The following is a 72089-nucleotide window of genomic DNA, read 5'->3' on the forward strand; positions in this document are numbered from 1 at the left end:
CAAACGGTGTCTCTTTCAGAGGGTTGGTCAGAGGTAGCTCGGACTTGGAGGAAATAATTTTCAACATATGAAATGGACCCTAACAAAGTATTATCCCTATCAATCATGGTGTGCCGAGTAATCAAAGAGGGATATTTATACACAAATACGCCTTGATATTCACAATATGAACTTCGAAGTAGTATGAATCTCCTTATAAACTGCAGTGAAGGCTGTTTTAGTCCAATCACTTTTAAAGCTGATGTCGCGGATACCCTTGTTCTCTTATTCTGTTCCAAACACTTAAAACCAGATGGGAAAAGTCATGCCCTTAAGAAGTCAGATTCATCATTAAAAATAAAGTATTTTTCAAGGTGTTTGGGAAATGGGTTACTTTCTCTTTTTCCCCCTTTTCCTAGACGTGGAAATACATTGTTTTGCCCTCAGTGGTAGAGAAATACAGCATTGAGAAATATGAGATGAACCCACTTTAACAGGTTTTAGAACCGTAGTACTGAGCTATTATTTTTAAACGTTTCTTTTTCCAAGACTCAGTTCTTAACAGCTGATCACTCTCATTAGGAAGTGCTTACACTCACAGGCCCTAAATTGTCATTTGGTACCAAATATTCCATTTGGTAATCAATACCCTCTCTTGCTCCTCCACCTAAGCCTCACAGCCTTATTCTCTGTCAGCATCTATCACGTCTCTTTCTTTCATCCTTTTCATTTTTAATCCTTCCTTTTGAGCCAACTTGTCTGCCTTTTATATCCATATTTACGTCTTCCTTCTCTTTCTCATTCAACCTTTTCTAGACCTTTAGATTATGAACACTGACATTTGTGACTCAATTTTTTTTTTTGCCATGGTGGCCTCCCATTAATAAAATTTCCCTTTTTCACAAGATTGCCCTGAGAAAGCATAATTTTAACCATCCGTTGGCCACTATGGCCTAAACAGAGATTCACTTCATTTGATTCTTCATGCACTAAATCGTATGTGTTCAAGAATATAAGATTTACTACTCCTCTTCTTATTTAGTATTTGTGTGTGTGTGAATCTCCTTTATTATACCTTTCTACTGCAATGTGGCAACTTCAGCTTTCTGTGGTCTAGTCTAAACTGTACATGGGACAGTGATAATGACCTTCTGACCCTACCGTTCTTCCTGGCTATGGATAGAATTGATAGCACTTTTTCAATTTCTCCCTTGTCTTTGCTTGAACATACTGGAATTACAACCTCTGACAAAGGTAACATCCCTTTTGTAGTGGAAACAAAAGGAGTGTGTAATGAATTGGTTAAGATTACATTGCATGTTTAGATGATGAAATCCAACTGCAGCTCAATTCCTTTATTCCCCCTAGCTGGGCCTGGTCTTTCAATAAGACATTATTGACTGGCATCTTCCTCGGAACAGGTGCTTTGGAATATAGTCTTGCTGCTTTGAGTTCTTTAAACTGAAAAACAACTATAGTGTAGGTCAAGGGAATCAGTTATGAGACAATAATGCTCAGTCTCTTAGGATGAGAACTGTGGATGATCCATATCCAGGTGGAACCAAAAAATTAAAGGATCCTTGCATTTATATGATGTGCTGACCCTTTTCAAATGAGCTTTAGTTACTGAGATGGCAGGATGTGAATTACAGTTTTATATGTCATTTCTCTGCAAATTTCTAGGACTGAAAAGACCAAGGAAAGAAAAAGAAGACAAATTTTTATATTCATTACTATAGATTTCGCTGCAGTGACATTATAAAATGAATTTTTAATCTTTCTGAATATGGAATCAGTTAATGCCACGATTGTAGGGTATTGACAAACTCCATATTTTTATCACAGGACATCGTTTTGTTGGTCTGAATAGCAAATTATTGGCCGCTTTCTACCTTTCCTCTTATTTCCCTTGTACTTTTGCCTTTACTTTAAAAAAATCACTTAGAATTTTTGCTTAGTATAATAGCAATATTGGCTGCGGAAAATATTTAAAATGTGTGTTTTCAAAGAATTATCAGATCGTTTATTCATCTTCCAGAGAAAAATAATTCTATTCATCTCAATTATTTTTGCCAAGGACTGTAACACTAATTTTACTCTTTCTAAAAATTAAAATAGCAAACAGTTTATATAAGGTGTTGATAATTACCTATATTATTGTACTGCTGTGACAGATGTTGGCAAAAAAGCCTAAAATGCCTACAGCTGTGCACTCCATGACATCTAGTTTATACTCAGACAGAAGGCTAACAGATGTTCTGAACTGTCACTTTGCCTAAATGTTTTTTAAAGTCTAAGGACCTGCTTTATAATTCACCAGGGTCTGGTTTGGTTTCACAGAGGTCCTCAGAATCCCCATCTGTGACAATTAATGTTAAAGACATTGATAAATCAACCCTTGTGTTTTCCTTCTTCTTTAACAAACAGGCATCAGTTTATGTATGGATTGTGGATTGTAAAAGCTGTTTTTATATACCTCCTAGTTGTGAAATTCTTCCCTTAAACACAGATAGAATTGGGCTGCCAGAATTCACGAAGATTTGTTTTGAGCATATGGAAAGCGTGTTTGTTTTGCGTATATGGAAAAAGCGTGCAAATATCATCCGTTCTTTTCTTTTTGCTAAATTTTATGCACCTTGGAAGTAAATGTTACCAATTTCCAATGACAGTTCTATTTTTCTAGTGCATAAAAAAGGGTTCTTTTTATTTTAGTTATGTTTATTTGCCATTTTAATAACTCTGCTCATAACAATAACTATTAATTGTGTAGCCTATCAGAATGATGGAAGAACAAAATAAATGGCATTCACACAGCATATAGCACATCTTCTCCTACTTGACACCCTAATACTTCCTCCTCCCAAACATACCTTCAGACCCTTCATACAGAATTACTGCCCCATGCAAAGGCCATCAATGCCTTATTTGCTATTGCTCTTAATTTTAACAAGCTGGATTCCTGTAGTACACTTGCTTAATAGTTTAAACATTCTGTTAACAATCGGGTGTTTGGCCTATCCTGTTTCTCCTCCTTCTGTATAGAAATATAACTCCAAATAGTACATCTTTCTGGGTTTGTTTCTAAATTAGTCCCCACACTTAATTATGAGGATGAGAGGGATGCCTTATTCCTCTTTGTTATAGGCTAAGCTCTCAGTAATCCCAAACAAAAGAGCCAGTTCTGGAAGATATAGGATTTGCTAGCAGGATTATGGTCTCATAGATAATGATGTGCAGTCAGCAGAAGCGAAGCTTTATTTTAATTCAAATAAGCTAGTAAACAAACCACTGACAAGTCGGCTGGTGAGAGTAACTGGCTGCTGTTGCCACATTGGCAGCTAAATTACAGAAAATCTATTATACCCTGTTCACCATATGTTTAATTTAATACAAGATACAAATTAAACTATCCACAGTGCCTATTAAAATAACAATACTTTTTTTATATTTGAATGTCTTAAAAATAATTTCCACTGACCCTTTAAAGGATGGTTTTGATATAGGTGATTATCTGGAGGGGAAAGGTAGTTAATAGAAGGCAAAAAAAAAATTTAATTGCCTTTCTGAGAAAATAAAAATATAAATGTTCACTGGTTTACAGTTGTTAATAAGGTTAATTAGCAGTCATGTGTTCTGTTATTACTGTATTTCCCTCCCACCCTTTTGGTTGCTGAAGCTGAGGTTTTAAGAGTGATACTTAGTTTGACCTACATGAGTCTGTCCTCATGAAATCATTACCCTGGTCAAGCCGCCTATGGATAGCCTTAAACCTGAAGCCGGTTGAGGCACACATTCAGAAAGTTGAGTTTACACTTTAGTTCCAACTTTGGTATGACAGAGGAAAAAGGCATAGACTCTTATAATCCCTGCCTCAAGCCAATCTCTTCATAGCCAAAAGATCCTAAAGAAGGCCAGAACCGAGAGGCTGCCATCCAGAGAAAGGAAAGAAGAAAAGGACAAGACCACACACTGTTCACAACCAATTTCCTCCTCTACCCACAACAGTCAGTAACCAATGATGCTTACTTGAGTCCGTTTGGACTCAGTCCACCAGATTCTAAAGACCAGTCTGGGTTTTAGAATTACAGATGTGAAACCCAGATCTGTTTCCCAGCTGCGTAACCATAGATACTTAACCCAGCTGGATCTCCCCTTACTCTGTTCAAGAAAAGGTGCTTAATAGTTCCAATTTTATAGGATCATTATGAGAGTTAGATAAGAGAACATATCTGATAAATAATAGATGCTCACTAAAGGGTAGTTCCTTTCCTCTTTTTACCCTGAAGCGAATAGAATGTTGTTCTTTCTCCAAGGGCGAAGGGAGAATGACAGGATAAGGGACTGGAAGGGGAGGTATAAATAGAAACTCTGCCTAAAATCATTTTCCTGGGATCATTAACTCCCTTCCACAGTCAAACCCCTAAATGGCATACTCCTTGTCTCCCAAAATTCATCACAATGTTTACTCTAAGAACGTATCAGTAAGCCACCGAGACTCATTGCTTATCCTTGGGCCTCTGAAATAGAGAAAGAAAAATCACCACACTTTGGGATACCTTCTCAGACTTGTATGTACATGCAGCTTTTGCACTGGGTCTGCAAGTGTGTTCATGGCACTGCCCTACGTGAATTTTGGTTCAAATATAAGCCTATCAAATCCAACTGTGTACTGGTAGTAGTTACAGTATTGTATACGGTGTACATTTGGAAAATATCCCCAGGTTAGGTTATTCTTGAAGTCCAGCAGAAGTTAATGATATTTTATCCAAAACGCAAGTTAATTTATCTTCGAATGATGCAAGAAGCAGTTTCAGGAGTATGCTACTGGTAAAGATATGCCAGAGAAACCCAAGACAAATATCCCATGGTCCCACTACCCTGTTATTCAGAGGTTGAGCGCCCAGAGACATTTCCACTTATTGAACTTCTGAATTATTGGTAAAGTAAGAAATCAGAAAAAAGCACCACATAAATGTATGGCGTATTTAACATTTTAAAATGAATACTGTCAACACATACACACAAGACATGTGACTGCGTGTATACCTTAATTTTATATATAACAAGAAAATATATTTTTATTTTTTAAGTTGATTTATTGATGTGTTTTAGTAATCTCTACACCCAACGTGGGGCTCGAACCCACCACCCGGAGATCAAGAGTCGCTCACTCTTCTGATTGAGTCAAGCACCCCTATAACAAGAAAATGTAAAACAGGCTATTGAGGAATGAACCCTATAGGCCTTGCTTCTAACTCCAACTTTCCTCTTAGTTATAAAAGCACACCTTTCTCTAGTCCCCGGTGTCTGTCTTCGCCTAGAACAGGGACTGAGGGATCCCGAAAGAGTTCAGAAGTTTTCCCACCGGTAGGAAGGAAGGTCCTGCTCAGTATTTGGCCACTGGGGAGGCCTGTGCTCCCACCTTCGCCACCTGGACTTTGCAAGTCGGGCTGGCCAGCCTGGGGGCTGCCTGCCTCTGAGAGGGGCGCGTGGGCACCGCGTGGCTGGCGTGAGCTCCGTTGCCGACATTCCGTCCCTGAAGCTCCGGAGTGACCTCGTCCAGGCCTCGGGGAGAGTGCGCCCTTCCCACCACTCCCAGGACTCTCCGGAGTTCGCGTGTCTACACGAGGCCCACTAGAAGACAAACCGAGCTGGCCACGCTGTGCGCTCGCGCGGAGGAGCGAGCGGTTGCCAACTTCACGTGGCCATTTGAGCCTAAAGTCAGGGAGGGGCTCGCCCTCCCACCCGCCGGCCCGCGCCTCGGAGCAGCCCAGAGGCCCGGCAGGCCCGTGGGGAAGGGCGGCCTGGAAAGCCTGGGCCTGCAGGCGGCCCCGGGGCGGGGGTGGGGGGGGGCCTGGCTTCGACTCGCCCCGCCGGCACCGCCTGTGCCTCGGCGGAAGGGCCTGCAGCCGGGGCGGGGCCGCGCTGGGCGCCGCAAGCCCGGCGGGCCCGTGACCGATCCGCGCCGAGACGCGCGGCGGAGAGCGCGGGAAACGCGGCGGCGCGCGAGGGCCGGCGGGCCGGTGGGGGCGCAGCGCCTCCCGGACTCGCGGGAACGCACGACCGCCCGCCGGCCGAGCCTCCGCTTACCGTCGCGGGCGAACTAGGTCAAGGCTGACCCCTCCCGCGGGGCCCAAGAGACCGAGAAGGACCGCCGAGTCTGCGAAGGCTCGTTCGTGCCTCCTCGGCCCCGGTTGGCCCTCGGTTTTCCCTGACCGCGGAAAGGACGGACGGGGGAGCGCAGAAAGCCGAGGCTCCGACCGGAAGCTTCTTCCGGAGACTCTCAGGGCCTGCAGGCTTGCGTGCGTGCGCGCGCGCGCTCCCGGCTCGGCTCCGGGACTCTGCAGAGCTCGCGTGGGAGCCGGGCGGCACCGGCGTCCGCCGGGCAGCGCTGCCCGGTCATTTTGCAGCGTGCAGCAAGTGGCAGCGGGGGCCAATAATGCAGTCGAGGAGGGCGAGTTGAGGGCAGCAACACGTTCACAGTCGCAGGGTATATTTGCCAGCGCTCGCAGCTACCCGCCCCCGCCGATGCGGGAGCAGCCGTCCCCTCCCACAGGGCGCGGCTGCTCCTACGCGGCCCCGCGGGCCGGCGCGCGGGAGAACCTGCTGGTAGGCGCCCCGCGGCCCCGAGAGGCGGCGCGGGGGAGGCCGCGACCGCAGAGCCCGAGCCAGGCCGGGGGCCGGGGCCCGAGCTGTCGGCGTGCGACTGCCTCCCACGTGCCGAGGGCAGAGCGGCCGGCTAGTGGATGACTGATTGCGTGGGGAGAGCGAGGCTGTAGCTTGCACAGTAGCTGGTGGCCAAAGCGTGACACTGTGCCATCTCTGTGGAAGTCGTGGTGTGTATGGCCATTGGGTGACTGGAACATCCAGACCCTGATCGTGCGTACGGTGTTTCCTCACAAGCAGCACTCGCCAACTTCAGACCAGGTCCCGGGTGCCCCTCTGGCTAATCCTCTCTGCCATTAGCCCGCCTAAATCCTCCTTTTATGCCTTCCACCTTTGCTTTCCGTTTCTCCTTTCCTTCGGTCCTTCCCTCCTCCCGCCCTCCCCCCCCCCTTCCGTCTTCCCCGAATGCTGAATGCCACTCACCCACCGACATCCCAGGCCAGGAGTCGGGCATAAACCCCACATCTCCCCCCAGGACAGCCTGCGCTTGTAGAATTGGAGAGCTCTGCTTTGGCCCCAAAGCACGTCTCAATAATAGTGAAGGTTGCAACTGAGAGCCACCTATAAACGCCCATAACTCGGTTCACACGGACTCCCCAACCTCGTCAGAAAGCCATTTTCCACAGCTTAGGAACGTTTTGGTGGTTTGTGTTTGCTCGAAGCAAAGGAGCTGGCCAGTCAGCTTGGTTTCTGGGTACAGAAAGGTTATTTTCTTTTAAAAGCAGTTTTCCGGTCGCAGAAAACTGGTTCTCCATTCCCTCACCTACCAAGGCAGTTTGTCACTTTGGCCTTTCACCTTAACACATTCCACCTTTTATTGTTTGTTTGTTTTAAGTTCAAGGCTGAAGTCTTCCCCCATGTCAGATAGAATGTCATTGCATTACAGCATTTGAGACAACTTTTGGGGACTTGTCCACAAAACTAGCTCCCTGATCCTTCACAAGAGAACGAGGCCAACTGAGAGATTTTAAACTTCCTTATGGATGGGATTGAATAGATTTTATTGATCAAATGTGTGAGGTTTACGACTTTCAGACCTTAGGAAGCTGTCTGAAGCCTTCCTATCTTACAGATTTAGATCCAGCCCCAAATCCCTCCCTCAGTGGAGAGAGGACATTCAGGTTCTTCTTTCAGTTCATTGTAAAAAGAAAAATAGCTTTTTATGAGGTTGGGGCACCTCTTACAAGTTTTGATATTTAGATAAAATATGACAAGGGAAGAAGGAAGAGATCATTCTGTTATTTCAGTGGATTACTTTTTAGTGTAAAGTTATGAACATTGGATTAAACATTTTACATTTGCCCTCTCCCCACTCCTCCTTTAGTTGGGACAAATGTTTCCACTATTGACTTTCAATTTTGCATAATGCTCCCTACCTTTCCTAAGATGCCAGAAGTCACAGGTACACACTCCTTACTTAGCCTGTTCTATTGAAGGTAGCTCTTGATTGACACGCTGCATGTCCCCTCCCCAATGCACTGACACTTAACAAATACACTTTTCTTGATCTAGATAGTGCTGGGGTGTGCAGAACTCTTTTGGTATTGCCCTGACTTTCAGTCTTTTCAAGCTGCTATTTAGGTGTTCACCCTGAGGCATAAAATGAATGATTGAAAACAAGCAGGTGAACATTTGTTCAATTTTCTGCTATTTTGTTTGCGTTTGTCAAGTTTCATAGGGGAGTCTGTAACAGGTGTCTAAGTAATAGACTCCAAGACATCTACTAAATCCCTTAGTAGGTGACTTCTAGACCAGTTCTAAGCCAATAACATTATTGTTTCCAAAAGGGAAGGTAGAAGCTAAGTTTGGTTTTGTCAAAGGATTCTTCTGAGTGTTTGTCTTTATTTTATTCATTTTATTTATTTATTTAATGTTATTTATTAGATGGTTTGTGGGAAGAAAAGGAGAACTAAATGGGGCAGGGGACAGAGATAGAGAATCCAGTGGCAATTTGTTTTCGTGACTAAAGCCATTTTCCCAGACTATTATCTTGCCACGGTGACGACACAGAAAGCACAAGTCATGGAAGTGGATTACTCTCACTCTGGACTATTGGAGGCCTGGAGAGCCCTGGCATGAATTCCTATAGGAAAGTAGACAAACCCAGCCATCTCCCCCTGCAGTGCCTCATTGCCTAAGGGTTCAAGGCTCTCTCAAAATTGCTACTGACCACAGCTAGGTCTAGGTGGCAGGGCTTCCCCACCCCGGGGGCGGGGGGGAAGCAGATGCTCTGTGTGGAACTGAGGAGGAAGCCCGGTAAGCCTGAGGGGATGGGATGCTATAAGAGGCAGGCTGTGGCCACCAGTCCCCTGGCAAGATAGCAATCAAGGAGTCAAAGCTAGCTAACAGTGAATGAAAGGGAGCCAAGAAAGGGACCCTTTGGGTGCTAGAGACTAGCCTTTCGCTCTTCCACTCCTCCCCCTGGGCTCCGATGCTAGGTTTCAGGGTTGGAGATCTAAGATGAGAAGACAAGCATGGTAAGAAAACATGCCTAGCCCCCGTCCAACACACAAGCTCCGGTGGACGCTTGCAGAGATCAGGAGAGATGCCTGGAGTCCTCGGTGATGTGTGTGTCTGACTCATGCAAGTTGTACACGGTCCACAGGGGAGTGGGGGGTGGGAGGAAAGCCTCGTTTTCTTCAGGCACTCTGTCTGGGGTTGTTGTGTCTCCTCTCCCTCAACCCTCCATTTCACCCCATCAGGACCAAACAGAATTGAAACTCCCATTGCCTTTGCCTGCACTCAGCCTAAAAACTCGGGACTTGATAAGGTTACTGCACCATTGATACAATTGCAGGGATTTTTTTAAGCCTCCTCAAAGAGACAGATGTTTAGGCTGATTAAAAACTGAGGAGGAAACCTGCAGCTGTACCAAGAAATAATCTATTGGACAAATATTTTAATAAAAAAATATGAAGAGATCAGCCCGACCTTGCAAGGTCTTCTGCTTTAAAAAAATCTTTATCAAACCCCTATTCTATGGCTTCAATAAACAGAACCCATTACCTCACGGCATCTTTTGTTGGCCCCATACAAGAGAGAACAAAATGGTTATTCAGGGGAACGCTTTCGATTTTTATTGTGGGTAGCCTGCACAAAGAGCCGTGTTATTGTATTTAAAAGAACCATCTGTAGCAGAAACAATGGCATCAAATTATCTTTGAATACCCACTGAAAAAACATAAAGCTTTTTTTTTTTATTCTTCTTCTGTACGGTGGGGGGATAGAGCAGTGTTAGGATAACTGACTTTTTTGTTGTTCTCTGGGTGCATTCTTCTCGCTCCCCCTCTCTCCCCCTCACCCTCTCTCTCTCTCTCCCTCTCTCCCTCTCCCTCTCTCTCTCTCTCTTTTAAAAAATCAGCCATTTGGGGTTTTAAGCCATAAACGATTTTTCTTGTTGCAGGGGACTGCAGTGGCAAAGCTATAGGCTAGGTCTTGGAGACTGGTGCAAGGCGAAGCGGGTGAAGGCAGGAGGCTGATGGAGAGACTGGGGGGAAGAAAAGCCGAAATGGATTCACGGTGCCTTGGATGGAGGACGAGAGGGGAATTGCAGGCTCCTTCAACTCGTTCTGTCCGGTGAGAAGTGATCAAGCTTGGGCTGACAAGAGGCTCAGGGAGCCCTCACGTTCTTTCGCTTTTTTACCTGCCAATCAAACTGCTACAAGACAACACCCTGATCTGGCATGGACATGTAAGTAGCTTGCAACCCAACTTTGACATTCACTGCTAGCTCACTCCTCTCCGCCCACCCCCCCAACTCACTTTCTTCCCCTCTCATTCTATTTTTTTTTATTGACCTTTAAGAGATCTGGAAATACACCCTGTGTAACAGTCATTTAACACAGGCAGATTTAAGTCTGAAAGCGTTAACTTTTGGAATGAAATGCTCATTGGGATTTCTTTAACAAATGCAGAGATGAAGACATTATTTTATTCTCTTCTGAACAGTTCTAGTGCTGAACATAATCAGTTGCCCGGCGAGGGTGTGTGTGTTTCTTTTTCCTTTGAAAATAAAGAAACCCGTGAGCCCCCAGAGAGAAATGCAGAAATGAAAAACTCAGGCTTCCATCTTAAAAATGTCAAATGCTAGCATCTCATCCCTCCCAAAAATAAATAAATAATAAATAAATAAATAACCTTCTCCAGACCAAGGTCACACAGAATGCAAAGAGTGATTTGAGCCCAAAGGTACATGTCATTAAGGGGTTGCTACTCTTTCATCTGGCGTCGTACTATTTTGGTGGTGGTTGGGGAGGGGGTGTGAAAAAAGAGAAGAAAGACGACACGGCGATACCTCATTCTTTATGAGAGATTGACATTGAGGGGGCTAGAGATACAAGACAACAGGAGAAGCAGGAAATATTACCTGAGGGGAGGAATCACAGAGCATGGCGGAGCTGGAAGCTAGGAGGGCTTCGGTGGGAAGTTGTGCGAGAGGTGACGGGGCTTGCTCTCCGGCGCCCTCTAATGGCAATCGGAACCAATGTTTTACTTTCCTAATTCAGTACTAGGAAAAGCAGCTGGGTTTTTGTTGTTGCTGTTGGTGGTTTTCCTCGCAGGCTTAGAAACTAGATACTATTAGTGGAGTGAATTGATTGTTTTCATCCCAGAAACTTATGTATATGCCTTAAAATTATCAACGTTTTCTCCCCAAACATCCCCTCCTCTCCCAAAATTTTGTTGGTCTAATAGAAGAGGAGAAGGTAATAGCAGATTGACTTCAAGGAGGGTGGCCCAAACCCAATTAGTAATTCGGAGAAAGGGATTCCTCTCCTACCTGAACAGCATTCTGACTCTTCTAATATGTTGGAGAAGTCTTGGGGGCTGAGGTAGGGAGGGATGATTTGGAAATTGCAGATTCTGACACAGGCTCATTAGAACACAATTTAAGGGGGCCTCTTAGGAACCCCTGTTATTGCTACATGTGGTGGTCAGGGGGCTTTCCTTCCCGCCTCCTTTTTCTTTTCTCTTTTTCTTCTTTCTTTCGTTCTTTTTTTTTTTTTAAATTTGGTAGATAAAGGTTAATCTTGGGCTGAATGATAGAGCTATGATTGACAAGAGAAAAGGTGTTGAGGGCAGGTCGCGCTGTCTTATTTACAGCCCACTGCTTGCTGTAGAGTCTTTGTTAGGACTGGAAAGCTAATTTAGTGCTGATCAAAAGCACCACAGAGTTAAAGGACTGGTAATGACTGCTAATTTCATTTCAGCCTCATGCATCCCCAACTGCTGTAATTAAAGACACGCTATTTAAATACAGGTGAAGGCTTTTTTTTTGTAAGTTAGGGTGGGGGTGGGTGGATTACAATATTATTTAGATTTCATCTTATACATGGGTGTTATGTAGTCCAACATCAGCTTTTTTTTTTTTTTTTAGAGCCCCTTCTTGTCATTTATACCTGGCTTTGCAGAATCGGCAGTGTGAAATATGTCAATCACACAAAAGGCCCTATTTAAAGAAAAAAAAAGCAGGATGCAGAACAGTAAATGTTTGGGGGGGGGGATTTAAATATTTGGGTCTCTTTTATTTTTCCCCTTCAAATTAATGGAAGGGCCTTCGAAATAGCTGAAGTATTTGAAACTTAGGGCAGGGTTAACAGGCCAAAGGGATCAGTGTCAGCTTTTTAAGTACTTCTGAAAAGATCATGTGAACAGATGGAAAAATATATTTTTAATTAAATAATTTCCCCCACACTGTAGCTGCAGTGTTGGCTCAGAAACCGTGTAATTCCTCAACCGATAGGAGTTTCTTTATAAGAACATCAAAGGATAAAAGCTCTACATTTTCGTAGTTGGTTAAAATTGATAACCCCCCCACACACACACACACACCCAAAAAAGAATTTAGCCTTTAATCTCTTTTTATCCACGAAGACTAAAGCTCTGTACTCGACCCCGCGAGCGGCTCTCGCCTTCCGGGGCTGGAACTCGGCTCAGATGTGAAGCGGCGCTGAGCCGCCGCGCAGGTTCGTGACCAGCGCCCCCTGTTGGACACAGTAGGAGATGCACAGCGCCAGTCCTGGAAATCGCCAGAACCTTGCTCTGGGGTTAGATAAAACTCTTTATTACCCTCCAAAAAGGAAATGGAGCGAGGAAACAAGTTTTTATATTCTTGAGAGAGAATATAATTTAATTCAATAAAAAATAAAGAGGAGTTAACACAATTTCAATCCAATCAAAAATGAAGACTAACCTATTCCTCTTCCTCACATTCCAGCCACCCCCTCTCCCCGTTTGGGTTTGGGACTCTTTTCAGATTCTGAGATAGTAAAACAGGTGGAGAAGCATGATGTAAAACAAAGAGAACTTTCTTCTGTGGGAGTGGAGAACCAAGCAAATTACTTCTCCCGTTCTGTACACATTTACAAAAATAAAACGTGAGAGGCTACTGCTTGCTGTTTTGACGTTGCCAGCAGCATCTTGAATGCCCTCCGAGGTCCTTCAAGAATTGTAACTGAGTCCCTGACTAAACGAAATAACTTGCTCGTTTTTATTTGTTTATTTCCAGAGTGTAATTAAGAGGCCAGTCTCTGCTTTGAATGTTTCCCATCCCCCAAACCAATCTTGATCAAACTTTTCCTTTCCGGGCTAGCGGTTAAATTCCAGATATTGTTTAAGAAACAGGTGCCTGACACCTTTCTTCTTTTATCTCAGCATCTCAGCCGTAGGATTTCAGGAAAGGTGTGCCAATGGTAAAGAGTATTTTCTTTTGAAATTCAGCATTTTCCTGGACCAGGAATCCAAATTATCCTAGGGCGAAGAGGGATATTTTACATTTCCAAAAGTACCTGTCTACATAAGAAAGAGCTTTGACTTTTTCTTTGGTGAGCAAGTAAGGGTAAAAGTACACTTCGAATTCTTTCAGAAAGATAAGCTATAAAAATGACATATCTTCTGAAAGTAAAATAATGGGAAAGTATGGGTTTGCTTAGGTGTTTGAAAAGGTCTTGAAAACAATTCGAGTGCTAAATGAACAAGTGATCCCAATAAGGCTTTATGATTTCAATCTTCAGGGATGTACTTAAAATTTTAACTTTTAGACGTCTAGGGCTTGCTTTTTAAAAATCTGCCTATTGGAGGAAACCAGATTAATTTTCATCACAGAATTACTTTTTAAAATATTTAATATTGTGGCCACGCAAGTTGTTTATGTTGACCTTAGGTTTATTCCTCTCACCTCCCCAAATCAGCGGATCCGAGATTGTGTTTTCAGGGGAATTGCTGTTCAGGGCGATGAGAGAGGCCTTCTCCATCTGATTCCAGAATCGAATCTGGGCTTGTGTTTCTCAGTAAATGACTTCGGATACAGTGGCAGGAAAAGAATCAAGGCTTTGATCAATTTTTATCTGGAATCCTATCGAAATAACGGGCAAGCGGGATTCCCTGCGACAGGCACTCCCGCCCTTTGCTTAACCAAAAAACAAAAACAAACAAACACAAAGTCCCCATTACAGAAATATTAGGCCGGGCCAGTTTTGGAACGAGCGCCAAGCTCGTCAAGTACCAAACGGTGTGTGACAGCCGCGGTCCAAGGCCGACAGTGGCGTGGGAAGGCCAAAGGCAGCTGAGTCTTGGAGGCGACCCGCGAAAGGGGATATATGCCTGCTGTTTGGGGAAGTGAGGCAGAATTTGCAAAACCAGAGGCCGGGAGATTTCGACCCGGTACCGCCCCCCCCCCCAACACACACACCGGGGGGTCCCAACCTGTGGGGAGAAGCCAGGGGGAAGAGCCACACTTGGCTGCAGGTGGGCAGTTGGGGGGGGTCCCAACTTCCCAGGGCCCAAGGTGAAAGCGCAACCCCCAGTTTAGGAGAGAGGACTAAATAAGTGGGTGGCCTAGGCCTGGGAAAGCCACCCAGCTTTCCCGGCGCAGTGTCATTTCTCTGGCTTCAGGCGGCCTCAGCCCTTGCCGGAATCCCACGCCCCACGGTGGCCAGCAGGAAGGCAGCCCTTCCATCTTTGGGGACTGGGGAGGGGGCAGGGAGTGACTGGCTCTTCAGAAGCAGGCAAAACCGCAACGGCTGGCAACGGGCTGCATTTCTCTGCAGCAGCAAAGCGCCTTTTAGGGGAGGAACGGGCATTTGGGGTCTCTTGTTCCAGCGGCCGGGCCTGAACCCGCGCCTCTTGGCTGAGCGCCCTGCTTTATAAGTAGTCAGTCTTGCCCGATTCTGGGGGCGATCCCGGAGAATGGGCCAGTTTTGCTTGAGCCCACTGACTCCGTGCCAAGTCCTCAGTCCTCTCTCCCCACCATACCTCAAACCGTTCTTGCTGAACCCAAGCCTCATTATGAAAGCCAGTGTATGCGGCTCGGAGTTTGGTAACTATTTGGGGGTGGGGCAGATGACTCATTAGTAAGACCAAGATTCAAGGATAAGCCTTCATTTATTAAGTTTGCTCTTTTACTTTGTTTTTAAACTTTGAAGAACCTTTAGTTCCCTTGGCCCAGCCGGGAGACGGACGAAGGCCCCAGGGAGAAAGCCCAGCGAGGCTTGAAGGAGCTGAGATATTGACAGATACTCATCTCTCTACCACTCAACTGGCAGATAAACGCTGCCAGACTGTGGATCCTAATCCAAGGCCCAGCTGCTACGTGGGTTGCTGAAGGGTGTTGAAACCACAAGTACAACTTGACACCACTGAGCCCACGGTGCTTGTCAATAATCTGTGAATTAGGTGCAGAGACTGTCACTGTAGATCATAACAGTTTCTAAAGGACTCATTACAGCCTATCATGTCAATGATCTTCAAATTAAGGAGGGGGCTGGGGCAGGAGAGAAGAGGAATGGGGAGAGCCTACAAAAAAGGGAAGAAGGTTGGGAGGGGAGATAAAAGTCAGAGCACCAGCTCCGAAGGAGGCTTTAAAGATTATCAGGCTAGCCATCTGAGAATTCCATTGGGATGGGTTTGGAAGCCCAAGTCCATCTGAGCCGGGCTGGAAAGGGGGCAATAGGCAGTGAGCAGAAGTGGGCCCCTGGGAAGGCAGACTTCTCAGGCATTTCTTTTGAGGCCAGAAGAGCTTTCCAGAGAGGGCTCCAGATGTCAGTGGGAGGCTTGAGCACACCAGGCTGCCCAGGATGGGTGTACACTTTGACTTAGAGCACTTTCCAGGGCTAGCCACCCCTGCAACTCAGAGAAAAAGTGGGGAGTCGTTTTGTTTAGGGCTGATGGTGACTGTAGGTGATTATTTTTTTTAATGATTTGCTTTCAGCTTCTTTTCATACGAAGAGGTGAAAGACTTTCTTCCTTTTCCTTTGATAGTATTCCTGTCCCTCATACACGTTAGATATATCTAATTTCTTTCCCCAACTTGCTTTTTGAGGTGCCAAACACCTCTGCCTTCTGACATACTTGAGTGTTGTCACTTTTTGAGTTTGTGTTATGTCTGGTTGTACTTCTACAAAGGGGGCTTGAAGGTAACACAGAAGCAGTGCACAGGATGAGATCTCTGGAAGAAAGAAGACAAATCCCATTTCAGGAGTTTGGAAGGAGCCAGACTAAGGGAGAGGCGTTCTCCCTTCTTGGTGGATTGCCGGTGCAGTGAGTGTGTAGCTTGGCATGCACTGTGGTTGTCATTCATGCACCATTTAATATGGTCCAGAGGAATCTTAAGGAAACTTTAGTTTGTTTTCCCCACAAAAGTTGTGGTCACAACTAAATGAAATTATCACAGTCAAAGAATTTAAAATGGTGACTGTCTTTTTCCTAAAATCAGGGTAACAATCCTAGTCAATGGAAAATTAGGATTCTAAGGAAACCCTGTTCCTTTGATATGATTAATTGTGCAAGATAGCATGGTCAGTCAGAGAGATATGTATTTAGACTCCCAAGCAATGACTTAGAGGAGTGAAAGGGCCATGGATTTGTTGGGCCACTTGCAGTTCCTGGTGATCTGTTTGCTTGGTTTTGTTTTTGTTTTTCATTCCTGTCTTCTGGTTTTTAAAATCAAAATCATAGTTTCATTTTTTTTGTCTGAATGTAACTGAAAAACACTGGTAGCAGTCTCTTTAAATTCTCAGTTTGTCTTTTTTTTTTTTTTAAGGGAATTTCTATTTAAAATAATTAGATCATTTAATGGGCACACTGCATTTTTCCCTGGACAACAGCTGCAGTGCAGAGACAGATCTTGTGTTAAAACTACTTGACAATTCAGAAATGGAAATGAAATCGTGAAACGGGAATCCTTTTTTCCAGAAAATATTTGAGCTGGGATGTATGTAGAAGGTACATATACATGAAGTACTCTAAGCAATATGATGACTATTATATACAGCTCTGAGGATGTACACAAGTGATTATATATTACTTCTGTTGCTATAATTTGAAGTAAGGGAGAAATATATTTGGTTTTCTTTATATCCCTGAATTCTTTTTAAAATGTATTTATTTCATCAGTGGGATTCAGATGAAAGAGAGTGAGTATAAAAAGGAGCTGGATTCAGAGCAGCTCTGCATTCCTTAGGTTTCAAGGGTCCTTACAGCTCTTGAGTGAAATTATTTGGTGAAATTGGGTCTGGACTGAAATAGCATTTGTTATCCCCTTGTTCATTTGTTATGTGTAATACCACTTCTGGAAATTAAAGGCAAGGTGCTGAAGGGACAGACAAGAAGAAAAAAATATAATTAAGCAACTTTAAATTGCCAATCTACCATGCATCCATATGCATACCTATGTCTTAGTAAATAAAAAAGGGATAGAGATATGTGCTTGCTCTTTGTATCATCTAGAAACATGTATTTATAGTTCCTGTCAATAATTTTTCATACTTCCAAAATCTGACAAGTTTGGCAATAGGAAGAAAATGGAGGAAATGCAGATGGAAGAGTTTCTCTCATTTGAAAATTGTTTATAAAAATTCCAGTATCCCCTCTAGGATCTCATGAGGAATGTTTCACGGTCTAAAGCAAGTGAAGTGTGATAACAGCGCAGTTCTATTCTAATTTTTTGCTCTTAGTTTCAATGTCCTAACTTTTTCTGACTTAGTTATTATTTTTGGAAAATACATGATGCTTTTGTAAAGAAAAGAAATTTTCTAATGCCTTTCTTTACCTTCATGATTGATCTGTGTTTGTTTCATATATCTTAAGAATCAAGTGTTGATCATTCTGGAAGTCTTGTGGCACACTCCAATTTGGAGTGACTGAAGGAAGATTTTTTGCAATTTGGGAGGAAGAAGGAAACATTTTTTAAATTGGCTTATACCAGTCTCCTGACTCCGTAATTCTCAGTTTTCTTGAGTTAAGGGATAAATATCAATAAAATCTCATCTTACCAGATCGCACCAGCATTGTCCTACATGTTGGAATTCTCCTGTATTTTTGGCTTTTAAAATCACAAACTTTTCTTCGGTTGCCGTACTTTTCTTTTTAGTTTATATGCCTCTTACCACACTACTGGTATGATCTCTTTCCCTGCAGTCTGGTCACTGCTATGGTCGCTTTCAGTGGGGAAGGCTGGAAGGTTAGGATCCAGAGGAAACATAACAAATAAGGGAGAAAAAAGCCCTTCATTTGGCCAAATCTGGCTTCTAATATATTTAACTACTTCCAGAATTAGAAAGCCTTTCTGTACATTTTCTTCTATTTTTCTCTCTTTTTTTCCTTACGTAATGAAATTAAAACTTTTGGAGCCCACAGTTGACATTTTTCAGAAAATTGAGTTATCAAGGCAGTAATTATTTCACGGGGAGATAAAACTCTCATAGCCCTAACTGTCAAATAGGGCCCTTTTCAGATTTTAATTACAAAATAAAATTAGTCTGCTCTTCCTCGGAATGGTTTGTGAGTGGTTAAACAGAGCTTCCCCCCAATACTGGTGGTCGTCAAACTCTGCTAATTAGCAATGCTGAGAAATTCCAGTTAACAAGGACATTCTCCAAGACTCTGCAGGTTCCCTGCCGTTTGCCTTCATTTCCATAAGAAGATTAAGAGAGGAGGGGAACACACTCAAATGCAGATGCAGAAAAGAAGCGTTTTTTAACAAGCATCATAATAGTAAGATGCTTGGCTAGTTCTCACCTAATTACTGCAAGTTAAACCTCTATTTGCCACTAAGAAGAAAAAATAAGTCTACAGTCCCCTATCTCCACAAAATTGTTAGTTGGCTTCAGATATAATACTTGAGGAGGGATGAGGGGGAGTTTACGAGAGAAATATCAGTGCAAAAGATAAAACTGAGCTACACTTAATCAGTTAAGGGTTTGGGGCTGGGGCCTATAGTAAAACAAAATTAAATCAGAATATCCTAGGAGTTATGCATTTTATTCTTAATTTCTAATCTCGCTCTAAAAGTAGACAGCTTTTTGCTGCCCATGAAAGGGAAATATTATACTTCCTTTAGATTAAGCGCTTTAAATCTTCATAAATTGTGCCAATGGCAACATTTTTAAATTCTTGAGGGATGAAGCACCCTCTTCCAAGTCTTATTTTGATACCCTAGTAGTCAATGGTGTATTGTTATTAGTACTGTAGCCATCTGTTATAAGCCTAAAACAGTGCTGTTTCTACCATCTATTGTGATTATTATAGTTATTATTATATTTAGGGGCCAGTGATGGTGCTGAATTGAAATAGAGTGGCCGGTGATCTGATTTTTTTTAATGCATATGTTCTAAAAAATCTAATGAGAAAATTGTTTCTGCTATCACCATCTTCTTTAATCTTATTTTCATAGCACATTATTATGCATAAATGCCAGCCACAGTTAGTTTATTGCCTTGATAAGTACAGCAGGCTTAATTAAAATAAAGCTGTAAATAAATGCAACCAATGATAACACAATTGTAATGTATTTCCATAGCTTATTTATATGATAAAAGCAATTAACAAAAGACCTAGCCAGCCCCTTTAACCTCTTAAATGCATTATTACAGAGTTCAGGCACAAACATATGCATCTGAGAATGTATAAAAGCTTTTATATATCATCCCAAGGAGATATTTGTGCCTCTTACTACTACCCCTTGAGAGAGAAGGAGATTAAAAACATTTACTTCTGTAACTGTCCATTATTAATATTCATTTTATACATATACACCACCATTATCCACACCAATCCCTTGTTTGTTTGTTTGTTTGTTTGTTTTTCTTTTCCTCCAAACTTAATTATCCATAAGCTTTTTTAAAGTTTTCAGAATAATGCTACTAAGCGCAGACCAATGCATACACAATCACAAAGTGAATGCTTGGTCTGACCTTCGTAGCATCTGGACAATCATAATTCATTCATATGTTGAATCTCATAATTTGTACCTATTTTTTCCCATGGTTTAACCTCCTACTTATCCGGAGGATGTATGTACATTTCTAAGTTAAGCAAATTAAATCTGATTCTTATGATTTGGTTCCATAGCTTATATGATATGTTAACTTTTCTTTTGTTTAGATTATGTGTAATTAGCGGATCTTCTTCCCTTTCCCCTCATTTTTTTTTCTTTAATTATTTCCAAACACCTTCTTTTAAAGGTAAAAGCAAAACTGTAGTCTTGGAAAAGCAAATTCACCAGTAGGGGGCGAACCAGCTACATCCCTGAAACCAGACTCACTGAAAAGCCTAGTGGCTGCGGTGTTGTCTTCTGAGCCTCTAACCTTTTCTCTTCCTAATCTCCATGTGCGTGTTTAGCTTAATATTACACCTCGAATACACAGAAGACATTACTTTGTTTTAAAGAGTGCCATATATTTATCCGTTTCGAGAAGGCCAGTCTCACCCTTCCTGGGTTCCCAAGAACTAAAACAAACCATAACTTAGGAGAAAAAGAAGAAACTGTTGGGGGAGGGGAGGTTGATTGGAAATAATGATTTATAAAGAAAAGTCTACAGGATTCTTTTTCTCAACTTTTCTGGCTTTCCAGTGAGCATGCCCATTTCGAGTTTGACACGGACAGAAAAGTCCCGGAGGGCAGGGATTGGAGAAATTGGAGTGGGGCTAGTGGATGGTTATGGGAAGAAGGTTAGTGAGGGACAAAACAATGCAAAGTTTTGTAAAGATAATAAATGGAACGTGGCCGACAGATACTATTCAGTACATTTTCTTAGGGTGAGTAAGGGTATATAGATCAGGGAAGGAGGGGGGCGGAGAGAGTGTTACAGAAGAAAGAAAATAAGTAACCCTCACGGTTTAAGCCCTTTATAAAAAAGAAATGGCATCAGGTTTTTTTTTTTTTACCCAACCCCCCCCCCCCCTTTGTAGTCAAGTGCATTTTAGCCACAAAGATCCCAACAAGAGAGTGGAAGGAAACTTAGACGGGGCTTTGTTTGACTCCGTGTAGCGACAACAAGAGAAACAAAACTACCTATTTGTAACGGACGTGCTGCCATTGCTCTCCGCATTGAGCGCCTACCTATTGAAATCTTTAAGTCGGGACAATGGGAGAGCGGCTAAAATTACCCTCTTGGGTCCTGGGCGGGCAGGATTCCTGAGCCCCCTACCCCCGCCTCCACGCAGCCTCCTCCAGCCCCGGCCGCGCCGGGGTCCCCCCTGTCCCCAGGCCTGGCGGCCTGCCTCCTGCCTGCACGGCCTGCACCTGTGCGCGGAGAGCACCACACCCGCCTCCCAGGCCCGGAGCCCCCTCCTGACGGCGGCCCAGACCCGGCGGCCCGGGCAGAGAGGCCACCACAGTATCAGTCACCAGGGGGAACGGCAAGGCTGGCGCTGCCCGGGGCCTGGGAACTCTGCGTGGGAGGGAGCGCGCGCGCGGGGCCCCAGGGCCGCCTCCGTACTCCGCCGAGGGACGCCCGGACGTTGACGCGACGCCGCTCCACAGTCTGCACTTCTGAAGGCCCCTCTGCTGCTCTCTCTCGTACCCCCAGCCTCCTTCCGAAACGCGCCCAATGGAATCCGACTGTAGGGGAGGCTCCAGAGGAGACTGGGGGGAGAGGACGAGAGTGGGGCATCCCCTTTGCATGGACTGCATGGGGAAAGGCGCTGGGCGATGAGGCTGGGGGTCAGGGGCCAAGCCTCAGTGTCCTGGCCGGAGTCGAGCTGGGCAGGGGAGAGCGCGCCGCCACCGCTTCACCAGGCCCGGCCTCCCCTCAAGTGCAGAGCCGGCCGCAGAGCCCTAAACAGGACTTGGGCTTAAAACAGAGCAACGTGCGCGGCAGCTAGGAGGCATTGGAGCACAGGCCTTCCCGCCTCCTAACTTCTGGCCGGGGCAGTGTGAGAACGGGGCGCACTAGTGCGGGCACCTGTGGAGGAAGAGGGGCGAGGGGAAGAGCGATGCTGGGCAGAAGCACCCGGGAGGCTGGAGCTGGGAGGCGGCGGGGGGGGGGGGTGAGGGGACGGGGGGGGGGAGCATGCGGAGGAGCCGGACAACAATGCCACACCAACTCCTGCGCCGCCTGTTTCCTGAAATACTAGTAGGACAGTCGCCCTGAGCCACCCCCTCGGCCCTGCCCCACCCCCACACCTCAGCGGCTCCTCGCACCCCTTCCTCACTGCAGCGGCCCGCAGCAAAAAGTAAATCAATATTAAGTTTGAAGAAGAAGAAGAAGAAGAAAAAAAAATCGTCGTCTTAGTGCTGTTTACCCACTTCCTTCGAAAAGGCGTGCGGTGTGACCTGTTGCTGCGAGAGGGGATACAAAGGTTTCTCAGTGGCTGGCAGGCTGGCTGTGGGAGCCGCCTCCCCCTCCCTCTTCCCCCTCCTCCCCCTGCCTCCCCCGCGCGGCCTGTGGCGCGGCAGGCCCCGCCCCCTTTCATGCAAAACCCGGCGGTGAGGCTGGGCTCGAGTGGAGGAGCCGCCGCGCGCTGATTGGTCGCTGGAAACCCATTTATTCCCTGACAGCCCCCGTCACATGGATGGTTGTCTATTAACTTGTTCAAAAAAGTATCAGGAGTTGTCAAGGCAGAGAAGAGAGTGTTTGCAAAAGGGGGAAAGTAGTTTGCTGCCTCTTTAAGACTAGGACTGAGAGAAAGAAGAGGAGAGAGAAAGAAAGGGAGAGAAGTTTGAGCCCCAGGCTTAAGCCTTTCCAAAAAATAATAATAACAATCATCGGCGGCGGCAAGATCGGCCAGAAGAGGAGGGAAGCGCTTTTTTTGATCCTGATTCCAGTTTGCTTCTCTCTCTCTCTTTTCTTCCCCCAAATTATTCTTCGCCTGATTTTTCTCGCGGAGCCCTGCGCTCCCGACGACCCCGCCCGCCTCCCCTCCTCCTCTCCCCCCCGCCCGCGGGCCCCCCAAAGTCCCGGCCGGGCCGAGGGTCGGCGGCCGCCGGCGGGCCGGGCCCGCGCACAGCGCCCGCATGTACAACATGATGGAGACGGAGCTGAAGCCGCCGGGCCCGCAGCAAACTTCGGGGGGCGGCGGCGGCGGCGGCGGCGGCGGCGGCAACTCCACCGCGGCTGCGGCGGGCGGCAACCAGAAGAACAGCCCGGACCGCGTCAAGCGGCCCATGAACGCCTTCATGGTGTGGTCCCGCGGGCAGCGGCGCAAGATGGCCCAGGAGAACCCCAAGATGCACAACTCGGAGATCAGCAAGCGCCTGGGCGCTGAGTGGAAACTTTTGTCGGAGACGGAGAAGCGGCCGTTCATCGACGAGGCCAAGCGGCTGCGAGCACTGCACATGAAGGAGCACCCGGATTATAAATACCGGCCCCGGCGGAAAACCAAGACGCTCATGAAGAAGGATAAGTACACACTGCCCGGAGGGCTGCTGGCTCCGGGCGGCAACAGCATGGCGAGCGGGGTCGGGGTGGGCGCCGGCCTGGGCGCGGGCGTGAACCAGCGCATGGACAGCTACGCGCACATGAACGGCTGGAGCAACGGCAGCTACAGCATGATGCAGGACCAGCTGGGCTACCCGCAGCACCCGGGCCTCAACGCGCACGGCGCGGCGCAGATGCAGCCCATGCACCGCTACGACGTGAGCGCCCTGCAGTACAACTCCATGACCAGCTCGCAGACCTACATGAACGGCTCGCCCACCTACAGCATGTCGTACTCGCAGCAGGGCACCCCTGGCATGGCGCTCGGCTCCATGGGCTCGGTGGTCAAGTCCGAGGCCAGTTCCAGCCCCCCCGTGGTTACCTCTTCCTCCCATTCCAGGGCGCCCTGCCAGGCCGGGGACCTCCGGGACATGATCAGCATGTACCTCCCCGGCGCCGAGGTGCCGGAGCCCGCCGCCCCCAGCAGACTTCACATGTCCCAGCACTACCAGAGCGGCCCGGTGCCCGGCACGGCCATTAACGGCACACTGCCCCTCTCGCACATGTGAGGGCCGGACGGTGAACTAGAGGGGGGGAGGAATTTTCAAAGAAGAACGAGGGGAAATGGGAGGAGAGTAAGAAACAGCATGGAGAAAAAAACCTGGTACGCTCAAAAAAAAAAAAAAAAATAGTCATCACCCGCAGCAAATGACAGCTGCAAAAGACAACACCAATCCCATCCACACTCACGCAAAAACCGCGATGCCGACGAGAAAACTTTTATGAGAGATCCTGGACTTCTTTTGGGGGGGACTATTTTTGTACAGAGGAAACCCAGGGGGGGTGGGGTGGGGAGGGCGAGGGAATGGACCTTGTATAGATCTGGAGGAAAGAAAACTACGCAAAACTTTTTAAAAGTTCTAGTGATACGGTAGGAGCTTTGCAGAAAGTTTGCAAAAGTCTTTACCAATAATATTTAGAGCTAGTCTCCAAGCGACGAAAAAAATGTTTTAATATTTGCAAGCAACTTTTGTACAGTATTTATCGAGGTAAACATGGCAATCAAAATGTCCATTGTTTATAAGCTGAGAATTTGCCAATATTTTTCGAGGAGAGGCTTCTTGCTGAATTTTGATTCTGCAGCTGAAATTTAGGACAGTTGCAAACGTGGAAAGAAGAAAATTATTCAGATTTGGACATTTTAATTGTTTAAAAATTGTACAAAAGGAAAAAATTAGAATAAGTACTGGCAAAACCATCTCCGTGGTCTTCTTTAAAGGGGCAAAAGTTTTAGATTGTACTAAATTTTTTTTAACTTACTGTTAAAGCAAAAATGGCCATACAGGTTGACATCGTTGGTAATTTATAATAGCTTTTGTTTCCCAACTTTCCATTTTGTTCAGATAAAAACAACAACAACAACATGAAATTACTGTGTTTGAAATATTTTCTTATGGTTTGTAATATTTCTGTAAATTTATTGTGATATTTTAAGGTTTTTCCCCCCCTTTATTTTCCGTAGTTGTATTTTAAAGATTCGGCTCTGTATTATTTGGATCAGTCTGCCGAGAATCCATGTATATATTTGAACTAATACCATCCTTATAACAGGTACATTTTCAACTTAAGTTTTTACTCCATTATGCACAGTTTGAGATAAATAAATTTTTGAAATATGGACACTGAAATTACGCTTGAGTCTTTCATTTATTTGGATAACACTGATTATACATAACTCCTCGGGGTATATACTGTGCTCAGCCAAGAAAGCAAAATACTTAAAACCTTGATATTCTAGTCCAGTAGCATGTGTAATGGTAACTGCAACAAGTAAATGTCTGAATGATTAACTGAATAAGTACTTTCAAAAAATTGAAATGCTTGTGTCATTTCTAAAATAGAAACTAGAGACCTATATTGTGAATCCACCCCCTCCTTTTCTAAGCAGCATGAACAAGCATGATGGGGACTTATACTTAAAACTGATTTATGCCACTTGTTGCCAGAAATAAGGAGTCAATTCTGAAATTTTTCATGTGGCTCAGCAGACGGGATAGTGAGCCAAATCAGAACCAGGTTGGCTGGTTTTGTTTTCGTTTTCTTCAGTGCACAATGGCCCTTTGGAAACCTGGTTATAGGGGGAAATGATGCTTCTTGTATCGGAATAATTGCAAACTAGACATGCAAAGTGCTCATCTGCTGGGTGGGTGTTTGGATTACTTCAGCCCTGCTATTGTTTGAGAGGAAAACAAGTGGTTTGCTTTCTTTGTTCCTTGACTTTATAAACTTTCTCCTCTACATTCTCCTGTTTAGGGAGAAGGAAAGCAAAGAGCATCTTACAAACCGCCCCCCCCCGACTTATCACGGCTATTTATTAACTATTATTATTATTATTATTTATTTTCTTTTTTCCTCTCTCTCCCTCCACGAATTCCATTTGTTAAATTGGCAGCGCGGGTCCAAGCCTGTAGTCCAAAATCGGATATCTCTGCAGCTGATAACAAGCAAATGAGAAGCCAGGCAACAGCCATATTAAAGAAGAAAACAGTCAACTCTGAGGTAGATATTTTACTTTGTCCGGGCTAATCACATTTGGAGATGATTATGCTTTTGATCTGTTAACCATGTTTTACTACAGTAGTAGAGAAGTAGGGGGAGGGGAAAGGGGTGGGGAAACAAGATTGGATTTGTTGTTTTCTTTTGCCCTAGGAAAGGTAAAGAAAGACTCTAGTTGTCCACAGTGGGAGCGGAAAAGTTGGGGGATCGCCACGGTCTTTGAATTAGCGATGTTTCTACATCACAACCGACCCGCGCTTTGGCGCAGCCTGAGAATCTGTAAGACTGACTCAGGGACTTTTCTTCCCTATTTACTGCTTACCTCGCTCATCTTCCCCCACCAAAGGGGACCAGGAACCACGAGTCAGGCATACTTAAGAGCGGGGGTTTGCTACCCATATTTCAAGGGCTTGTTGTGTCAACTTGCTACAACTTTGGAGAAGTTGGAATCCGGCAGCGCCTTCCACCCTTGAATCAAATACCGGCTGCAGCCCCTAAGTTAGCTCTACCCGTTCGTTTGCACTTTCGCGTTTTCCAAGAAAAGTATTTCTTTCTCGTGGTGTTGCTGATGTTAGTTCTGGTTTCAGCTGGAGATATCCTCATATTTTCTGTATTTTTATTGCATATGGATGGTTTTATTTTAGGTGTGTACTGGTTTTTATTTCTTTTCTTAAAATCCTAATTTTAGGGTAAAGGACGATTATTATGCCAGTTCCCAATTCTAAGCGAGGCATTTCCCCCCCTAATTAATGCAGAGACTCTAAAAGAATTTCCCCCGGCCTGGCCAGCCATTGTAATGCATATACGGATTATTCACGTGGTAATGAGCACATTCGCCAGTTCTTGCTCACACATACGAATAAAAGAAACTTTGAATAAAGATCCAAATGATCTTGCTGGGGGGTGGGGAGGATATTCTCGGAATGTGAGCCAATCAACTATATGGAGTGTATATATTTGAAAAAATAGGGATATACTAGAAATACGTATTGGGTTCAGAGTAACTGCACTGCACTAGGCTCCCTTAAAAAAAATAATAATAAATGAATAAAAAAAGAACTCACAGGATCAGACTAAAAAAAGGAACAACTTTTTGGCAAAATGCTCAGGTTCAAATATTTTGCAAGAGGGAAGTGAGCAATTGTAGGAAGTTGAACTAGTTTTGAGTGATTGTCACTTTCTGCCTAAAACAAGAGAAGTCCCATTTTCCCTCCTATTCCTCCATATCCCCTAACTCCCTGAAAGCCAAATTATTTTGTTCGTAAATATATTCTTCTGATAAACTGCATTTGACGAAAGTGATATCTATTTCATCATCATTTATTTGATTGGATTAAATGATTCCCCAAGATGTGTAGTTTCACGACTAGATTAATATTGAACATACAATATTTTAGTTATAATATGATTTCCAAGAAGGGGATAAACCAATAAACTTGCCCAGAGATGGTTTTCTCTCAGTGCTGAAGTTAGTTGTTGAATGTTCAGTTTCTGCCTTGAGATATTATTCTGTTCACTAAAACCATCCAATTTCCAGTCAAAGGGGTGAATTTAATGTTTTGTTAACCTTATACATGGAATGGAAATGTGTAGAAGGATGAGATTATAGTTTGTTCCCTCTGCAATTTTTTTCTCTCCCCGCACTCCCCGCCCCCACTTTAAATAAAGAGCGTTAAAATATTTTGCTGAGCTGTAGTAGATTAGCAAGGTTTCTTGCCAATGCTGGGAAGCTGGTATTACAGACAGTCCCAGGGGAAAATGGCTCACATTAACCACTAAATGAATATTTGACAAGGGCTCATTCGGAGGTATTATTACTATAAACGTGTCCCTACTGGACTTTTCCAGGGTCAAAGAGCAACGCTTCAATTAATTATTTAGTCTGCTACTAGATTTGGTTGTAATAGCTGTACTTACTTCTAGAACCGACACATTCTTACAGTAGGAAATCTCAGGAGAATCTTCTCCATCAGCTATGCCTTGGATTGAAATACACACAGAGCCCTGGCATTCTAAAGCTGACTTTTTCATAAAACCTTTTCCTGGGCTGAGAGTTGGGGGGGATTATAGTTTCTTTTTCTATCTCATTTGCTGGTTTTGATTTAAAACAAAGAAACAAGAACATAGTAAGTTATCTTAGCTTCTACATCATGCCTGGCAAGGTCTTTTGGGGCCTTGCAGTTTGGGGAGAGAGGGAAGGGGAATTATTTATAACCTTTGCCTTTTCTAAGTGGAGGTGTCACAGGATTTCAGAGACTCAGGCAGGTTCTGAATTTAGAAAGGGCACACACTGCTGTTTGCCAGTAAAATTCGGGTTTTAAAATGGAAGTCTCCATAGGCTGAGTACTCGGAATTCTAGTACACTCAGAGTAAATTGGGGTATGAGATAGTCCCTCCTTCCCTCCCCATCTATTGACTTGAACACTTCCAGGTGTAGTGGGGTGAGGGGGGACCAGGCAAGTATTCCATTTCTGCTCTGTCATAAGTTCCTCCGTGGCCCTGGGTAAAATGGTAAGGGAATGATTTTGAGAGTAAGATTCCTTGACAATAATATAAGGTGAATGAATAAGAGATAAGCTGCAAGGGGTGGAGGGGACGGGATGCAGTAATTACAAACCCAATTCATTCAGCTTTTCAGAACTTTTGTTGTGGGAGCTCCATTGACGGGTTTTGAGTCGCCAGTTTTCTCACATTAAAAAGAACTGATCAGCGCCTTAGGGGAACAAGAAATACCGCTTAACTGCACAGTGATTGGGTCTTCATTTAGAACCCTTACAAGAAGAAAATTAAACAGTCCCTTTGTGTGCACAGGTTTACTTTTCAACTGCTAACAGTTTATAGCTAACTGCTCTGGGATTGAAGTTTGACTGGGGCTTGGTCGCCTGCTAGCTGGCACTGCTTATTTATTTATTTATTTATTTATTTATTTATTGTAACGAAAAGAGTTTTTTATACCCTTCTCCCTTTATTTCTTGCTCTTGGAGAATTTTGCAAAACAGGCCCTCCTATTTTGCTTCATGGAAGGAGTTTCCTTTGCCATGAGCTTTCGCAGAGACTTGAATTAACACTTCTCCAACACTTTCCACCACATCCCTCCCCCCATCACTGCCTTAAAATAATTTGCATCTCACTCCATTTTTTATGCTACTTTTTCTTGCTTTCAGAGTACAGACTGCTTTGGACAGCCACAAGTGAGATTGAGAATGAGGGTTGATTTATTTCTTTCCTTGGCTTTTTTTTTTTTTTTTTTTTTTTTTTGACTGAAGTTGGAAGATGGTTGGCTGGATTTCTTTAGGGACCTCATCTATGAGGTAGATCCCTTACAGACAGAAGAAGGGAGAGAAAGACTTGAGAACTGGACTGTGAAAGTATGGATAAAATCCAAAGGGACACAGCCTCTGGAGTTCTAGAGTAAGCAGCTGTGGAAGGAGCTTTCCAAAAACAGAGAAATTGCCCAAACCAGAGAATTAGTTTCGTGTCTTTCATAGTCATTTTCTATTAAAAAAAACTTCCCAGGAAACCTGCCTCTGATATCACCCAGGGAGACCTGTAACCACTCTACCTTCTCATAATGCTGTCCAGTTTTACAGTTCTTGTTTTCAGTGTTTATGTGTTGCTTCTGTAGCTTTTAGGAAATAATGGACTTGACTTTCTTATTTCAACTATGAGACTTCTCTGGGAGAATGGATTACTAAGACAAGGCCACAATTTCCCATGGCAGAGAGCTCTCTTTCTGCAAGCAGGTCTAAAGGGATTTTATTTTATACTTCGGTGTAATGGTCATATTTCTGATCCCTTGAGTGGTGTATTCAGTTTCTGTTCAAAAGCAAATAAAACGTCCTCTCACTTCAGGACGCAAAGATATTTTCTGCTTCTGGGCTTTTGGACTTGAGATGCTTGCTCTACTTTGCAAAGAAGTGGCAGGTGATTTTAAAGCTTCGAGGAGTCGCTCATTTCATTACCCTCGTCCACCCGCACGCACAGAATGAAGTGTGCGTTGTTAGTAAAGATTTCGGCGCTTTGAACTGCCGTTCGCCTTGCTCCCCGGGCTGCGGTGCGGGGCGCGGCGCGGGGCCTCCCGCCCGGCTGCGCTGGGGAGCCCGCCCGGCCCGCGCCCGAGCTGCTGCGCGGGGCAGATGGAAGCCGAGGCGGGCAGGCGCCGGCCGGGGACCTGACGTCACCGTGGCCCTAGCCGAGGCCCCCACGGGGCTCCCTGCGACGGTGCTGCGCAGCGCTCGAGTTTTCTCCGTCAGGACCCTGCCAGCACGGCCCGGTTTCCTCCCTTAGCCCCGGACGGTCGCGCAAGCCTGCAATGTCTCCCGAGGTGCTGTGGGCCCTCTCGCTTCCCTGGAGCCCTCTGCCTCCTGCACCTCGGCGCTGGCCGGCTCCGCCTTGACCTCGTGACCCCAGGGATGGTTCTAGGCCCCAAACCTCCCAAATCAGAGACTGTTTTCCTCCAGGCCTGCCCTCCACTTGCCTCTCCCCTCCGTCCTTTACTTTTAAAAGGCCGTTTGCCCCTGTTTGGTGCCAAAGCTCATCGTTAGTAATCAACCTCTTAGTACGTCCCGATGCCAGGGGCTGCGCATTGACGTGGCTGTGGGTAACTACAGGGGCGATTTGGGATCCCCAGAGTGATGGGCCCCTCTAGGGTCAGAGAAGGGAGGAATGGAGGATACATTCGTGTTCTATTTATAAAACAGGGATAATACATCTTTACCCGGCAAAAGAGGAATACAAAGCCAATTACACAAAAGGGACTAATTGGTGGCTATTACTGTTCTTACAGTCCAACAGAGTCAGGTGGTAGGGAAGGCAAGAAGTTCCCGTTTTAGACTCTAGAGATCAATCCAATAATTCGGGTCTCCTCTCTGGTCTTGGGAGGTGAAATTAGCCTTCCTCAGAGGACCCTGCTTCCTTTGCCAGTTCTCTTTCTGGCTTAGGGTTAGCCTAGGAAGTTAGCCTGCAAACTTGCCATCCCTGGGCATCTTCCTGAAGGGAGGGATGCCGGCACTCTGGGCAGGAGCCGCCCCCACCCACAGAAGGCAGAAAAATAATTACTGTATTAAAAGAAGCGGTGAATTCTTCCCAAGGGTTCTTATCGCTGGCGGCCAGGCCAGAAGCGGGACTGCGCCCCCACCCCCACCTCGTGACGTCAAGGTCTGCAGGGCCTCAGGGATGAAATGATTCGTTTGAGTGTTCCAGAAAGGGCAATCCGTATACTTGCAGGGTGAGGCCAGTGGAGCCGGTCTGCATCCCCACTACCCAGCCCCAGCTTTTGAGGCAGATGCTCTCGCCCCCCAGAGTATAAGCAAACACGAATAACCAGTCTCAGGCACGTAGACAGCCACACACGCAACCCCACCCACCACACCACCAGAGCTCACAGGCAAATCCGTGTGTGCGTGTGATTTGCTAGCTAGAGTTTGCTGTGAGGTCTGAATGAGTTGGGTTTTGTTGTTGTTTTGTTTTATGCTTGTTTTGTTTTGAGACACTGGACAAATCACACCGAAGCCTTTACAAAGTACACTGTAGCTCTATTTTATTTGTCCCTGCAGAAGTTTCACCAGTGGATTAAGAATTGGACTTCCAAAAGTTTTCTGGCTCTGATATGGAGCCAGGGTTAGGACAGTTGCTTCTGGCTAGCTGTTGCTATGCCATTTCCACTTTTTCTATCCCCCACCACTCGGAATGACTTGTATAGCTGTTTATAACCATTTTAGAATTGGGAAAATATTGCTGAGAAAAGAGTGTTTCAAACTGTAGACAAGAAGAAAGACATTTGATGCCTGACTCTCTAAAATGGATAGAATTATTTGTTGGTGGAAAGCACCTCAGCATTTCCAGAAGGTGCGCGTCCCAAGTTTTCTTTACAAATCAATTTAATTCATTGAATGCCCTTCCAATGGGAGGGGTCCTAGAGACTAGACCTTGTTTTTATATTGGCCCAGGATCTAACAAACTAATGATTTGCTGAGAATTAGCCAATACTTCACATGCAGTCAATTCAGTATCAACTCACATCCAGGTCGATTTGACTATCACACTTAACAGTTCAAATCTCGGTTATTGCATAACATTACAGTTTGATCAGTCTGAAATAACTAAGTGGCAAACCTGTCTTCTCCTGCTCAAAGTCTTCTTCCCTTTCTTTGTTTCCCCCTTCTTCCCACCTCCAGGGAAAATATCTTACAATCAAGTTTTCCTTGTGAGAGTTTGTTTACCCCAACTTCTGTTAAACTAGACGAACACTCCTCAGCTTTCTAAACACTCGCTCATCAGCTTTGTGAAATGGTGCAAAAACATCTTGGAATCTAAGATGGCAAAATAAACCTGAGCATATGGGGGGAAGACTTCGTTGTTAGGAAATAGATTTAAATGTTTAGCTCACACTTCAGCCTTGATGCCTCCGTTACTACCCTCTCTTGCTTCTCTCACTGCCTGCCCCTGGCTCTTGGGTACCTCACCTCTATTAGCAAGCTGGCTCACCGGCATAAATTATGAATGCATTTCAAGCCGGCCCTTTTGATAAGATAAATCAGGGGCTTTTCTCTTTTGCATGTTTCTGCTTTCATTCCTATTGAAACTTCCTGCGCCCGTGCTGCAGTGTCTTTCCACAAACTTACTATCCCTACGTAAACTATGGAGGTATGTTTTTAATAGGAAAAATCAGGTAGTCTTTTTTTTTCAAGAAGCTTTACAAGTTAAGGATACAAAATATTTCATGGTTAGTTAGTTGTGTGAGCTTCCAAATTAGCTGCATATAAAGTATTTTAAGATTTTTTTTTTTTTTTTGGCTGTCACTGGCTGGCAATACTCATTTTGTGTGTGTGTGTTGGTTTGAAAAGCAGGAAGAAATGTAATGAATTGAGTGCTGTCAGAGATGTCTTCTGTTTGAACAATCTGCGATGGGCTGAATGGCAGGGACTCCCTCATCCAGTGCAGGTGCAGTAGAGCTGGGGAAGGGGGGAGGGGGGCTCCCTCTGTTCAGTCAAAAAGCACCATTCTCCACAATAGACCACACACTGACAGCCAGCGTGACATCAACTCACACTTTCATACTTTTCCCCCCATCCATAGTTCTGAGTTCACAAAGTGGCCATACAGTAGCCTTGGTTAGGTTCCTTTAATGAACATTTTGTGGCTCCTATGACCAACATTGAAATCTGCTTAGCCTGGGAGGAACAAATAGATTTTTAATCGTGAGCTCCAAATCAAAATGTAAAGCTATAGATATTTAAAGTTAGCTGGTCTCTCTCCACTCTCTCCCAACGCCAATGCCTACAACAGCCCGGAGAGGATCTGAAAACTCGGAGTTAAAAGTTCTTCCGAGACTGACTTCGGTTCTGAGACACTGTTTTCTGATGTCCCAAGGGAGACTCAACAGGAAAAGAGGGAAGGCACGGATTTCATGTATTTATTTAAATTTAAAAGGACCTCTAGTATTTTATTATGCTGCGTGAGAGGGTTAATCCTGCAAATGAACGGACATTAATCTTGTGGAGTGGAGTCTGTCCCCCTTGAATCGGTTTTTCTGGGGAGAGGGGTGGGAGATAGAGCGGGGAGTTAGGAAAGGCAGCAACTGTTTCAAAACTCTGGACAAAGATGCGACCACCCTTTGGCGGTCGCACCGCTGCAAGGGCTGGACCTTCCGAAGATTTCATTTCACATTCGTTTAAACTCAGGCCTTGGTGCCTCGAGTTTTAAGTGGAGTTGTCCAAGGAGAGAACGCTGCTAGAGAAACTAGACCAGTCAATCTCTTCTTCCCGCCACCCCCGCCGGGTTCCTACTCCCCTCCGCCCCCACCCGCTTCGCCAACTCACTGTCTGGATTCCCAGCATTTAGCAGAAGGAGGGAGGGGCGAGGAAAGGGCTGCGCGGCCAGGACCGTCCCCCGGCGCCGCCGCCGCGCGGGGCGAGAGCCGGGCCGCTCTGCCACCGCCGCGTTTCCCTCTGTGCCGGGACTGAGGCATCGCGCGGAGGAAAATTGATCCCTGCTTGCTTATTTAAAAAAAAAAAACAAAAACAAACAAACAGCCCCCCCCCCCCCGCAAACATGTAGCCGTACATACTTTTCATCGCGGCAACAACAAATCAACTTTCTAGCTCTCGAGCAAAACCTTTTTTTTATCATTCGCCTAAAACATTGTTCAGTAGGTGGGGGTGGGAACAAGCAGACTCCCCAGGGCAGCGGTCAAGTGTTTCCCGCACTCCTACCTCGCGCGTGGAGGCAGAGAGTCCGAGGTCTGGCGGGGCGGGGCGCAGGGCAAGGGGATTTGGTGTGCAGGGCGAATAGAGGCCAAGTTCTTTAGAACCTCAAATACCACAGCAAGAGATGGGTCTTACCATCTCTGTGGAGTCCTTCGCTTGTGGCTGCAGGGAGCTGTCGGGTGGCCTGCGTTAAGTATGCCTGCGGCGCCTACTAAAGTCTGGGCCTAGGAGAAGAGGCGTCTCCCTCCCCTCGACCCACTGCCCGCCGCTACTTGATAGTTGCCGCGTCTTCTGGCAGGTTACACACCCACAATTAATCTTTCTTATTAAAGCCTCCATTCTGTACCCAAGGGGCGACTCAAACCTATTTAGATTTCCTTGGTTGGCTGCACAAATTTAAGTGGGCAAAGAGTTATAAACCTAATAACAGAGGGCGAGAGAGAGTGATTTGAGTAGAGAAGACGCAAGATTGACTAGGGGTGTAAGGACGCTGCGGGCCTTGCCCGCCCCAGACACCTGCCTCGGGGTGCACGCCAGGCTCTGGGAAAGGCAGCGAACCCCCGGCACACACACCGCGCGCAACGTCCGCACACACACCTACATCCCTAGCCTTCTCGCTCACAGGTACACTTGGAATGAGATTGCCTCTTCCGGATTTCTTATAAACCCCTCCCAGCAAGGCAGCGTTCTCACAGCATCCCAAACCAGGGAACTTCCAGAGAACCGGGGAAGGTTTGCACTGTTTGGGATTAATTGAGAATAATTAACACTGGAGACCGTTAATCACCACTTTGCTGCTCTCTCCCTCCTTTCGGGTCTGCGGCGACTGCCTCTCTCGCTCCGGCTGTCGGCGCGGGTGGGTTCGCTGGTGAAAGTGAAGACGTCGCGGTAGCTGTCACCCAGTTCGGCTGTACTTTTTTAAACGCTCGCATATTGTTTGATTACTAATTCGAGTTAATATGATCTTTATGGCAACATAACAGTGGATAATTGGCCTTTTTTTCTGAACAACAATGTAAATCACAATCGCTTTATTATTTAATAACGTCAAACGCTTCGTTGGATTGGCCCCGACCGAGAAGACCTTTTCTTTCTAGACAGTGTTGTGGAGGAAGAACAATGAAGATCTAATTGTGGAGATTTCATAAGTTGGCTCCCGTAAATGAACAGCTTAGATATGGAAGTTCCAGCAGATGTGGGCACTATTCGCCGTAGAAACTCTACTCCCACCGCCCATACACGCAGCCCAAACACTCTATTGGAGGTTTTTTGTGGTGATGGTGGTCCTCAGATCCTAGCAACCACCTAAATCTTCCAGTAGCAATTAGAGCTTTTTATCGGGCTTGCTCTTCAGCCCTTTATATTGCCGATTTAGCATTAAGGCATTGAGTCCACATACCAAATTAGCGCAACTCCCAAAGAGCCACAACCACTAATGCTCCCTTTCGGTCACTTTGGTTGTTGGATATCTAGAGTACCTGCCTGGGGCTTTCTTTAAAGTCTTATTTTGTTCTTTGATTTTTAAAACGGATTCACCAATGCAGTGTCTTGGAATATATTTGTTTCAGGCAGAGTTTTGCAAGGGACACGAGCCATTATTTTGCAAATGCCTCGAAGAGCAGACGAAACCTACAGACCCCCTCAAATGCAGACGACAGCGCTTAGAAGGAATGGGTCCCCGCTGCTCCAATGAAAGATTAATCACATTTGCCCCCAAATCCTCCATTCTAACGGTCTCTGTCACAGCTTCTGCCGTCGCTGGAAGACCGCTGTCTCTGGGGTCTTAAGACTTCGGAGTCTTTAGCAACTGGAGAGCCCCCATCACTTGGAATTCGGGTCAAAGAGAGAGACTCCGAGTCTACAGCAGGTTTTGTTTTTGCGTTTGCCCGCCTCTCCATTTTATTCAACTTCCACTGCCTGTCGGGAGGCAGAACAATTCGCTCCCCCCGGTCCCCGCCTCGCTTCTAAGATAAACAGGAGGTGCGAAATGCTTCGCCTGCACACGCGCCCTCGGGGCCCCTCTCCCCTCACCACCACCACTCGCCCCCCCCCCGTCCCCGCCCCCTCCTCCTCCCCGCGCGCACGGTGCAGCTGTCCTCGGCCCAGACCTGGATGGAGACGTCCCCCTTTGCTCTTCCCACCCTCATTTTAAAACTATCACATGGACGGTTCTAGAGTCATGGCCACATTTTAGGCTGCCTTCCAATTCCTTTCCGGTCCACTCTTCCACTTTCTGAGAACCTAAAAAGTGACAAGGAGAAGAGTCGAGGAATGGAGAAAAGGCAGTGGGTTTTCAAAACTTATCCCTACCCCACCCACCCCACCCCATCCCTCCCCACCCCCGCCCCGTTAAAAGTGTATTTTACCCCAAGGAGGGCATTGGGAAACTTTCCCTAACTGGAGTTGGGCGCACTGTTATTCTTCTCCGGGGGCCCGCTGGCCTCCCCACCCCCGCTGGACAATGCGTGCTTTGAGGCTCGGTGGCCTGCAGGCAGCGGGAGACGAGGGGACTGGGCGGCCTCCCTCCAAGGAGTCCGCAGCTGGGGGAGCGCTGGGGAGGGAGCGGGGCCGGAGGAGGCGGGCCACGCAGGAAGAAAAACCATAAAAGTACAATTTTCCTCTCTCCAGCCCTCCACAGAGACCAGCTTTGAGGACTTGGAGGCAGGGCGGCTGGGAGGGGCTATGAGAGGTTTTGTGTCTTGTTTCTCTCTCAGGTCCCGCTCCCCCCACCCCCACCCGCATCCAAACATTGTATTTGGAAACAAAATTATACATCCTGGGTTTTCTCGCCCGCTCGCTCTCGCTCTTGGGCACCTGGTCTCTGCTTAGTAATATCTCAACCCGGGTCTTTAACGCTCAAAGCGACCCCAGCGCTCACTCTGCCTACAACCGGTCTACACGTCGCCCTACCCTACCCCGCACTCGGGGTGCCGCGCCCCGAGAAAAGCCCCCTGCACGGCACTCTGGGACACTACTTTCTAGTTTGGGCTTTTTCACCCAAAGAGAACACCACCATCCCCCTCCAGGCACCGTCTAGAAGAGGACCTCTGGGATCAGCAGAGGCCCTCGGAGGGTTACCGTATTGATGGAAGCGTTCGTCTGATGTTTTAAAACGTGTACCAAACGGGGCGCCAGGGCCACGTGCTGTGCCTTCGAAGCGCCGCGCCGGGCCCTGGCGTTCAGAGGCGCGGGAGCGGGGGCAGGCGTGGAGGGGAGACCGAAGCCACCGGCGGGAGTCGGGGCCCCGCGCTGCGCCGCAGGTCTGGCCGCAGCGCCGAGAAAAGCGAATTATCTGGAGCGTGTTTGTTTGATCTGGGACTGCGTAGTCAGCTTCTGCTTTATTTGTTTGTTTGTAATCTCATATTTAGCAAGCTGGGACGGTGGCGGCGAGGGAGAAAGGACGGGATGGAGGAGGGGGCTGCGCGGTAACCACACCCCTTCCTAATGAGTTAATTTCCATATTTGCGCCTCCCGCATCTAGCGCCCTCTTTTTCCGGACGCTACCGTGCTGTTGCGTCTCGCGCAGCGCAGACGCTGCTAGTCTGGATGGAAATGAAAAAGCTCGCGGTGGGAGCAGAAAATTGGTCTATTGATACATTCGCTCCGAGTGTTGATCTTGGCATCACCGGCAGCCGGTTATTCCCCCTCCCCGCCCCCAAAAGGGGCGCGCACGGATTGCCGAGGACTTGCAGACACCCAGGCAGGCAGCAGACACGACACAAATCGACATTCCTCCCGTTTCCCCGCCTCCAGCTGTCCGACCCCTACGTCCCTTTCTTTTTACCCAACTCCAGATTTTTTTCCCCCCTCTGTGTCTCAAAGTTAGGGCAGTGAGGGCCGGTCGGCATCGAAAGGGGGCATATAATCCCAAATGAATGAATCAAAAGTGAAAGTTTCAAACTGGTTCCCGGTCCTGGTCGAGAAAAACGTGATCCTGCACTCGAGGGAGTGTGCTGGCCCCAGTGTGTGTATTTAAGACACAGGAGAGGGAATGAGGCAGTGAGATCGTGACTGTAGGCTGAGTCGCTAAAAGTTGTGGCAAGGACAGTGAAGTTTTGGAAGAGCCCTCAGTAGAAAACTCGAGGCGGGTGTCAGCTGCTTCAGACCTGGATTCCTATACATTCTTGTGGTGATTCTGCTCTCAGGAAATTGAAGAAACAGACTTTTACAATTGCTCACCTCTCCCCGCCCGACCACACCACCCTCCTGACTCTGCCGCGCTCACTAGGGTGTGGGCTCGGGCTTGAGTTCCAAAATAGCTTGCTTGTCAATTGCGAGCTGTAGCAATATCAAAGTGAACTGTCCCAAGTAACTCTTGTCTAGAAGCTGGGAAGAAGCTTAAGCAGCTCGCTTTAATGATGATTTGTAGCTCGGCGAGGGGCACGGACAGCAAACACCCCGCAGGTGTGTGCCGTAACACCACCATCCGGACTTGAATGTAGATTACTCTGGTGATCGTTTGATCGGCCCTTTGAAACCCTTTACAATTGCCTGTGACGAACGGCCAGTCTCAGTTTTTCTCTGAATAATGCCTTGAGGGTAAGTCCTCCGGGCTTTTAAAGAGCTCTAGTATTTTTTTTTTTTTAAGAAGAAAAAGAAAAACGTTCGATTTTAGTTTAGACATCGTCAACTTTTAGTCTCTAACAAGCATCACTCAAACCGTTCAATACTTAATGACCGTTACTTCTGCCGTCTTCCCGTGAGCCATATATAACATATATATGATATATATATACACACATGCACATATACATTAAGTTAATAAAAAGGAGAATAAATATGTTAACTTTGTTGTCTTTAGTTCCAAACTGCCCTGTTTATAAATGTTTGTGTGTTTATTATAAACATGCATTACTTTTATTAATGCCATTCTTGATCTTGTCTTAATGCCTTCTCTGTTCTCTGTGAATTATATCTGTTCGGACAAGTGGGAGTTTCACCTAAACATTAAGACTTTTTCCAGAGTAAAACTCCAGAGTTTAACCCTGGGCAACACCTTCGCACCAACCCCCATCACCAAAATGAAAAAAGGTGGTGCTGTTCAACCTTTAATATTTACTTAGAATGCTTACATAAGGGGAGGAAAAGGAACTTTTGTCTGAAACGGGCAACAAGCGGCACTTTGATTTCATAAAATAAATGTCAACAATTGCAGGAACTTAGCAAACTAGGGTAGGGGTGGAAGGTCGGAATGCAGTTGAATTAAAGACCCATTCCTGCCACTTCAGACTACAAAGGGTTACACATAAATAAGTGCCACATTTGCCTATTGCAAAAGTTTTCTCGGTGTTTTCTAAGTCACAACAGGGGAGGGGGAAAGCTGTCGTTTATTATCCAGCTCTGGGCAGGAGCAGACCCCAATACCAAGAGGCTCTCAGCTTTGGCCGGCAGAAGAGGGGTAGCCTTTCAACAGCAGCACCCTTTGTTCTCCCGATCTCTTTCCCAATTTCAAGCTTCACTTGCACATCCCAAGTTTGTGTGTTAATGACGCTATTACCATCTGGCTCGCCCTACTTTCCAAAAGATATAAATCTCCCAGCTCCATTGCCCGCATTATCATTTAAGTGCCACCATAGCCAGAAGAAAAAGATGCTTTCAAGACTCCAGATTCTCTTGCACTGACTACCCCTGGCATGACTATTCCACTATATTTATAGACTATACATTGGGTGCGGGAGAGCCCCTTGAGAGACCTGATTTCCAAGAGCTGTCCCTCCAAGCCAAGGAAGACATGCTTCTGGGTGAAAGGAAGGCTTCAAGATGAATTTCCCCTTAAAATATTTTTGTTTTGTTTGCAGCAGGCAGATAGTGTGTCCCAGTACACTTCTGCGCGTTGTGCCTTCCTTTCTCCTTCTCACGGGGGTAAAAATTACAGTGCATTTCCCAGACACTCAAGATGTGCCACTCTTCACACCATATTTTGAGTGGGAGAATAGATTGGTCTCTCTATAGGATGGGGGCAGGGGTGGAGGGAGATAAAAAAAAAAAAAAGAGCCCCATGTGGCAACTTTTGGGAACTGGGCCAACTGCATCCTTCTCTTAAACTCTTACTTTTACAATGCCTGCAAACGTGTGTAGATACTGTGGGATTACACACTCCTACCTGTAGAGCGAGATCCACCTCTTCTTTCCTGGGTAATCGGCAATTTGTGTGTTTTGAGCACAAAAGCCAAGAAACTACAACAAAAAGAGTTAGGCTGGCTTGTGCACAGCTTCACAATGACTTCATTTATCTGGCCAGGTCCAAGTGAATAGAGCACAGCAGAGTCTGCCTCTAAACGCGTGGGCTCTTGGTTCAGGCCCCTAGCAGCTCTGAACAGCTAATTTCCCTACGAGGGCTTCTGTTTGTGGCCCTAGACTGCCATGTCTGGGTGCATCTCTTTCCTTGTGAGGCTCTCTCTCTTCCCAGTGCTGTCTTCACAAAGGTGAGTTCCAGTAAGAGAAGCCAACCCTACAGGTTGGAAGAACCAGAAAGGTAAACTTCCCAGGTTCCTAAGAAAAGCTCTTAAAATCAGCAGGATTTGAGATTTTTAGAATAATCCTGTTGGACAGAGAAAGCTTCTTTAATGAAATACATTCTTTTTGAGGGATGAAAGAAAATCGCTTGTTATATATTCCTAATACTTTGACCTGAGCACAGAGATGCCTAAAACAGTGATTAATTTATATCACACTGGTGGAGCCGTTTGTACGCAAAAGCTGCTTTTTTTTCCCCTTTCAGTTCACTTTTCAGCTTTCCCCCCCAAACTCAAAATTGATCTTGTTTGGGAATTTGTATCCCTACTTTTTCCTTTTGAGAATATTATCAAGTTGATATGAACAAATTGCAGAGGATATACCATTTAAGTAAGATGCACTTTTAATCACTGATCATTAAAATGGTTATGTTAAATATACTCAATTACATGCATGACTTAACTCTAACAGTACTTTCTATTCTCCCAGCTGCTCACGTATTCCTTAACGATAGTCTGTGGTAGAAACTTGATTATGCTGAATTCATACATTTCGATGGATTTCATCAGCCTAATTAATGCCTCAGTGTGGTCCTGGGGTCTTGAATGAACCCTTTACTATGTTTGAGGTTAGAGGCAGTGTTGGAATGCAGAAGGCTTTTCTTAGTTACTCATGAGGTACTTTGGGATTCCACGAAGCAAGGTAGGCAGCAGTTGTTAAACAGACTGTGCAAAACAAGGAAAGCCGTTCCAATGCGGGGGGGAAATGAGGCTAATTCCTCATTCTTACTTACACATAAATATTTTTGGATTCATTAGACAATCTCCAAATATTGAGGATAGAGGAAATTACCACCTCTTTGTTGTACCTTAAAACCATACTGGAAGGGGAACGTGGAAAAGAGATTTACAACCGGTGGCTAAGTAAACTTCCTTTAACTCATCAAGGCTGTCCCTGCTCCCTCCCTTCTTACGGCTCCCAGAACTTTTAGGCTGCTTTTCTCCTCCATTTAAACTTTCATCTTTCCCAAGGAAACACTCAAGGCCAGAATTCCTGAGAAACTCCAGTCACCCCCTGTGTGGGTGACTGCCAGTCTTTTCAGGTGTAAATTAACATTTGAATACATCTCCACCCTGCTGACCCTTACGCCGCCGCCGCCGCCGCCGCCATCCAGGCCTCAGCAGAGCGGCTGCTAATCTGCAGCTCCACTACTGGCCGGGCACACTGTGTCGGATTTCCCAAACTCCACCCCCAACCAAAGAACCAAAAAGTGCTTGTATTGCCTACAAGCAAAATCCTGATATTTGTCCATATCCAATGAGATACCTGTAGAAGACTATCATTTAAGACATAGTTTACTTGGCCAAAGAGGAAGAAAAAAAAGAGAGGCCTCTTAGTTCTTTAAGAAATGTCCCAACTTGGGCAGGTGGAACTGGAAACTTTTACCCACTTTGAGCTCCCAAAGGCACACTGTTCACCCAGCAGAACCTCCTTCAAGCGAGGGGGTGGAAGGGCGGGGTGGTCCACTGACCCAGACTGTAGCCGCAGCAAGGCAATATCATACCTCGACATCTATCTGATGGAACAGGAAGGATTTCAGATCTATAACCAAATTGCCATCTTGGAACTTTGTGCTTGTTATGCTAATGTAATGACTTCTGTAGTATGAGTATATTTGCAGGGTTGGAAATAGCTTTTTAGAATGCTTCGTGTAATGACAGACAAAATGTGACAGCGATGGTGGCACAATACTCCTGGCAGACACCCTGGGCCATTTTAACAGATAAATGGAGACCCAGATATGTTTGTGAAATGAAGCTGAGAGGCAGCTTGGTGAACTAACTGGGTAAGAAAGCAGGTGCTGGCGGCAAGCCTGCCACAGTGGTAAAAAGATGCTCTCGAAAGCCCCAGCTTTGCTCTCAGACCTAGTTGAGTAGCAACAGCACAGTGCATTGCTCAGTCCCTTGCGGTGGATGCCTAGGGACAAAAAAAAAAAAAAAAAAAAAAAGGTAAGTGTGTCATAAATAGCACTGCAAAGAAGCAGTTACCTCCAGCTCATGGTTTATGCACTCTTAAGTTTAGATTGCAGAGAGTAAAGGAAAAGAAATACTTTCCATGTGGTTCGGTCGCGGGAGGGAGGGGTATGCAAGTAGAGACAAAAATGAACAACTTAAAATTTTTGAGCCATATACACAGGGGCTGTCCAGCTCCCGTATCCAGCATACCATATCTCTGCACTGTGTGATTAAATTTAGATAAATTCTCAAATTTTTGGTATTGACCTCGTGTAGTTTATGTCTTGGGAATCAAGCACAAGATAGGTTAATGCACCATATTTCTAAAAATAAATAAATAATAAATAACTCTTCCGTGTTTAGGGCTGAGATGTGATCGGTTATTGTCCGTAATTATGATAAGCTAAATTCACACACTCAAGTATCCAAGAAGAGAACTCTTTTCATCAGTTACCTGTCAGCTAAGTCACTCACAGCCTGGTTCTTGTGTACCCAGTTCTTTCTTGTCCCCTGCTACCTCCTTCTCCCCTCTGCCCCATGACATTTACTTTGGAAGTGACTTGGTTCCTAGATGGATTTTTACCCCTTCTGCAAGTTCCAAATGTCAACTTGCAGCTATGGAGAAGCCTGTGAACTATGATAATGGATAAACTCTAATGTGTTTGGGGCTAGAGCAAGGTTGCCAAGACATGGTCTGAATGAGTTGGGGGGCTTCTGAGATCTTGTCAAATGAGGCCAATTTGAAATGTTGGCACTGAATGCTGAGCTTTTTATAATAGCACATGTTGTCCCGTTTTCTTCTAGAGTTGAATAGGAGCAAAATACCTGGCTTGATGCAGTGGTTCTCTGATGACAAATGAACTAATTAGAAGTAGTGTTTTTTAGTTTATCCCAAAGATCTTTAGTGACGGTATGTGTGGGAAATGCAGGCTCCAACAGCTTTAGTTTTAGAAAAGAGAACTTTTACAAATCTACGCTTTGACATTACAAACCGAATTTGTCTCACCTCGCTTGCTACTGTTTGATCCCCTCTGGTACTTTTCTTTGTATGGTTGGGTCCAGGTAGGCTAAGGGTAACTAATGTTAACTGCATCAACTCACTGACAGAGCAAATTCATGAGTCAGATTATCTTTCACCTTTGGTGTGTAAATGATTTGTCGTATGCCAAGGTCACGAGGCTTCTTAGCAAGGTTCTTCTCAAGATAAATGAACATTTTTATCACATAATCTAATCTGCCAAATGGGGTAGATTTCACAGTAGGGCTGCCCCATACCACTTTTTAAAAATATGCCTGAGGTGAAATAAGTCACTGAATTAAAAGTACAGAGGAGTATATCATAGTTACAGGGAGAGGATACAGCTAAGGAAGGATTACATGTTCTTCATGCTCTCGAATGATATGGCAGCATTCATAGGTGGCAGATTGTAGAGAGAAGGCTGAGAGAGAAACAAAAGCCAGTGACACTGAGGCAGAGAAACATCTTGCCAGAGATTTATGGGTTCCTGCCTACTTATAATCAGATACCATTCAGTTACTACTTTTGAGCTAAAGGATTTATACATTGTAGAACCCCTGATCACATTGATGGGAATGATCCAGGACTTCAAAGGATAGGTTTTGAAACTGTTACACATTGAGTTTCAGATTTTAACTCCAAAATTCAAATCTGAATTGTTCATTGGTTTGAGGGGCAAACACCTAATTTCAAATTCTGATATAAACTCTATAAGAGCAAATGTACTTAGATGAACTTAAAAATACCTTTGAGTCCTAGATCCCAATACTCATACTTCTTATTTATGGAAGAAGAAAGCACTTTGTCTCTAACCAGGAGAGAAGCCTGTTCTCAATATCCCCTTGGTCTCTGCAGATCAGTCTTCAGCCATTCATAGAGACCATGACATCTAAGCTGTCTGGGTCATAGTTTTGGTCTCATGTCATCCAAACAACATGTTTTTCAAACTCAAAAATAGCAGAGCATGGGTGGCTCACTTGGTAAAACTTGTGACTCTTGATCTTGGGGTTGTAAGTTTGAGCCCCACGTTGGATGTAGAGATTACTTAAAAAATAAAATCTTAAAAAAAAAAAAAAAGGAAAGAAAGAAATGCCAGATTGTGTTATTTCTGTGGCAAGGAGTTGCTTAGGACCTGTGACAGCTGAGTTTTTCCTATCGATTGATTATATGACAGTGTAGTTCATTTATAGAGTTCAAGGAAATGAGAAAAGTCTCCCGCTTAACAAGACCCTTAATTTAAGTGCTGTATTGTATTTAAAAGCAGAAATCTAAATTCAAGTTGGAGAAAGAAGAGTGAATTAAATTGTGAACCCAAACTTTTGTAGCTAATCAACCTTCTAGGAGGGCTGTGACTGATAATTTAATCTGAAATCTTATGATAAGGTAACTGGATTTATAAACCTTACAAGAAATCGTGTCTTACATAGAAAATTCATGTTTAGATCAGTGTAGGGGTTTAAAGTTGCTTCTAAATTTAAAACACACAGTCCAAAATGTAAAAAAAAAAAAAAAAAAAAATCAAAGGGTACTTTGTTGAATGTGTGTGTGTTGGGTGGAAGGATGCTTGTAGAAGTGCTAATGTGTAAACACTTTGAAAGATCTTTTTCTGATATATGTTAAGTTCTGAAAAAAACTTAACTGACACACATTCTTCCAATGCATCCACAGGTAAAAATAGCATTATTATTTATCTTGAGTATCAATTCCTAATAATTTTCTCTGTCTCAGGATTCAGACAGGCATGCAGAATAACTAAAGGTCATGCCAACGCCTACGGGCCCAGTAGTTCAAACCAAAGAAAACCAGGGTAACATGACTGTAAATCAAGGGCGCTTGAGACCGCAGACACAGGCACCCAGAAGTGTTAATTGGAGGAAAAGTTCGAGAGAGGCTCGGGGGGAGCACTCTGTAAGCAACAGGAAGAAAGAGAGCAAGGACTAGAGCCGGCTCCCCGCAGTCCCGCACTGAACTCGCTCCCTTGCTAGGGGGCAGAGTGCTGCTTGGGGTGGAGGGCAGACCTGGAAATTTGCGCACGAGGCTGCACCCTGCATCCTGGCCACCCCTTCGTGCACCTGCTTCTTTATTGCCTGAGAGCCATCCAGTGTATCGAAGACGTGATTGTTGACCATTTGTCAGCCCAAATTTGTAGCTGGCAATAACTTTTCACAAAACTTCATTCTCAAGCACTTGAGTTCGGGGATTAGGAAACCTGTGGTGGGAATGCGTTACCCTGTGGCTGTCTCTCACCGAGACATGGCAGGCAGCCGGAGGACGAGGAACATGAACCTGACCATAGTGACTCCAGAGCACAGGCCAGGAGGATCCAGGCGAGAAACTGGTTCCACCTCCTATAAAACTCTGCCCTTCTCCCGAGGTCCCTCCTCTTTCACAAAATCCTGTGTGCTTGGGCCCACAATTCATTTGAGCAACCTGAGAGGAGACCCCAAGTGACGCCTTTTGTTTTGTTTAGTGCACCGTTTCTTTTGTATTTCTGGAAGTGGATGACTCAAATGCCAAGGGCCTGGGGCCCTTACTCTAAAGTTGAAGCCTTCACCTTTTTGCGCCTCCCTTTCCCTTTCTCTTGGTGGATTGGGGGGTGTGGTGGCCCAGGGGCTGGCCTGGCCGGCAGTTGGAGCAGCTGGAGCGGCTGCCTGGTCTCACCCTTCTTTCCCCGGGATCATTAAAATTCAATTTCAAAATTTCCGTCTTTAACAATTTCTCAAGGAGCCTGTAAGGGCTACCAAAAGAGTGGGCCTTTTCGCAAGCAGTGCTGTCTTGGGAGGGGGTGGGGGGTGGGGGGAGCCACTGATCCAGTCGCCTCAGACTGTGCCCTTCTAGGAGCCGTCGGGTGGATTAGGGTCTAGAACGGAGTGCCGAGCCCATTGGACTGAAAGAACAGCTGGGGGGTGGGGGGAGAAGCACCAAGGCAGGCTGAGAAGCTGGGTGGGGGGAGGCAACTAGCTCTTTTGCCATCCACAGGGCTCCTGGAGCACAGCCAGTCTGGTCCTGGGGTGGAGCTCAGAACAAAGTGGAAAGTTCTCTCACTATTTTTTTTTTAATTAAATTTTTTTAGTGTATTTATTTTGAGAGACAGAGAGAGTGGAAGAAGGGCAGCGCGGAGCCTGGTGTAGGTAGGGCTCAAACTCACGACCCATGAGATCACGACCTCAGCCAAAAATCAAGAGTCAGACGCTCGCCGGACTGAGCCACCCAGGCGTCCGGGAAGTTCTCCCTCTTTAATCTCACAATTCGTCACTTACTTTCTTCTCCCTGCTCAGCCTACTGGCCCCTCAGCCTTGATTCCAAAAAGAAAAATATTTCTAGATCAGCAAGTTCCCTTCTGTCAAAAAGCTTTCCGTAACAGCTTTCTCCTTTGGGTGGAGAATTCTCTTCTGGGTCAAGAGGAGGCTTTCTAAAGTGTTTTGAGAAACAGAACAATAGATGCACATGCGCAAAGTGTGGTAGCTGAGCTCCATCGGGTTCTTTGACCGAGTGGCCAAGCCAACGTTCTTCAGACCCGACCTCAGAGCAGTTTTTCATTCCTTGCTCCCAAACTTTAACATGTGATCAGTACCAAAAATGCCCCCCCCCCATTAGAATCTATGGAAAAGATACAGCATTTCTTTGAAAATCTAGGGGAGAGTAGGGCACCTGACTCCTATCGCCTTCACCTCTTAATCATATATAACCATCTTCCTAAATAGCAGCTTCCTTCCTTATAAAACCATTGCCTCCTCAGCATAGCTAGTACTTTCTCTCCTTGCCTTCAATTTTTATCCCTTACTCTTTTTTCCTCTGGAGCCCTGAACCAAATTCTCAGAATGAAATCATGATCTCACAAATGTCATGACAACTTAAAAGGAGAATTTGGGGGCTGTGCTGAAAATACATGATACAACTGAAGCAGAGAGTTAATGTTACAACTGAACGCAGTTGCAAAGTGGCAGTTTGGAGGTATCAGCAATGAATTCCACATTTTCCTATAGGCTTCTATTTATTTGACTTTCAGGATCCACCAATCCTAATAGATACAAGTTAAAACAGAAGTAAATTAGAGAACTGTTAAAGAAGGGGCAGATTAAGCCCTTTCCAGACCGGCAGCCATGGTATTTTTCTAGCCTATGATTGTTTGGACAGACTCTTTCATACCGCCAGAAACCTAGATGGGCTAACACCCAATGCCCCGCCTGCTGGTATTGATTAATGACAGACCCGGCAGAGTGGAGCTCTGTACCAATTCAAAGAAAATCAATCAGTGCTTATTAGCCATAACAAATCAATAAAAACGATTAGCTGGAGAAACAATATTAACAACATGTCCCTGTTACCATCAGACATAAGTTCCTAAGAACTCTGAAGCTTCCTACAGCACATATTATTTTATTGTTTTACTCCTGATTTTGTAGAATTTATGACCACGTGGTCCCTAAAGGTGTTCCCTGAAAGTGCAACATCGGTGAGATTTCCAATCATTTTATACCCTGGCCTCAGAGTAACTATGTCTCCAAGCCTTTGAATATGTCTCCTGGTGGGGACTTGTAAGGTGCCTTTCCCCTATGAAGAGGCCATGTACTGTAGTAGAGACCACACTAGGCTCCAAATGCCAAACAGGATCTAGGTTCCAGTCTAGGCACATAACTAAGTCTGTATGGAAGGCAGTTCATGTTTCTGTGCTTTGGATTTCACACATATAAAGCAAAAAGCTGGGACTAGGTTGTCTCTTAGAACCCTCACAGCCCTTAAACTCTATAGTTCTCTAACATATTTGTGACTTTTCAACCTAAGAAAAGATCCAGGTCTATGAGTTACTGAATAAAATACCCATTTCATAGTGCTTTTAGTAAACGTTTATGCGGAAGATTGACAAATGATTTTTTCCCCTAAAAGATCCTAAATTTGACTTAGAGGAAATCAAGCTGAGATTTGGCATTGTGTTCTTGCATACAAACGCACCATTGTCTCACACTTAAACTTCGTTTCCTTTTCAGATCCAATTTAGAAATAACGTTTCACTCAAGATAAGGCTTGTGGTTTAGGAGATTCTGGCCTGGCTTGCCTCATTTTAAGAACTTCTATCATCTCTTTTCAAAACCTGAGGAGGACCTCATTTCCTGTTTGATAGTTCCTCATGCTTTGCCAGCCTCCGGGTCTTTAGGGAAGCTTGCCAAGAGTTCCCAACTGGGAAGGACAAGCTGAGTTCATCACAGAGAATGAGCTGGCACCACAGTTGCAGTGACTCACCAACCTGGTTGCCCACTTTGCGATGGCAAGAACCACACCATGTAGTTGAAAGACCTGTGCTTTTAGTGTAGTGCATTTGGATCGCATGGCAAAATCATCTCTGATCTTCCCTTTCACTGGCTGTTTTGAGAACAAGACAAAAAAGGAAATTACACCCTGAATTATATTTTGTTTCTTAAAAATTAAGATAAATTAACAGAGACTTGGCTTTTATGTTCATTCTGTTCTAAGAATTTTGTGGTGATTACAAAACGGTGAAAATAGGTCACAGCAAAATGAACATTCAAGATTAGGTTAAAACATACCTCTGAAATTTGAAATGAATCACTATTCATTTTTCGAGTGTCAGTTACTACATTTCTGTAATTCATTATTTTTTTTTCTTGGCTTAGAGTCAAGATGAGAAATAATATTTAGACTAAAGACATTATTTTGTTATATAGCCACTGCTTTTTAAGATGCGAATCCACTCTCCCCTCACCCATGCTTGATCACTTATGCGTTCTAATACTCTGTCTCTCCCTCTTTGTCTCTCTCTCTCTCACACACACACACACACACAACACACACACACACACACACACACCACCCAGATGCTGGAGAAAGCCCTTTCAAGACTTCTAGAACCTGGGTCGTGTAAGAGGTAGATAGGAAAATTAAATGAGTTCCAGAGCTGTAGCAACACTGAGTCATTGATTTCTCTTTACATAGAGTCACTATATACTACACAGGTATTTTTCAAAACAAATATTGTTATGCTTAAGGAACATTACACTTCTAAATGATTACAATTGTCATCTGATTTCAAGTCACATATAGGAGCCATCTAAAGTATTTTGCATTACAGTCTGTCACCAAAAAGCAACTAGTAAAGTTTTAAAATGTGCCTAGGTTTGCCCCGTGGGGAATTAAATTTTAATTTATAAGTCTTTCTACCATGGAACTTTAGCACAAGATAACATTTGATATTAACATGGAAGAATATTCTATGGCTTTTTTTTTTTCTTAGCTTAAGTGGCATTGCTCTAAAATTAAGTACACATTGCATTTTTTCATCCCCGTGTTCTTTTGTTACACATAGAGTATTTTTACAATGTTGTTTTTAATGTACACATTATTTTTATTAAGTCACTAGGTAAAAGATAAAATATACAATAATGATAATAGTCCTTTGCTTTTCTCCTAATTTTATTATTTCAAGTTAAGCAAAAATGGACACTTTTCTTTCAGGAAAAAAAAATACTGAGTTTATTTTTGATGCAAAGATGAGTATTTAGTTACAGTATTTTTCCCCTAGTAGATTAGCATTTATGATGGATCTTATTTCAAAGCTGATTATTCTCAAAGAAAAGCAGAGAGATATTAGATATTCCAAGGAAATTACGTTGTTTTAAAAGTATTTTAATACATTATTCAAATTGTTGTCAGCTATTGGAAAGAAAAAAAAAAGCAGTATCTGTTCCAAATGTGAAATTTTGGTGTTCGGAAGACTTTATAAATTCCAGTTTCTTTAGGAGAGAGGTAGAAATCAATATCAAAGGAGTACACAATTTAGAACACCCTCAATTTTTTTTTAACCTTAACTGTGATAAGCATCTCCGCAAGGTAGGTTTTAACATATTTTTTCCTAATTTTTCCCCTCCTTTCAGTAAGAAGGATAAGCTTTTAGAGTACCCAGTCACCGTGGTAACTGCCAAAAAAATTCTCCTGAAGTTTGAAGAGGTCAGCTAGCAGGGTCAACAGCTCTGGCCTCTCTCTGAGCTCGGTCTAGCATGCCCCGGCCTGTGGTTGGAGTGTCAGACCAGATCTGACCCTGGGAGGTGGACTATTCTGGCTCTGATATAAATTTTTTGAGTCAGTTCATGGCCTGGACTCTCCAGGTGGCCTCCAAAATCTATTTTGACCCCCTGACCCTGTCTCGCGGAGGCATAGCATCCACCCTAAGTAAGGATTTAGCCAGGAATGACAGCTTTCCACTGAGTGTTATTGGGGACAGTATAAACAGTTTGGAAAGCAAGTAAGGAGGTGTGAGTGCTAGAAATCATTCAAAGCACATTTAAAACCAACTTCAAAAATCTTTCTTTGTAAAACAAAATTTAAGACATGTATTTGTTACATAATTTCTATGTGATTTGTAGAGTTTTTTCATCAAGGAAAATTTTTGAATATAAATACTCAATAAACCACACCTCTTTATCCTCTTATATACTTTGTTACAGATATGCAAATAAGATGGCCTGACTTGCAACAAAATAGGCACAGCAGAGGTGTAACATATACAGAAAGGGAAGCCAGTTATTAAAATACGTTGGTAGATAGAGAGTTTCTAGGATTGTAAATAGGAAATTATGTGCGTGTGCCTTTATATGTCTAAAATGAGAAAATTAGGAATCTTACAAAACAACGATCTGGAATGAAGACACACCTGCACTAGGGGCCAAGTGCCTTGCAACTTTGTGAAGCAAATAGCCAGTATAACCATTTGGATACAAATGAGATTAAAAATTCTAAATGTGGAAAGTTAGATGTGAAAGCACAAAAGAAGAGAAAGCAAGAAATTAATAGTGTCTCTGAATTAACTATGTATGCTTAAGTTATCAAAAGCTTGGGAAATAAAAATAATGTATAGAGATCATCAGTGATTCTTTCTTTCTCCCCCCCCCCTTTTTTTTTCAGGATGCCACCCTGAAAGCTTTATTTTCTCCAGGAAAGTAGATTTCTCTTTGAGAGTTCTAGCCTCTGAACTCAGTATGTAAATGTGGTCATCAAGCAAGACGGAGCTGCCAAACAGGAAGATTTTGAATGTTTCTCTCTCCTAAAACCTTTCCCCATGTTCCTTCTTCCAGGGGCGCTTCACTCAAAGTTTCCCCATTTCCCCAACGCTGTTGAAAAAGGCCCCAAAGCAACATTGCAGGAGCTAAACCAATTGTACTGTGAAGTTGTCGAGCTGGCATTTCGTCTGAATCCTTTGTAAAAATTAGATTTTAAGTAGGGGTGAGTGTCCTTTTGGGAGAAGGGACAAGGGAGAGTCGAAGAAGAGGGGGAGGGCATGAGCAGTTTATATACATACATACTCTTTGTGTTTGAAGGCCTCTGTGTCTTGGCTTCTCACTATGTTAAATCCCTATTATAAAACTTATCTTCACAAAGCCTATTATAGTATTCTGAGAACAAATTGGACCATGAATAACTTAGTTGGAAGTGTAGATTATTTTCTACTCGGGGAAAGTTAGAGATGACAACAGCTTAACTAAAAGAATAGTGATTACTCTTAAATAGATGGATTTCAAAGTTTCACTCTTGATAAAGAGTGCCTTTGATATTTCCCCTCTTCAGACTCATGTTTCCACTTTCTTTGTATTAAGAATTGTCCTGGCGATTACACTGTCCACCTAATACAGCCTGACTCTAACTGTAGATCTTTTTCTTACAGGTTGCTAATCTGTCAGAGAGGTGAGCAGAAAGACACTCTACTTCTCACTGATTAAATATATGGTTCCAAAGTAGCACCCGTGCTTAGATGGCGAACTCTGTTAGAAATAACATCTTGCAGACATCAACATCTCTCAATTGGATAAAATTATTATTCAAATCGTAAATTTGTTTAATGCCCTGCAGCTGACAGAACACTTCTCGATTCGTAATTTTGTTTGATCCTTAGAGCGATGTTATGAAATAAACAAATAACGCTAATCTCACTGTACCAAGGAGGAAGCCGAGTCCCTCATACACTCACACTCACACTGAACCAGCTGATTAGTGACAGAATTGGGGTACCACCTCCGATTTTATAGCATCAAAGTGTTTTAACCGACCAGCCCATAGCAATAGGTGTTTAAATAGTTTTTGTGTTCTGTATCCCTAAAAATCAAGATTTTTGTATTAAAGAGCAAAGTTTTTTATATTTCACAGATACGGGAAGTTAAAAAACCTGATGGAAGAAAAATCTATTCACTTAAAAGTAAATTTCATGAATTATTGTGTGTGTGTTTCAATCGTCTTTTGGAGTTGCAAGTCTTATTTTCTAAAAGCCAAAGCCCTATGTGAATTAAATAACTGCCTGCAATTTTCAAAATGTACTTGAAAACCATACATTGTTTCAAAATAGAAGATAACAAAAAATGAACCTTTAGAAACAGGTTCTGCCTATAAAGTATTTGAGAACATGGAACTGATTAAATTCTAGAGTGCTGAGTGAGGTTTCTACAAGTGTTTTACTTTTTTTCACCTTCATTGAGATAAATTGACAAAATTGTAAGATATTTAAAGTATATATTATTGATGATTTGATAAACATAAACGTTGTGAAATTTATTCCTTCTATCTATTTAATTAACACATCTATCACATAACATCTCTCTCGCTCTCTCTGTCTTTGGTGATAACATTTAAGTTCTACTCTCTTAACAAATTTTAATTATTCATTATAATGTCATCAATTACAGTCACTGTGTTAACCATTAGATCCTCAGACCTTATTCATCTTAGAGCTGAAAGTTTCTACCCTTTTACCAACCTCTTCCTAATTCTCTGACTCCCCAGTCCCTGGCCTCTAGTTTTTATAGACTGGTATCTGTCTTGTAACATCTTAGCAACTTGGATAAACAAAGTTGTATAGGGTTACTTTTGTTTTTCTTTGGTTTTTGCTCTTCATTTAAAAAATTTGCAAAATACTCTAGAAATAATAAATGAAAAGTTTAGTTAACTTGCTACTGATGTAATCTGTCTAAACAAACAGAAATCAAGAAATATAAAAGGATTATGCCCTGTGATTCTGCCTAGGTTTTTAATTACATTGTTTTTAATTATGTAATGAAGTCAGTGTGGATGTTAGTGTGGAAATTATTTGTTTATTTCTTAAATTGTATACACTTAAATTAGTCACTTTATATATAAATAAATTAAGGTTTTTGTCTTTAAATTATGCTGGCAGCTAGGCAAATCCAGTCAAGCTTTTTGGGATTAGATCAAATGAAAAAGTGTCCAGAAGAGGAAAGGCAACAGTTCTGGCTGGATGTTGCACTTGTGAGCTTGTACCAGTAGTGACATATGCTATCACCTCTCTCTTTTGCTAAGGTTCCTCAGTTAAAACATGACAGTAGACTGAGGATTGTTCATTTTGATTTGGAGATAGATGTTCAAGCCCCCAATTCAAACTTCTCTACTAATTTGCCAATTAGGAAATGAAACAACAAGGACTCTCATATTAACACTAATATGTTTGTGTAGATGCCTTTTGCAATTTTTAGATTTGTTATTATATCCCCAATTTCATTTGTTTTGGCAATGTGTGTCTTTCACATCTACCACTGTCCAAAACATCTTTCCTTCCTTCCTTCTTCCCTCCTTCCTCCCCTCCCCTCCCTGCCTTCCTTCTTGTCTTCTCTCTTCTCCCTTCTTCCCTCTTTTCCTTCCTCCTCTTGTGTTACTCATCAGTTTTCAGGTAATTTTGTTTTGAAATGTAGAGCAGCTTGGGCCTTAAGGGGCTTATCTAATGCAATCTCATACCAAACCAATGTGCTTGCACAAGACAACATTTACTTCAGTTAAACATATAACAAGTCAGAGAACCCTAAAGTATAGTATCAACACTTCTCTTACAACCAAAATTCAACCCTGAGGGATCAACTTTTAATGTTATAGATTCTGGTAATTTTCCTCTTGTGCTGTCTTCCTATTTTTTCTAAGTCATTTAAGCTATCAGTTTTCATGTAAGCTTCTCATGTTGCAAAAGAGGAAGATGAAAAAGGAGGAGAATTATTTGAGGAATCTGAAAAGAAATGTTGTCATATTTATATGTGAGTACATAGAAGCACCATGGAAAACATTGGAAAGCATAAATAAAGATCAGAGATTCCTCATTTTTCTTTTAAGTCATCCTTGCCCAATATACTGCGGTGGCAAATATGTGTTTTCTTCCTTCCTTCCTTCCTTCCTTCCTCCCTCCCTCCCTCCCTCCCTTCTTTCTTTCTTTCCTTCTTTCTTCCTTTCTTTCTTCTCTCCCCTGCTCCCCTGGACAGATTAATATAATTTTGACAAAATGAAACTCTACTTAAAAAGGGACAAGATTTTTTTCTAGTGACATTTTTTAAGTAAGTCAACCAGGCATACATACACACATTCTATATTCTTATGGATGAAATAGTATATATCCATTAGTAGAAAATCACAATGTATAGTGAAAATTTTAGTCAACTGTTTGAGTATTAGTTTCTATAATATCAGATTTCTGTCTCTTTCTCAGTATTGTGACTATATCTCATTTATTTGAGTGTTGATAGATACAGTTCATAATTAGGAGCCTAATTTACTAGAGAAACCAAGCGTTTTCCCGTTTGTGTTGAATATTGTTAGGCACCTACTATCCATTGAATAATCATAACTGACTACCTCTATGACAAGTATAAGGCATTCTTCCATAGGGATGAAAAGACTAAATCCCTATCATCATGGAATTTTGTGCTAGGGCTTGGGAAAAAGTAGGGATTGGTGGGGCACCCGGCTGGCTCAGTCGGTGGAGCATGCCACTGTTGATCTTGGGACAGCCCCACATTGGGAGTAGGGAGTACTTAAAAATAAAATCTTAAAAAAAAAAAAAGGAAGTGGGGATTAGAACCAGAAAGTACTAAAAAGCTCAAGATTTGGGCCCAACTATCCAGGAAAGAGGAATTGCCATGTACACAAATGTCTCTTCACAATAAGCCATGGTAAAGGTATGAACAAATGACTATGAAAATATGGAATAGTCTGGAAAAGCTTGTTGGAGAAAATAGAGATTGAAGAATGGGTAGGATTGTGGTAGACAGATATGGGACTATATTCCAGATGGAAGGAAAAGGTAGATATGTGAGGTTGTACAGGGTACCATAGAAAATTATTCAATGGGTTTAAAATAAAGTTTCAAGAATAACACAAAATGAGGCTGAATATTATCTATTTTAATAAACTGATTTATAGCCTTACTCATCCAGGAAATAATGCTCTTGCAAGTGCCATGAAAACATTTACCAGTTATAAAACCATTTCTTTTAAAGGGAGTTAAGGGACACCTAGGGGACTCAGTCGGTTAAGCGTCTAGCTTCAGCTCAGGTCATGATTTCATAGTTGCGGGCTCAAGCCTCACATTGGGCTCTGTGCTGACATCTCAGACCCTGGACCCTGATTCAGATTCTGTCTCTCCCTCTCTCTGCCCCTTCCCCACTCATGCTCTGTCTCTCTCTCAAAAATAAAAACATTAAAAAAAGTAAATAAAGTGAAATAAAATTCAGTGAAAAGGAATAAGTATGAAAAATTAGTGCTTCTCACACTAGATTATCCCTGGATCTGGGAACCTCTGTGTTCCTCAGTATCCTCATCTGGGTATCTATTTCTCATATTTGCAAAATGACATCAAATATTAAAATGAAAACTCTTATGAAAATCAATTATCATTTTTCAAAGATATTTCATGGGTCCCTTATATGCCACTTCTTCCCAGAGTTCTAATATAAAGTTACAAATAAACACTGCATCTTAAAATGTATTTTTTTAAAAATGTTTTTATTTATTTCTAGGAGAGAGAGAGACAGTGTGAGCAGGGGAGGGTCAGAGAGAGAGGGAGTCACAGACTGAAACAGGCTCCAGGCTCTGAGCTGGCAGTCAGCACAGAGCCCGACGCGGGGCTCGAACCCACGAACTGTGAGATCATGACCTAAGCGAAAGTCGGACGCTTAACCGACTAAGCCACCCAGGCGCCCCTTAAAATGTATTTTTAAGTGAATGACTCTTCAGCCTAAGAGAAGAAAAAAATCATTTTTAAATTCTGCATTCAGAAGCTGTACATTCATGCTTATGCAAGTGAATGAAAGCTTAGAAATATATTTAAATATGTTTAAAAGCCCACAGAGATATTTTGCAATCAGGAAGTATCAGCAATTGTATGAACAACCTCAGAATCTTCAATAAAAAATGCTAAAAGTCAAAGAAGCAAGGAATAAAGGCACACTACATATACTCTAGACACATTAGAATCATTCAGTAATGATCAAAATAGTAAACTAATACAAATGTTTTCAGTGATGTAACGCGCAAGCCTCTAGGAATAGAATGTTGTAAGTGTCAATCTTCCTGATATGAATCCTCAAGCCAAGTGGAGACTAAATCCTAGAACTAAAGCTCTGAAATCAAGCTCAAGGAATATTTTACAGGGGGAAATGAGTTGAAATGTATACAACATCACATTAAAATGAAATATGAGACAAATAATATAGACAGATGCAAGGGTTTTCAAGGGTAAAAGAAACACACATTCTTATCTGTAGCTGGTTAATCAGGTTGGATAAAGCACTGGTTAGTTGTCCAGACCATATATTTAATTTCCACTTAACTTTTATCTACTACATAGCCTCAACTGTAGCCATGTCTTAACAGAAGTCTTTCACTGACAGTCTCCTTTCAGTCAGTAAACAATGCTTTTGAGTGATCAAAAGGGACAGGGCATTTTATAGGTGCTATGGAAAGAAAAAAAAGGTATTAAAATGAAAAGGAAAAGATGTTCTATCTCCTGCCCTTAAAGATACAAATATTCATATTTAAGGCTCTGCCTAAAGTAAATTATTGACATTTCAAGACCCACTTAAGGACCACTTGTTTGTAAAGCTTTTCCTTCATATTTACTATCACTGTATATCAGATACCCCCAGTACCATAATTCTAAACTTGATTATAGCACTGCAAACAATACAAAAGTTTATAGAAGCAGAGGTAAAAGAGGTGTGTAGAATAAGTAGAAGTGCCCATTGTCACTTCTCTGGAAGCATGTGTCCTTCCAGTTCTCAGAAAGATGTATGTGTCAATGTATGTGTGGAAAAAGATAGTTGGTAGCTAGATGATATGTAGATAGATGATGATAGATAATAGATAGATAGATAGATAGATAGATAGATAGATAGATAGATAGATAGACAGATAGATGGTAAGAGTTAAGAACACAGACTCTGGATCTATTCAGTTAAGGTTTGAGTCCCAGCTCTACAACCTACTACATATATGATCTCAGTTTTCTCCTCTGTAAAAGTGTAATGACAGCAATACTATCTCATTGGGTTTTTGTAAGGATTAAGTGGATTTATATGTGAACTGCTTAGAGTAGTGGTTGGTACATATATAGCATTTTATAAGGGTTAGCTACTCTTATTATCATGAATATACATATCTACTAATATTTTTTTAACAAATGAAATTTTATTCTGTGTATTTTTTCACTTCATAGTATGTCAAGAGGAAGGTACTTGTAACAGGGACACCTATTTCACTCTTTGTAACTGCTGCCTAATATCCCATAGTAGGGATGGGTCAGATATTCTTTAACCACTCTGTTGATGGTCATTTAGCTATTTGCAGGTGTTTCTGCTTCAAAGCAACGGCTAATACCACAACCTTGAATATAAAACAAAGGATGCAGAAGGGGTGGGCATATAATCCAAGAAGTCCAGAGCAGTTTGGTAAATCGCATAAGGTCGTATGACTAGAAGTGACAGAGTTCAGGAGAGAACTTTAACACAGTTGCACCTCAAATTTTCTCATGTTGTGCAGAATAGCTTCACAAATACAGTGATCCTTATAAGAAGACATTAAAGAAAAAAAGATATTTCTTTCTGAAATAAAGACCAGGCAACCACAAGGTAATGTGCTGCCAAAATGGGTGTGAGAGGTATAAAGGAATGTACTAACATCCAATAAAATACTACAGGTGGCAATGTCCTAGATACTAAAGAGATTATTAAAATTATGACACCAATCTTAAATATTTAAATGGCTTAAGATCAGGATAAATAAAACATGATGGTAGGAGCTGAGTAGAGAGGATGACTTGCTACTTGACCACTTGGGAGAATCGTATTTGAAAAACTGCCACATTTGACTTCTAGTCTTCCCAGATGATACATCTCCATTAACTCTGATTCCATTAAGAGTGATACCTATACCCCCACACCCAAACTCCATAACCTATTGTATTCTCCAAGTAATATTAAGATAATGCAACTTCATCAATACATTAACACAAATACATATACAAGCCAATAAAATGATTTTAAGTTACTGTGATCTTCGAACATACATCCTGTTCGTAATACAATGAAGTCTCAGCCAAGTACAGTCCTCGGTCTTTCAAACAAGAGCCTGTGCTACAGTGACTTGAAAATAATGCAGGGCTTATTGTGGGAATGCTCTTCTGATAACTCACGTTTTTGGAATACCTGGCTGGCTCAGTCGGTTGAGCCTATGACTCTTAATCTCAGGGTGGTGAGTTCGAGGCCCATGTTGTGTGTAGAGATTACTTATAAATAACATCCTAAAAAACAAAAGTAATCCACGCTTCTAATTCCAGCAATATCTGACATCTAAGAACAGAGAACTGATTTGTCTAATCTGTGCGTATATGTGCTGCTGGTCTTCATATGCTCCCAACATTGGGAGGGCATGATACAAAGACTGGAAGATTTAACTTCAGACTTTTTTTCTCTGCTAGGTCCCACCATGACATTACGCCTGAGGCAAAGCACTTGCCCAACTTGAAATTTCCTCTTTGTATAAGAGGGGTAGTATAAAATATGTAGATTCATTTGGTTGATGTTTATGAGAAAGTTTGAAGAAGCCCTGGAGATGCAAATTGTCCTATTTTACTGCAATGAGGTAAACGCCAAAATTTAGAAACGCAAATGACATACTGTAACTTTAAAGCAGAGAATGGGGAAAAGAAACGAAACGCCCAGGTTTTCCCCAGATCTATTTCTTAGATAGCATTGTCAGTGTATTTATCAGTCTGTTTACCTTCTCTGCCTCTGTTTCTGAGTTATGATAACATGTAAGGAGCTTACAAAAATACTTATCAAAATCAGTTGGACACAGTGCAGCGATTTAACTCCTAATGACAGCCACCTCTAACTATGAATGACATATAATAAATTATGTTTGAACTGGATTTTCAGCTGCAGATCTGTATTCTGCCACCCAGACAGGCCTATAAAGTTGCACTTGTGGCCTTAATCCCACTTGGATGTGTGCCCTACTGCCTCTACTTTCCATCACTCTGGTGCTTTAGTCTTCTTGAATAAGTGAACAATCTTTGTTTCTGTACCTTATTAGGCCAAAGACCATAACAGCTAGTGATGGCATCGGCAAGCCCTGCGGGCAGGATTCTCTGCAGACCCGGCCAACCTCCAACAAACCCCTTTTTATACTCCTGTTTCTAGGAAGAATTATGATGGCAGTGCCCTGCTGTTGATCAGTCAAATCTGTGGTAGGCCTAGAGATAAGTCCTGTAAGTGTGGTGTACTGTAAAACAGCGGCTCCCATTCATTAGTAGCTTGTGTGTAATAAACCACCAAAAAAGGGGGGTGGGGTGGGGCGGCAGCTGCAGTGTGCAAGAGCAAACAACGCATCTCATTCTTGGGAGCCAAAACTTTGTCATTTGCTACTGGGCAGCCTGCTGGCACTGACATTCTTTCTGATAACATAGTAGTGCCCTATCTATATTTATAGTTTGACTGTGAACCCAAGAGAGTCAATTTGGTAACTGTGTACATATATTATAACAGATTGCTAGTAAGGAAGACCTGAAAATAAAATCAAACTGACTCTGGCACGCAAAATTGCCGGGTTAAAGGGACATTGTCCTTTACCAACCGATAACCTGAAAAACATTTATGTTAGCCATTGTTTTGTGGTACTGGCTTTACAAGGATCATGCTTCAAAAGATAACCAGCTAACATGCACACAGTGGAAATATTCCTTAGGAATGAATTACGTCTCTTTGGTGATACCTTTTTCAGACATAAAAATGTTCATGGAATAGAAGGGTTTTTGGAGGGGGGCATGCTTGGGGTTTTGTTGTTTTTTTTTTAATTAAGAGTAATCTATAAAAGTGTAAGCTAAATTTTATTTCTTGGCTACGAAGTATCTAAAAAACACCAACTTTGCACTACCACTACAAATTACTTGTCTGCCTAAACCAAAACGTAGGAAGCAATTTAATTGCGAAAAGAAGACAATATACCTGTTGAGGAAAAAAAAGAAAACAGTCTTAATAGACCCTTTTCATTCAGGATGGGTTAACCTAATAAAAGGGAAACACACTTGAATTTGCTCACCACTGCTTAATGAGAAGATGAAAAATGCTGCCATTTCTGTGATAAACTCTTTCTTTTTACATCCAAAGCAGGTGCGTGGCATTGTGATATCAGCACTGTACTTGTTCCTCATCAGCCCCCCACCATGCTTCCACAGGGGAGTGGAATACTGTACATTCTAAGCATTTTTTCCTTTACCAGGACTCAGGGTCAGAAGAGTGGCCGTGGCAGAGTGGAAGGCTTGCCAGTTGTTTGGAATTCTTGCAGGTGTTTAAAAAGCAAAGGATTCTTTTCAGGGGCACATCTGCATTTGTCATATGCCATTTGCACTAAAGCCTGTGGTGTTTTTGTTTGTTGGTTTGACGGATTGACATGTAATGGCCAGGACCATCGGTGGCTGATCCCAACAAAGTCATTCTAATAGCTGGAGTTCTCTAGAAATCAACTGGCCTGAATTACCCACGATTTTTCTCTGCCCTAGAAAGGAAAATGTGTGTTGTTCCAATGCTCTTTTGGCTTTCTGTTTGCTTTCAGGATATTTTTTTGGTTACATTGTTGTAAACGCTAAGTGTAGATGAAATAGGGATTTCGATAGGATAATAATATCTACAAAGAGTTTTCAAAGCCAATCAGTGCTTAAAATTTACTTAACAATTTTTAAAGAGGAGCGCCTGGGTGGCTCAGTCGGTTAAGCATCCGACTTTGGCTCAGGTCATGATCTCACGGTTCATGGGTTCAAGCCCCGGGTCGGGCTCTGTACTGACAGTTCAGAGCCTGGATCCTGTTTCAGATTCTGTGTCTCCCTCTCTCTCTGACCCTCCCCTGCTCACGCTGTCTCTCTCTCAGAAATAAATAAAACATTTAAAAAAATTTTTTTTAAATTTTAAAGAGATTTGCGGCATTTAAATAAATATTGGGATGTCATAAGATTTAAAAAATTAAGAGAACACCTCTGTGTCAGTGATGAATAAGGGAACTTAATAGAGGCAAGGTTGCAACTTTTTACACTTTTTAATGTTTTTAAACACTAAAATAAAATTCTCACTTTAAGTTATTTTTGAGGGGCGCCTGGGTGGCTCAGTCGGTTAAGCGTCCGACTTCGGCTCAGGTCATGATCTCACGATTAGTGGGTTCGAGCCCCGCGTCGGGTTCTGTGCTGACAGCTCAGAGCCTGGAGCCTGCTTCAGATTCTGTGCCTCCCTCTTTCTCTGCCCCTCCCCTGCTCGTGCTCTGTCTCTCTCTCTCAAAAATAAGTAAAACATTTTAAAAAAAGTTATTTTTGAAACCTCTTTTCCCTTTTCCTATCAGTGAATGATATACCTGAATTTATATATAATCATGTGTCTTAATGATCATGTTACCACCAAGCCAAGTAAATATGTGTGAAAGCAAACCTTAGTATGGTGTCTTTTGTTGACAGTGCTAAATCAGAAATCCTTATTAACATTCTCCAGACATAGGTAGTGGCTCACAGAATTAAGAGTTCAAAGCTCACGCTTCATGTATTAACTTCATCGTTGAAGTAAGTTTCTGAATTTTATTGTGCTGTGATAGGCCTTTACCCCGTCACCACCGAAGACATGAAAATAACAAACGAATACCAAGTGTTAATTAAGCACATGCAAAATGTCATGGACAGGTCCCTAATACCACTTTACAGTTACAGCACTGACCTAGCCATCTCCTGAACTTATATTTCCCCTCACCTACGTAATACCGCGGTACTGGAGCGAACCACTCCTTTTGACAAAGAGTCTCAGTGTGGGTGTCTTAATCGGCAGGACAGTGTTGGTGCAACAGGCCTGTATGCAAACTCCAGTCTCCATGGTGCTCTGCACTGGAGAGAGAGGAAAGACAGAACAAAACAGAACTGTTCCAGGCCTGGTAGTAGCTGGTTCCGAAGTGGCCAAGGGCGCTTAGAAACAGCACATTGCCATGGTCTAGGTGGAAGGTTAGTATTAAAAAACCAAAGCCGCTAGGTTAACAGTGAAATGGAAACATGGCAGTTGCTTTCCCCCTTATACAGACAGGTTATGTTCTGGATATTGGAACATTTTGAGTAAGATTAATTTCATTTATTAATTTTAAAAAAACCTTCTGAAATAAGGATTCCTTTCCTATCACCTCCATAGGAACTTCGGCTAAAAGAAGTAGGGATTAAACATACTTGGGTTTTTACTGTTTGCAGTTAGGTTGCCAGAGTTAGTGAAGAAGGAGAAGAAGACGGAGAAGAAGAAGAAGAAGAAGAAGAAGAAGAAGAAGAAGAAGAAGAAGAAGAAGAAGAAAAGACTGATCAGTTACATTCAAATTTTAGATAAACAATAAACAATTGGGGGCACCTGGGTGGCTTAGTCGGTTAAGCGTCTGACTTTCGCTTAGGTCATGATCTCGCTTAGGTTCGTGGGTTCAAGCCCCGCATCGGGCTCTGTGCTGACTGCCAGCTCAGAGCCTGGAGCCTGTTTCAGAGTCTGTGACTCCCTCTGTCTCTGACCCTCCCCTGCTCACGGTGTCTCTCTCTCTCTCTCCTAGAAATAAATAAAACATTTTAAAAAAATAACAACAAACAATTGTTCAGTATAATATTGCATGGGACATACGTATACTAAAAAAATATTTGTTGTTCACCTGATATTCAGATGAAACTGAATCCTGTTTATAACAATTTGTTTAATGACAGATTCATGGCCAGAAGCCTCATGGTTTGAATTCTCTTGGGATTCTCCCCACCCCAGCCCCCCCTCTCTCTGCACTTCCTCTGTTCACATAGTCTCGGTCTCAAAATAAATAAAATTTTTAAAAAGGCATATGAAACTGGGTGTTATACGGAAACCAACTTGACAATAAACTATAAAAAAAGCATATGAAAAGCTTATACTCACTAGTAAATGTTAAATGAAAGACTTTATTATTTATTTATTTATTTATTTAATAAAAATTTTATAAATGTTTATTTATTTTTGAGAGATAGAGAAAGAGTGTGTGCGAGTGGAGGAGGGGCAGAGAGAGAGAGAGACATAGAATCTGAAACAGGCTGGAGGCTCAGAGCTGTTAGCACAGAGCCTGACACAGGCTGGAACTCTGGAACGGAGAGATCATGACCTGAGCTGAAGTCAGATGCTCAACTGACTGAGCCACCCAGGTGCCCCTTATTTATTTATTTAAAAAAAATTTGATAGAGGTAGAAAGAGCAAGCAGAGAAGGAGGAGAGAGAGAGAGAGAGGAAGAGAGAGAATTCCAAGTAGGCTCTGCACTGTCAGCGAAGAGCCTGATGTGGTGCTTGAGCTCATGAACCGCGAGATCATGACCTGAGCCAAAGTCAGGAGTCGGATGATAACCGACTGAACAACCCAGGCTCCCCTAAATGAAAAACTTTAAAAAGAAAAAGAAATAATTTCTGTTACCTATTTAGAGTGATGGGATTCACCATAATAGCTGTTATGATTGGGTACCTGCCCAAATATAACCAGGTGGTTTCCATTTATTATTTTATTTAATCCTCTCAGCCAGAGGAGGCAGATGATAACCACATTTTGCAGATGAGAAAACTGAGGCCCACAAGTATTACGTAATTTTCCCTGAGCTAGAGAATTAGGATTGGAAACCAGGTCTGTGAGCTTCCACAGTTGGGACTCTTCTTTTCAACTGCAGTAACTTGTTAAATGTACAACTTCCTTAAAGTCACAAATAACGGTGTAATCTGCTAAGTACAAGGCATGTTAAACCACGTCATATTGCTTGTCATCTTTCTCTGTATGTGTCCTCTCTTTCTTGCTAGTTTCCTTTTTTAAAATTTTTTAAAATGTTTTTTAAATTTATTTTTGAGAGTCAGAGAGAGACAGCGCAAGCAGAGGAGGGTCAGAAAGAGAGAAAGATACAGAATCTGAAACAGGCTCCAGGCTCTGACCTAGCTGTCAGCACAGAGCCTGATGGGGGGCTCGAACCCATGAACCATGAGATCATGACCTGAGCCGAAGTCGGACGCTCACTGACCGAGACACCCAGGTGCCCCTCTTTCTTGCTAGTTTCCAAGACAGAGTCAGGAACTCGTGTTTCTTAGTACCTTCCCTTAGACAAGCAGTCACATGATTTTGTAATGTCACATTAAAATGTCATTTTTTTAAAGACAGTTTGTCTTTGGATTGAACAAGTGTGTTTTTGTAATTACTCAAAACGTAAGGCATATTGTCACAGTAACCCTCACTTGGTCAACAACCTCTGACTCTGTCCATTGTCTGTATATTGTGTTGTTGCATTTCCAAAGTTTTCTTGCTTTAGAAACTACTCACAGACTTGAACAAAGACTTTTCCCTTGCCCAGATCACTTCAGCTCCTTACCCTTCCTTGCCTTAAGTGGGTCGCGGCCTTAAAGTATTGAATTTTAGGCTCTTCTCCCCCTAGAAATAGTTCAGCCTCTGGTTTACCTTTGCCTGCGGTGCCCGGTATGATGTAAATACTATTTTACAATGACGCCCCTCCCCCTAGCCCATCCATGGCTCTTTGATATTACTTAGAAGGTGATTACATAGCTCCATTTATTTCTTTGAATGCATAGGTTTCATGGTCATTAAAACAATCACAGACTCATCAGCTCTCCCCATGCTTAAATAAGATCAATACAAACCAGAACAAGAGGCTTCTTCTCTCCTCCGGTTCACCAAGATTTCTCTTTCCCTTCTCTCACTGCCTTTCTCTCTCTACTGTAACCCCTACCCTTCTTCCCTGCCCTCAAACTGGGCAGAGAGGAGACTGCAAAAACCTCTCATAGTTTTTTCTGTAGTGAGTCACAGCATTTATTCGCTTGTTTTCCAAGACACGGTGAAGTTTTGCCTTCACGCACACTGCCAGAAGCAGCTGTAGCAATTTTGGTGTTTCGGGGGGGGGGGGGGCGGAGTGCTGGCCCTGCTTTCAAAACCAATGCGGCAATGAAATGGTTAATAGGATGAGTAAAGGCTATTTTTAAGTCTGGCTCCCCTCTCTGATGCACTCTTGAAAATTCACCCTGTACTGCAGAAATCCTAAATTGCAGTGCCCTGCACCCCACTGAAACTCTTCAGTCTGCTGTAAGTAAGCCTCAGCATGGGCAAGATTGGGGGTGAACAGCTGGAGGAGGGGCTCAAGCCCTGGGCCTTTGTAATGGAGGGGCGAAACACTGAGATCCTGCAGCGAAGGAACACAGAAACCCTCAAGGCACAGAGAAATAGACCCAGACAAAAGCCCCGTTACATGGTTGCAAATCACCCCACTGCTGTTATTTTATTTATTGTGGTCTGCAGGAGGATTGTTTTCTCTTTGCAAAATTTTTAAGCTTCATGGGCTTTTCTCCTCCACAACGGCGGTCACTTATACCACAGTGCCACATAGAGACAGTCTTCACCTTCAGTTTTCTTAAAGAAGGGGTGGGGGGAGGATCTTGCCTAGTCAGGATGCAAACAGACGTAGAATGAAATCGATGAATTTCGAGTCTTCCAGTTCTTTTCCAGGGATAAAAGATTGAAATACTGTGTATTTGAAATATGGGCTTATATTGGTTCTACCGGCGTAGATTTTGGTCCATGTTTTTCGGGCTTTATTTGATTATTTTTCTTAAAGATGACATCTGCATTCATGCTTTTGGACTTGGGTTTATTTAGATGTGGGAAGGCAAGGCAAGGCAACTAAAACTTTTGTATTGCACCAGTTAGAGATACACAAATGAAGAAATATGTTTCCCCAGTAAAAAACAGGTTTTTTTCCAGTTTCAGAATGGTTAGAAAGAAATACCATCCTGTCACTATGGCCAGACATATGCTGTGAGTTTGAGGGTTTCTTTCATTGGAGGGTTATGAGAGGAGGAAGTCTGACAGAAACAATTATTTTAAAATCTGAAGGGAGAAAACGGAGTGCAATTCTCTTTTGAACAAGTTTCGTGGAGTATTTGTAAAAAGGGGCTTTTGCCTCACTGCAGAGGGAGGGAGAGAGGGTCCTTGCAAGAAAAAGCAGCTTCCTTCTCCGTATAGAAAGATGTGGCTGACTTTGGTAAACATTTCTCTACAATTGAGCCAGAGCTGCAAGCGACGCCTCGGGGTAGCTGGGGAGGAGTGAGCGTCACTTCTCGGTAACCAGAGCAGCAGAAGGCTCTTCTACTTAGATGGCCTTTATTGTCACGACTGGGAAGTTAAAAGAGGCACTTGCAATGAGTGTGCTCAATTTAAGAAAAATAAAAAAAGTGAAATTTTCCTATGACAAATCCATGGAGGTATTTACAAGATGTTTGAGCAGGTAATTAGCACCCAAACCAGGTTTCAGGAAATAGTTCTGGTCACCTCAAATGAAGAATATATAATGAGCTGAAGAGCTTGATTTTCAATGGATGATTTACCCAGGACAATAGGCCAAACAGAACCGGGTAAAGGGTTTACAAATGGTAACTTGAGAAGCAGTAGGCTTCCTTCCCGGGGAGCTTAATTCTGTCCCCTTCTTCTACTCCCTTGTCCCTACTCTTCAGCCTCTCTTCTTCCATCACTTCCACAAAATACACACCATAACTTTTCTCGAAAAGTTGAATGTAGTCCTTAAAAAAAAAATCTGTCAAAGAAACATGGAGAGGATACAAAAATAAAAAAATACAGAGTGAAATTTGCCTGTTGGCCTCTAGACCTGACTAATTCTGGTCTATTTCAGGCTGAAACTTTTGAGGCTGCATTTTAGCTGACTTGCTGAGGGACATTGTGGAGTCTTCCCTTATTGGTTTCTTGCACCAGATAACAAGTGATGCTGAAAAGATAACCTATTCTCTTCCAAGGCTGTTCCAGAAGACTGACAACACTGAGACCTGAAGATGACCACATGAAGAGTAGTTCAACGTCTCTTAACTGACAACATTACATGATTTTGTTGATTTAAGAAAGGCCCCTTTTACGCATAGGCACTATGGTTTGCTATGCTACAAGCATTAATAGTTCTAGTAAAATAACATGCTCTGCCACAGGAATTCTGGAACAACATGAATCATAGAAGTTACCTTTCACCTACTGAGCCTCTTGTGTATAGAAAGATAGATCTTACTTTATTATAATGTCTGCATGATTCTTAGGCTCTCCCTGACCCCCCATTGCCTCAGGTACACATTTAAAACTCAAAGAAGGTAAACTAGAAATCATCTTATAGACTAGGAAGTAGGGTCAGAAAGTTCAAATTACTGCCCAAGGTCACCTACTATTGCAGCATGGACCAAAATCAAGATTTCCTAATTTCTAATTTTGACTGTTTTTTCCAGGGCATTCGACAATCTTCCCTGTGCAGTTAATAATATACGAGAGCTGCCTAAGAATACCAATTTCTACTGAGGCATGCTCTCTGTCATTAAGTGCTCCAGCAAACTGTTAATTAAGATTGTTTTGAGCTGTTTACCAATTTAGGTGATGTCAGATACTTCTCTTGGATTCTGTTAGCCTCTTGGGATGGCAGAAAATTCTGTTGATTCTGTTGCCTGCGGTTTGGCCATCTGTTCTAAATCATGATTGTGGCTGCCATTTGGAAATCCATAATCTGACACCGTTACCAGAATTGTGCGTTTAAAATGCATTAGTCTCTTTGTGAGTCACAAGCCCTTCATGAGCTCCCCTTAATTTTACAGGATGTCCACAGAGAGTGCTAACATTTAAATTTGAAGGGTATAGTGAAGAAGTTCCACTCCTGTTCTCTTCCCCTGGCATCTTGTTAAAGAGGTCTGAGATACAAAATAAAACACTGGATGGTGCAGTGTGATGGCCCAGCACAGAATGGCCAGGAAAGGTCAGAAAGAGTAATGAAATCATAGGTATTTCAGTCAGACGTACAAAGTTCTCCAGCAAGGCATGCTGGGTACTCGTCTGGGGAAAGGATCGACATGATTCAATGTGCATAGAAGACTTTCAGGAAGTATTCTGTCTTAAAACAAATGTTTCCTGGGGGCACTTGGGTGGCTCAATTGGTTAAGCATCTGGCTTCGGCCTGGTCGGTCATCATTTCATGGTATGAGTGTGAGCTCGTGTCAGCCACATCCATGCTGACATCACTAAGTCTGCTTAAGATTCTCTCTCTCTCTCTTTCTCTCTGCTCCTCCTCCCTTGCACTCTCTCTCTCTCTCTCTCTCTCTCTCAAAAAAATAAAATAAAATAAACCTTAAAAAATGTTTTGTGAAAAAAATAAATGCTTACTTAAAAAATATCTCTGCTCCTCCTCCCTTGCACTCTCTCTCTCTCTCTCAAAAAAAAAATAAATAAATAAACCTTAAAAAAAGTTTTGTGAAAAAAATAAATGCTTACTTTAAAAATATCTAGACATCACAGTTTGCACTTTCTAGAATTGATTCTTAGTACCTTAATGTTCCTAATACCCTTTATCATTCAACCTAATGATTATGCCCTTAAGGACTAAAATATCTTCTGAAATACTGAGTTAATACACAAAAAACACATAGAACAGTGCCTGGTACATGGTAAGTGTTCTGTAAGTGTTTGCCATTATTATCCATTTGTTCATGTATCATGTACTGGGTGCTGATTCTAGTAACTGGAGACTCACTAAAGGTGAGGGTCATGGGTCCTGCCCACAAGGAGTTTACAGTCACCTGACGGAAACAGATAAGCAGCTTATAGCAGAGAAATACCTGGAACAGTATACAGAAGATGTAGCGGAAACAGTTAGGAGGGGCAAGCAGATTTCCTGGCCCTACCCCAGACTTGCTGAATCCCAACATTAGGTGGTGGAGCCCAGAAATCTGTATTTTCAAAAAGCTTCTCAGGCAATTCCAAAGCAGCCTGGGGTGTTTGCCTAATCTAAATTAGGCTGGAGGAAAATTTCTGGGAGAGCCTTTCTAGAGAGGTTGATATTAGAATTGGAATCTGAAAGAGTGAAAAGTTTCCTAGGCTGAGGGAAAACTGCTCAAAGAAAGGTACGAAGGAGCTTCTCTCATCTGGAGACCTGCTGGTAGATGGGTCTGGTTAGAGTGAAGGCCTTGTGGAAAAGGGTTATACAAGTAGGTTGGCCATATATATCTCTACTCAGGACACTTGTGAGAATGAAAGGAGGTGTGATTAATAGTCTGTGGGGGAATAGGTGCCCTCTACAGGAGTTGATGCGAGGGTGCACACTGGAGCTCCGAAGAGATCTCAAGGGTCCTTCAGAGCAGAGCTTTTGCGATTTGCCCAGAATGACAGCAACCATTGAAGAGTGGGGCAGACTGGTGACAAGATCAGATCTATGCTTTAGAGTTTTTCCTGCCGTGTTGCCTTTGGCATATGCCTTTGGTTCTAAGTGAAATTGCGAATGTTGAAGAATAGTTCATGTTTATACAATTTCTTTGAATTTGTCATTTACAATTATTCTTTAAAAACACTTTTTAAGTTTAGTTACTTGAGAGAGACAGAGGCAACATGAGTTGGGGAGGCGCAGAGAGATAGGGAGAGAGAGAATCCCAAGCAGGCTCTGAGCTGCCAGCACAGAGTCCGATGCAGGGCTCAAACCCATGAAACTGTGAGATGATGACCTGAGCGGAAACCAAGAGCCCGATGATTAGCCAGCTGAGCCACCCAAACGTCCTTACAGTTATTCTTTATAAGGATCCTGATGGTAATGCTGAAAATGCACTTAACAATTACAATCAGATGTAAAGGTGACAGTCTGAGAAATCTACAGTGATAGCTAATAACTGGTTGTTTCATTTACATAATAATATCCATATTAACTCATTCTTTGTTTATTAAACACCTACTATTTATCATTCATTCCTTTAGGTACTGGAGAAATAGAGTAAACAGGCAGATGAGGTCCTTGTCTTTATGAAGTTTATATTACAGCAGAAGAGATAGACAATAACTAAGTAAATATGTAGTATAATTTAAGGTATTGTTAATTGTAGAGGAAAAGATCCAATCACAATAAGAGGCTAAAGGATTGGAGAGTAACTAGTAGTCAGGGAGATGGTATCCAAAATTAATTTGGATAGAGACAGCCTCCTTGAATGGTACTGTATGCATCAGGGGGTGAGCCAGGTGACCACCTAAGGTTCATGTGTTTCAAGCAGAGGGAAGAGGAAGTGCAAAGGTCCCGAGGTAGGAACAAGTTTGGTGAGTTGGAAGAACAGAAAGAAGAACCTCAAATTGTTTTCTGATCAGGTCACTCCAAACTCCATGCCCTCGTCTACCAGGCTTCCTGTGATCTGGCCTTTACCTACCCACACCTCCTATCTGAGTCTCACAGTTTGGGAGGGAGCTCTGGCGTGCAGGTGGAGGGTCCTTGAGAAGAGTGAGGGAATCTTGGTACCTCAGCTTTCCTTGACCTTAGTCTCCTGACTCTAATTCTGGCAGCACTTTTTTCTTTCAAGAAAAAGGAAAGAATTCTAATCTACTAGCAGAATGCTTTGTGAAAGTCATTTATTGAAGCCTTATACCAGCTCTATGGGATTAGCAATATTGTCACCATTTTGTAGGTGAGGAAGCAAACTCAAAGAGGTCAAATAACTTTTCCATGGTTATATTCTATTAAACAGTGATTTCAGGTCTTTTTTGCCACAAAATGTCTTTCAATGCATGAAGCCACAAGTCATATTAAGTAGGACATACCGCTGGTACACTACAAGGCTTTTCTGGATAGCGGCTCCAAGACACAGTTTGTAGAATAGCACTTTTCTGCCCATGAAGAAATCTCAAAGACTAGGATATAAACCTTGTATAGAGCATAGTACCCCGTCTCCCCCCACCAAAGAAGTTCACAATGAACAAGAAAGCCAGATTTTAATTCTGGTTCTGCGACTAATTAGGTCTGTGACCTTGGGATGCCCCTTTGTTCATCTGAGTCCAGTTTTCACATCTGCAAAATGGGTGCTATAATTTAAGTCTAGCTCATGTACGTGTGAAAGTGCTTTGAAGTGGAAAATGATACACACATAAAAGGAATTACAACCTTATTGTAAATATATTTGGCCAATAAAAAAATATGCCCTAGTGAATGATGGGTTCAATTTCTGAGGTTTGGAATATTAAAACACACACAAACGCACATAACTATTGGAGTGATAAATAACCAAACTGCTCTCCGGTTGCTAGTTATTTTCACCCTTCATTCTTTTTCATTCTTGAACTTTAAAGTCTATACAGAAAGGCAGATGGCTTGCCTGGAGCATGAGTTGCTGCGAGGGTACGAGGGTACGGGAGACAACGGCCAAGAAAAAACTAAGAGGGCGAAA

The 72089-nt window shown here is 43.2% G+C and overlaps 2 protein-coding genes and 1 long non-coding RNA gene across 3 annotated transcripts in view; all 3 read left to right on the top strand.

Moving 5' to 3' along the window:
* The first annotated feature begins 9973 nt into the window (after positions 1 to 9973).
* LOC120238536 lies at positions 9974 to 52751 on the top strand. The gene is made up of 3 exons (XR_005530247.1): positions 9974 to 10336; positions 25732 to 25838; positions 51449 to 52751. It is a non-coding gene; the product is annotated as an uncharacterized LOC120238536 (long non-coding RNA).
* SOX2 (SRY-box transcription factor 2) lies at positions 22864 to 23970 on the top strand. The gene has a single exon (XM_039242313.1). It carries the CDS (start codon positions 22877 to 22879, stop codon positions 23846 to 23848), a length of 972 nt encoding a protein of 323 aa, XP_039098244.1. The 5' UTR covers positions 22864 to 22876; the 3' UTR covers positions 23849 to 23970.
* A 19273-nt stretch (positions 52752 to 72024) lies between the features above and the next one.
* The window catches only part of LOC120238539 (ribosomal biogenesis factor-like), a 586-nt gene continuing 521 nt past the window's right edge, over positions 72025 to 72089 (top strand). The window contains exon 1 of the mRNA XM_039242320.1: positions 72025 to 72089. This exon is cut by the window's right edge and continues 213 nt beyond it. Within this exon, the coding sequence (XP_039098251.1) occupies positions 72025 to 72089 (65 nt within the window).

Source organism: Hyaena hyaena, unplaced genomic scaffold, assembly GCF_003009895.1.
Source record: "Hyaena hyaena isolate Hyena2069 unplaced genomic scaffold, ASM300989v1 scaffold_213, whole genome shotgun sequence".
Taxonomy (NCBI): domain Eukaryota; kingdom Metazoa; phylum Chordata; class Mammalia; order Carnivora; family Hyaenidae; genus Hyaena; species Hyaena hyaena.

Bases quoted from the DNA above. Each gene is read 5' to 3' on its own strand.
- SOX2 (XM_039242313.1), top strand. From the start codon at position 22,877: ATGTACAACATGATGGAGACGGAGCTGAAGCCGCCGGGCCCGCAGCAA.